This window comes from Lathyrus oleraceus, chromosome 1 (assembly GCF_024323335.1).
Source record: "Lathyrus oleraceus cultivar Zhongwan6 chromosome 1, CAAS_Psat_ZW6_1.0, whole genome shotgun sequence".
Taxonomy (NCBI): domain Eukaryota; kingdom Viridiplantae; phylum Streptophyta; class Magnoliopsida; order Fabales; family Fabaceae; genus Lathyrus; species Lathyrus oleraceus.
Window position 1 is genome coordinate 11,630,405 of NC_066579.1, and position 71,870 is coordinate 11,702,274.

Here is a 71,870-nt window from a genome sequence, read left to right on the forward strand (position 1 = left end):
ATGTTATGGTGTTAGTCGGTTATTAGGTTGCTATTATGTGTGAATAGTCGTAGTGTGGATTATATGGAATTGTGTTGTGGAATGGGTGATGTGCATGTGATAATTTGATGCTTACTTATTATCATGTTTTCCTTTATATAATTATGATATCTCACCCTTTCTGTTTGAATATTGCCTCCACGTGGGTAACATGCAGATAATCCGCAGTAGGAGCTCAGATGTGAGTGAAAGATGAAGTATTCCGTTTATTTTTAGTGTCGGCGTCTGCTCTGATGTGTAACACTGGGGGATTGGAACACTATGTCTTTTTTTATGTTTTAATATTTATTATATGACATGTTATATTGACGTTGAATATGTTGAGTTAGCTGCTTGTTATTGTTGTTCCGCTACTATTTAATAAAAGTTAGCATTCAAACATGTGGTCATTACTACTACTTTTATAATTGTCAAGTGTCACATTTTTTTTATTGAGCAGATTGATTGTATGTTGTAGTGTAGCATCCTAAATTGCATGTTAAATTATTTTACTCTGATAAATGTTTAAATTTACGCTGGGGAAATTTAGGGTGTTACATAGTGGTATCAGAGCATGTCTGTCTGTCCAGCCAAGTTATTGAGTCGGTGTGGTGTGACAGTTGAATATGGTCGATGTTGTCTCTTTAACCATTGTTGTTGTTGGTGGTGGTGGTGTGAAACAGAAAATGGCTGGAAGAAATGATGTTGTTATCGATGTTGTTTTGCAGACTGTTTCTCAGGTCGTGCATAATCATCCTAATACTGGTGGGAACGACGACTTTTGGCATTTGGGGAAGTTCTAGAGGAACAATCCTCCTACTTTCAAGGGTAGGTATGATCCTGAAGGAGCGCAGACTTGACTCAGGGAGATTGAAAGGATTTTTAGAGTGATGGATTGCTCTGAATCACATAAGGTGTGGTTCAATACACATATGTTAGCTGAGGAAGCTGATGACTAGTGGATCAACACTCATCAGGTGTTTGGATGTTGCAGTTGAAGTTGTAACTTGGGTTGTGTTCTGTAGAGAATTTATGAGAAATTACTTTCCCGAGGATGTTCGTGGGAAGAAGGAGATTGAGTTTCTAGAGTTGAAGCAGGGTAACTTGTTGGTTACTGAGTATGCTTTCAGATTTATGGAGCTTGCTAAGTTCTACCCTTATTACACTGAGGCGTCTACTAAGTTCTCGAAGTGTATCAAATTCAAGAATGGTTTGCGTCCTGAGATTAAGCAGGCGATTGGATACCAACAAATCAGGAGATTTCCAGAGTTGGTGAACAACTGTAGAATTTATGAGGATGATAGTAAGGCTCGGTTGGCTCACCACAAGGGGCTAATCGAGAGAAGAGGAAAGCAGAATCTAAACCGTGGGAAGCCATATAGTGCTCCATCTGATAAAGGTAAACATAGAGTTGTTGATGGTAAGAGGCCAAGTGGGGGAGGTGCTCCTACTCCTCTTAAGTGTTATAGGTGCGGTGAGTTGGGTCATCGTGTTAGTGAATGCAAGAGTGATGTGAAGAAGTATTACAAGTGTGGAAAGTCGGGACATCTGGTTGCTGATTGCAAATAAAATGTGGTGATTTGCTGCAACTGTGCTGAACCAGGACATATCAACACTCATTGCGCAAAACCTAAGAAAGCTTCAACTGGAGGAAAGGTGTTTGCTCTGACGGGGACTCAGACTTCCAGTGATGACATGTTGATCAGAGGTACATGTTATATTAATAATACGCCTTTGATTGCTATTTTTGATACTAGGGCTACTCATTATTTTATTTTTGTTGACTGTGTGAAAAGGCTAGGCCTTGTTGTATCTTTTATGAGTGGAGAAATGGTTATCGAAACTCCTGCTAAAGGTTTGGTGACTAGTACTCCAGTTTGTTTGAATTGTCCTCTATTAATCTTTGATAAAGACTTTAGCATTGATCTTATTTGCTTGCCATTGGAGAATCTTGATGGTATCTTGGGGATTAACTGGTTGGAGTGCAATCCGTAAGTTGTAAATGCGCCTAAGAGGGGGGTGAATTAGGTGGTAAAAAAATTTCTTCGATCTTGTTTCCGGTTCTTGGTTATTTTTCGTTTAAGTGCTGAAAAATAAATTGCGGAAAGTAAAAGGACACCGGAAATTATAGTGGTTCCCTTCACACTCCGAAGGTACTCCACTCCCCTTTCGATTCGAAAGAGATTTCACTATAGTTAGAATTATTGTACAACCTACTCACACCACTGGTGATGCTTACTATCTAACCTATAGGTAATCAAGTGTATGAAGAACAATCCTCTTCAACACCAACCCTTGTGTCCAACAATCCTGGATCACAAGTCAAACAAAAATAAATCTTCTTTGATGATTTGAATAAAGTGTAGTACTGTCAATCTTCTCTTGATTGATCTTCTCCTTGGATAAATAATTCACTCAAAGGATAATATATAAGTGTTCAACAAGAGATGGAATGAGATGAAACAAGAATGTTAAAAAGTTTCTTCTCAAAAATTGGTTATGAACACTTTTATGAGAAATTGACAAATATGAAAGAGTGATTATCTTGAGTTTTTATGAAAGTTCTTAGAGGTATTTTTTCATTAAAAAAATCCAGAATTTATATTGATCAAAACACCTTTTCAAAGAGGTATAATTTTCTTCATAAAAATTAGTGAAAAGGTATAAGTATTTGAAAACATTTTTCATGAAAAGAGGCCAAGAAATGCTGAAACGAACAGTGCTAACCGGTTAACCAAATGGGTTAACCGGTTAACGCATCTAACGTTAACTTCAGAATTTCAAATACATGGTCGTTAACCGGTTAACGCATTTGGTTAACCGGTTAACACTGTTGAAATACAGAAAAATATTTTAAGTAAAATGTGTTTTTCATTTCAACATGTTAAAAAATGGTTAGGTTAAATATGGAAATGCAAAACATGATTGTTGAACACTTGTATACTAATTTAAGAGTGAATTAGATATACCTTAGAAGTGATTCAACAAATTTGCAAAAGTGTTGGCTTGATAATGAAGCTTGAACCAAATGTTGCTATGTATATGTGGCTTGATTAACTTGATACTTTGAATTCTCTTGAAGCTCTTATCTTTTTGCATTGATACATGTTGTCTTCATCAAAATTCTTTGGAATGAAGCATGCTTCTACAATCTCCCCCTTTTTGATGATGACAACCAACATTGAGAGAGATGCTTAAGAGTGAAGTTTCTCTAATTTGATTCTCCCCCTAAGTTCAAGAACTCCCCCTAAATGAGAAGCATAACACAAACATTCTGCATAGAGAGAATATTAGAGAAACAAGTCTTCTCCCCCTTTGGCATTAGCAAAAAGGAAGAAGCTTATGGAAAAAAGGCATATAAGCATACAAGCATTATGTAATCATTAATATAGTATAAGCATTCAAACACGCACATAACTTAGGACTTAGAGTTTAAAACATAATGCAGAAAAGCTGTCTGGGAAGCGTTAACCGGTTAACCGATTCCGTTAACCGGTTAACGGGCTAAAATTTTCAAAAAATTAAAAAATCCAGCAGCTTTGTTTTGAAGAAATGGGAAAAGATTTTCACAAAAAAATTTCACAAAGTATTAGCACTTATCAATACGCAACTTTCGATCAAAAAATATTTTGAAATCGATAATTTTCGGACATACGAAAGTAAGAAAAACTAAAAACGGCGAAAAAAGAGTGCTAGCATTATATAACACAAAAGTTAAAATAAGCATATTTTAAGCTACTATAACACATAACAAGCAATTTTAAGAAAAGGTTAGATGTCACCTTCATTGAGAATACCAAGTTCTCGCCGAATCTTGAAAAATTGCTCTTTAGCCAATGGTTTTGTGAATATGTCGGCAAGTTGGTTATGTGTATCCACGAACGTAACATCTACATCTCCGTTGAGCACGTGATCTCGAAGGAAATGATGTCGGATATCTATGTGCTTTGTCCTTGAATGCATGATCGGGTTCTTTGTGATGTTGATGGCACTTGTGTTATCGCATCGAAGAGGAATGCAACCGAGATCTACACCAAAATCAAGAAGTTGTTGCTTAAGCCATAAAATCTGTGCACAACAACTGCCTGCTGCAATGTACTCCGCTTCGGCCGTGCTAAGTGCGACACATGCTTGCTTCTTGCATGCCCACGACACTAGTGCATTCCCGAGAATGTGACAAGTACCACTTGTGCTTTTCCTATCAGTCTTACATCCTGCATAATCAGCGCCAGAATAACCAATCAAGGAACATATACTACCTTTTGGATACCATAGTCCGACGTTCGTTGTTCCTTTGAGATACTTCATAATCCTCTTCACGGCGGTGAGATGTGATTCCTTCGGATTTGCTTGAAAGCGTGCACACAAACATACATTAAACATAATGTCAGGACGGTTTGCCATCAAATATAGTAATGAACCAATCATACCTCGATATTTTGTGATATCTATTGAAACTCCGGATTCATCTTGATCAACGTACGTTCCGGATCCCATAGGAGTGGACATCACTTTGCAACTATCCATATCGAATCTTTTCAACAATTCCTTGCAATACTTGGATTGGTTGATGAAGATGCCATCCTTTGTTTGCTTGATTTGTAGTCCAAGAAAATAGTTCAATTTTCCCATCATGGACATCTCGAATTCTACTTGCATCATAAGTGAAAACTCTTCGCAAAGATCTTTGTTCGTTGAACCGAAGATGATGTCGTCGTCATAGACTTGAACCAATAAGGTGTTACCCTTGATCTTCTTTATGAACAAAGTCTTGTCAACCTTTCCTTTTACAAATCCCTTTTCACATAGAAAGTTGTTGAGGCGGTCATACCATGCTCTTGGTGCTTGCTTTAAGCCATATAGTGCTTTCTTCAACTTGTAAACATGTGAAGGATTCTTGAAGTCTTCAAAACCCGGAGGTTGTTTGACGTAGACTTCTTCATTGATGTAGCCATTCAGGAAAGCGCTTTTGACATCCATCTGAAACAATTAAAAATTCATAGAACAAGCATAAGCAAGTGATAATCGAATTGCTTCTAACCTTGCTACCGAAGCGAACGTCTCATCAAAATCAATTCCTTCCTTTTGGTTGTATCCTTGTGCGACCAATCTTGCTTTGTTACGAACTATGATCCCATTCTCATCAAGTTTGTTCTTGAACACCCATCTTGTTCCTATGATGTGCTTGTTGTCCGGTCTTGGTACAAGACTCCAAACTTGATTCCTTTCGAATTGGTTGAGTTCTTCTTGCATTGCTACTATCCATTGATCGTCGCCTAAGGCTTCATCGACTTTGGTTGGTTCTATTTGAGATACAAAAGCCATGTTGAGACAAGCATCCTTGAGATTTAATCGTGTTGCAACGCCTTGGCTAATATCACCAATAACTTTATCGATCGGGTGATCTCTATGAGATCTCCATTCTTTCGGTAGATCATGATGTTCTTCAATGATCGGTGATTCATCTCCTTGTGGTATTGGTTGATCATTTGGAACTTCCTTTTATTGTTGTGACATATCTATTATATCATCATCATCATCAACAACAACAATAATGTTATCCTCTTTCGAGGGGTTAGTTTCATCAAAAGATACATGCATTGATTCTTCAATAGAAAAATTTCTTTTATTGAAAATTCTAAATGCCTTACTAGATAGGGAGTAGTCAAGGAAGATACCTTCGTCAGATTTCTCATCGAACTTACCAAGGCTGTCCTTATCATTGTTGAGGACAAAACATTTGCACCTAAAAATGTGAAAGAAAGATATATTGGGCTTCCTTCCTTTGAATAGCTCATACAGAGTCTTTTTGAGAATCAGCCGAATGTTGACACGGTTGCTTATAAAACATGATGTGCTAACTGCGTCTGTCCAAAAATATTTAGGAAGGTTGGAGTCACTGAGAATTGTTCTTGCGAGCTCCGCCAAAGATCTATTCTTTCTTTCTACGACACCGGTTTGTTGTGGTGTTCGTGGTGCGGAGAAGTTGTGGGAAATTCCGTGCTCTTCGCAAAATTCTTCAAAGAATGTGTTTTGGAATTCTCCACCGTGGTCACTTCTTATGGAGGTTATTGTGAGGGACTTCTCATTTTGAATTTGTTTGGCATACTTCTTGAAAGCCTTGAAAGCATCACTTTTCTGCACTAGAAACAATGTCCACGTATATCTAGAGAAATCATCAACAATAACTAAAGCTTAAACATTACCTCCGAAGCTTTTCGTTCTTGATGGACCGAAGAGATCCATGTGCAAGAGTTGAAGTGGCCTAGACGTAGATACAACATTCTTGGATTTGAAAGTTGTCTTGGTTTGCTTTCCCTTTTGACATGCGTCACATAGCTTATCCTTGATGAACTTAATCTTTGGAAGACCAACATCTAGATCATGCTTTATCAACTTATTCATGTGCTCCATGTGAATGTGAGCGAATCTTTTATGCCATAGCAAGCCTCGTTGTTGTTCGTCATTAAGCATTTTACCTTCAAGGAAGAGTCATCAAATGAAGTCATAAAAATATTATTAAACCTTTTACCTTTTAGCAAAATGTCATGGGTGACTTCATGTTCTATTAAACATTCATCCTTTGTGAAGTTGATTCGGAACCCTTTGTCACACAATTGACTTATGCTAAGTAGGTTGTGCTTTAGGCCTTCAACATAAAGGACATCTTCGATGATGGTAAAAGGATGTGCTCCAATGGTTCCTACTCCAAGGATATTTCCTTTATTGTCATCACCGTATGTAACATATCCTTTGGCCTTTAAAGATAGATGTGAAAATTTGTTGACATCGCCCGTCATATGCTTTGAACAACCGCTATCAAGATACCATTGATTCGAAGTTGTCTTCAAGCATACCTACAAAACAAAATCAAGTTTTGTTAGGTACCCAAATTGCTTTGGGTCCTTGGTAGTTAGTACCCTTTTTAACCCACACATAATGCCCTTTTGCAATGCCAATGTTTCGCACATAACAAGCATTAGGTGTGTGACCTTTGATTCCACAATAAAAACAAGTAGGTTGAAAGTGACTTCTATATCTAAGAACATAATTCTTCTTCTTAGCAATCATTTTCTTTTTATGACTTTGATGCACACTTTTAGAATTGTTTACTTTCTCTTTAACAACTTGTTCACTTGCTTTAACAAAAATGGTCTCATTTGTGCTTGGTTTGGAAAACTTAGAATATCCTAATCCACTTTTATCATTAGGATACCTTTGGTGCTTAAGAATTTCCTCCAAGCCAATTTGACATTTTTCATATCTTTCTAAAACTCTTTTAAGTTGAACAATTTGGAAAGATAAAGACTCACAGTTCTTACATACAAGACTTTGTTTTTCATCCATCAACTTTTGTTTTTCACTTTCAATATATTTTTCCAAAGCAATATTACTTTCTTCTAAAGATGAAATTCATTTCTTTTGGGATGAAATACTTTTATACAATGTCTTGCATTCTTTTAAAAGTTCATCTATAACATCTTGTGCGTCATTGTCATAAACTGAAAAGTTGCTACTAACCTCATCGATTTCTTCATCGGAGTGATGTGAAGCCATAAGAGCCATGTTCGCACATTCATCGCTTTCCGATTCCGAAGATGAACTTATCTCATTATCGTCCCAAGCAACATAAGCCTTTTTGTTCTTGAATTCCTTCTTGCCTTTGAATCCTCCTTTCTTTGCATGTTTCGGGCAATCTGGCTTTATGTGACCTTGCTTTCCACATTCATAACAAGTGACGTCTTGCATTGATGTGGATGTTTCCTTTTTCCTGAAATATTTATTCTTTTTAGGATAAGAGAAATTTTTATTTTTATTTAAAAACTTACCAAGGTTCTTCACAAGAAGCATAAAGTTCTCATCTTCGGACGTCTCATCATCTTTGTCATTTTTTGAATCAACCTTCAAGGCAATTCCCTTGGACTTCTTATCTTGACTTTCGTGCTTCTCGAGCCTTCCAAGTTCCAATTCGTGTTCTTGAAGTTTGCCAAATAGAGACGCGGATGTCATCGTTGAGAGACTCTTCCTTTCCGAAATAGAGGTCACCTTCGGTTGCCATTCTCTTGTCAAAGATCTTAGGACTTTCAGGTTGAGATCATCATTGGTGAAGGTTTTACCGAGAGCAATCAAGTGATTTGTTAGATGGATGAATCTCTTTTGTAAGGCAACTATAGATTCATCGGGCTGCATGCGGAACATCTCATATTCTTGACTTAGAGTGTTTAGCCTCGATCTCTTCACTTCGGCGGTTCCTTCATGTGTTTCTACCAAGGTGTCCCAAATCTCCTTTGCCGATTTACATTGAGATATACGGAAGAACTCGTCCATACTAAGAGCGCTTTGGAGTATGTTGATTGCCTTCTTCTCATTCAGAATCTTTTTCCTATCATCTTCGTCATAGATGTTTTTCAACTTTGCGGCACCAACTCGATTCACCACATTCATCGGTTTGTGCGGACCTTCTTCAACTGCTTCCCATATACCTTCTCCTTGGGCCTCAAGATGTGCCTTCATTCTGATTTTCCAAAAATTGAAATATTCTCCGGAGAAGAGTGGGGGCTTGTTGCTACTTCCACCATCTTTGAAAATCGGGTTTATGCTTGCGGAAGCCATGCTGGATCTCTAGGAACAAGTTACCTATAACTTGCTCTGATACCAAATGTAAGTTGTAAATGCGCCTAAGAGGGGAGGGGGTGAATTAGGTGGTAAAAAAATTTCTTCGATCTTGTTTCCGGTTCTTGGTTATTTTTTGTTTAAGTGTTGAAAAATAAATTGCGGAAAGTAAAAGGACACCGGAAATTATAGTGGTTCCCTTCACACTCCGAAGGTACTCCACTCCCCTTTCGACTCGAAAGAGATTTCACTATAGTTAGAATTATTGTACAGCCTACTCACACCAATGGTGATGCTTACTATCTAACCTATAGGTAATCAAGTGTATGAAGAACAATCCTCTTCAACACCAACCCTTGTGTCCAACAATCCTGGATCACAAGTCAAACAAAAATAAATCTTCTTTGATGATTTGAATAAAGTGTAGTACTATCAATCTTCTCTTGATTGATCTTCTCCTTGGATAAATAATTCACTCAAAGGATAATATATAAGTGTTCAACAAGAGATGGAATGAGATGAAACAAGAATGTTAAAAAGTTTCTTCTCAAAAATTGGTTATGAACACTTTTATGAGAAATTGACAAATATGAAAGAGTGATTATCTTGAGTTTTTATGAAAGTTCTTGGAGGTATTTTTTCATTAAAAAAATCCAGAATTTATATTGATCAAAACACCTTTTCAAAGAGGTATAATTTTCTTCATAAAAATTAGTGAAAAGGTATAAGTATTTGAAAACATTTTTCATGAAAAGAGGCCAAGAAATGCTGAAACGAACATTGTTAACCGGTTAACCAAATGGGTTAACTGGTTAACGCATCTAACGTTAACTTCAGAATTTCAAATACATGGCCGTTAACCGGTTAACGCATTTGGTTAACCGGTTAACACTGTTGAAACACAGAAAAATATTTTAAGTAAAATGTGTTTTTCATTTCAACATGTTAAAAAATGGTCAGGTTAAATATGGAAATGCAAAACATGATTGTTGAACACTTGTATACTAATTTAAGAGTGAATTAGATATACCTTAGAAGTGATTCAACAAATTTGCAAAAGTGTTGGCTTGATAATGAAGCTTGAACCAAATGTTGCTATGTATATGTGGCTTGATTAACTTGATACTTTGAATTCTCTTGAAGCTCTTATCTTTTTGCATTGATACATGTTGTCTTCATCAAAATTCTTTGGATTGAAGCATGCTTCTACACAATCATGTTTATATCAATTGATATAATAAATCGGTGTGACTTCTTATTCCTGGTGAGGAGGAAGAAGTTGGTTTCTTGTCTACTAGAGAGTTGAAGGAGCTTTTGGAAGAAGAGACTCAGATCTATGTGTTGTTCGCGGCGTTATATGCTAAGAGTCAGACGGTGATTGATGAGTTGCAGGTAGTGCGGGATTTTCCATAGGTGTTTCCAGATGAAATTTCAGATGTACCGCCAGAGAGAGAGATGGAGTTTTCTATTGATCTTGTCCCTAGTACCATATCTGTGTCTATGGCACCATACAGGATGTCTGCATCAGAGTTATCATAGTTGAAGAAACAACTATAACATCCGCTAGAGAATAGATTTGTGAGACCAGATGTGTCTCCTTGGGGAGCTCCGGTGTTGTTGGTAAAGCAGAAAGAAGGTAACATGAGGTTGTGTGTGGATTACCGATAGTTGAATAAAGTGACGATTAAGAACAAGTATCCACTTCTGCGAATATATGACTTGATGGATCAATTGGTGGGTACACGTGTGTTTAGCAAAATTGATTTAAGGTCAGGTTACCACCAGATCAGAGTGAAAGATGAAGATGTATATAAGACGGTGTTTAGAACTCGATATGGACACTATGAGTATTTGGTGATGTCGTTCGGTGTTTATAATGCACCCAGAGTATTTATGGAGTACATGAGTCGTATCTTTCATACTTACTTGGATCGTTTTGTTATGGTATTTATTGATGACATTCTGATTTATTCTAAATCAGAAGAAGGACATGATGAGCATTTGCGAGTTATATTGTAAGTGTTGAAGGAGAAGAAGCTTTATGCTAAGTTGTCAAAGTTCGAATTCTGGTTGAAAGAGGTTAGATTTCTTGGTCATGTTATTTCAGGTGGTGGTATTATGGTGGGTCCATCCAAGGTAGATGGAGTTCTACAATGGGAGGCTCTAAAGTCAGTGACAGAGATTAGAAGCTTTTTGGGCTTGACTGGTTATCACCGTTGGTTTATTGAAGGATTTCCCAAGTCGGCACTTCTGTTAACTCAGTTGACCTGCAAAGGTAACCCGTTTGTTGTGAGAAAAGTTTCGTAGAACTGAAGAAAAGGTTGACTACCGCTCCAGTTTTGATTTTACATTAACCAAATGAACCGTTTATAGTGTATTGTGGAGCATCGTTGATGGGTTTAGGTGGTGTGTTAATGCAAGATGAAAATGGTGTGGCTTGTGATTCGTGATAATTGAGGATTCATGAGAGAAACTATCCTACTCATGATTAGGAGTTGGCTGCGGTGGTGTTCGTGTTGAAAATTTTGAGCCATTATCTCTATGGCTCCAGATTTGAAGTGTTTAGTGATTATAAGAGTTTGAAATATTTGTTTGATCAGAAGGAGTTGAATATGAGACAATGCAGATGGTTGGAATTCTTAAAGGATTATGACTTTAGCTGGAATTATCATCCAGGTAAGGCGAATGTTGTGGCTGATGCTTTAAGTCGGAAGTCTTTGCATATGTCTACTATGATGGTTAGAGAGTTGGAAATTATTGAACAGTTCAGAGACATGAGTTTGGTCTGTGAGTTGACACCGTAGAGTGTGATATTGGGTATGTTGAAGATCAACAATGATTTTATTAATAACATTAAAGAGATTCAGAAGTTGGATGTGAAGTTGGTAGACTTGATGGTTGGAAGCAATCAAACTGAAAGTAATGATTTCAAAGTGGATGAGCAAGGTGTGTTGAGGTTCAGAGGTAGAATTTGTATTTCTGACAAAGTTGAGTTGAAAAAGATAATTTTGGAAGAATGTCATCGAAGTAGCTCGAGTATTCATCCAGGAGCTACTAAGATGTATCAGGATCTGAAGAAGATCTTTTGGTGGTGTGGAATGAAGCGAGGTGTGGCTCAGTTTGTTTATGGTTGTTTGACTTGTCAGAAGTCAAAGGTTGAACATCAGAAACCTGCATGATTGATGCAACCGTTGGACATTGCAGAATGGAAATGGGATAGCATTTCTATGGATTTTGTGATGGGGTTGCCGAATACTCAGAGAGGGAATGATGCCATTTGGGTAATTGTTGAAAGACTGACGAAGTCGTCCCATTTTATTCTGATTAACATCAGTTTTCTATGTAGAAATTGGTAGAGATATATATCCGTGTGATTGTGAAGTTGCATGGAGTTCCTTTGAGTATTGTGTCGGATAGAGATTTGAGGTTCACTTCCAGATTCTGAGAGAGTTTGCAGGAAGCTTTGGGTTCGAAGCTGAGGTTGAGTTCAGCTTATCATCCACAAACCGATGGTCAGACAGAGAGGACCATTCAGTCATTAGAGGACTTGTTGAGAGCTTGTGTTCTCGAGCAAGGAGGTGCTTGGGATGGTCATTTTACATTGATCGACTTCACATATAAAAATAGGTTTCATTCTAGTTGGAATGACACCTTTTGAAGCCTTGTATGGTCGAAGGTGCATGACACCTTTGTGTTGGCATGAATTTGGTGAAAGTGTAGTGCTTGGACCTGAGATTGTCCAACAAACTACTGAAAAGGTGAAGCGGATTCGAGAGAAGATGAAAGCTTCGTAGAGTATGTAGAAAAGCTACCATGATAAGAGAAGAAAAGATCTTGAGTTTCAAAAGGGAGACCATGTATTCTTGAGAGTCACTCCGATGACCGACGTAGGATGTGCTTTGAAGTCGAGAAAGATTACTACTTAATTTATTGGTCCATATCAGATATTCAGGGGAGTTGGATTTGTTGCTTATAGAGTGGTGTTGCCACCAAATTTGTCAAATCTACATGATGTGTTCCATGTTTCACAACTTCGAAAGTATGTTCCGGATCCGTCGCATGTGATTCTGATGGATGATATTCAGGTGACGGATAAGCTTACAGTTGAAGCTCTGCCTATAAGGATTAATGATCGAGAATTGAAATAGTTGAGAGGAAAAGAGATTGCTCTCGTGAATCTAGTGTGGGGAGGCGCTGCAGGACGAAAATGTTCTAAGTGGGAGAGAGTTGTAACACTCCAATTTTTATTTAAATTATTTTTCGTAATTTAGTTATGTTATAGTTGTGGTTGTGTAGTGTTGATTTGTGTTTTGATGTGTTGTGTACCCTTAGTTTGGGATAGTTGCCTTAGAAATTAAGGTGTTGGGGAGTGTGTGAACAAAACTGTAGAATGATGGTGTGGTGAGTGAAACTAATTAGTTATATTAGTTATTATTTAATTAATTAGTTATTATTAGATGAATATTAATTTAATTAATTTAATTAGAATTATTATTATTATTATTATTATTAAAAAAATTAGTGATAATATAATAAGTTAATAAAATAATAAGAAATATAAGAAAACTAGAAAAGGGGATTTGGGATAGAAACACGTAGCACGTATCGTTTGGGAGAAGAGAGAAGAAACAAAGAAAGGGAGAAGAAGAGGTTAGGGCTCAAGGGGAGATTCACCATTGTTGAAGATTAAAGAATTTATTGCTAGGAACACTAAGGTAAGGGTGGGATTCTGATTATCAAAGGGTTAACATGATGATGGTGGGTAGATTATGCCATGTAGGTTGTGTTTTTCTTCTTTGTGTTCATGATCATGGTGATATTTGTTAATTGTTGAATTGTGTGAATGATGAATTATTGTTGTTAGAATAATGAAATTTGATTGGATTTTTTGATGTCAATGTTGTGCGAATTGATGTTGTTTCGGGTCAGAGTCGGAACCAAGTTATGACTGTTTTCGGTGTAAATAATAGAATTTTGAAAAAGTGTGTTAAAATATGGTATAAACGATTTGGGAGAAAAATGAGGTTTTGGGGATGAATTTTAGATGATTTTCGTTTTGAAAAAGTTGCAGAAAAGTGCTTATGGAACAGTGTAATCGGTTACGAGAATTGGAGTAACTGGTTACACTGCTTAAAAATACATTTATGGGTAAATTTTGAGGGGTGTAACCGGTTACATGTTTTTGGGTAATCAATTACCCTATGTAACAGAGGTCACGCAGTGGCTGGAATCAAAGGGTGTAACCAGTTATCAGTTTTTGGGTAACCGGTTATTGTGTGTGTTGGTAGTAGGTTGCACTACTGGATGTAGTGTAAACGGTTACTGGTTTTGGGGTAACCGGTTACATTGGGAGCAATTTCCTAAAAACTTAAAAATTCATAACTTTTGTTCCGAGTGTCCGATTTGAGTGTCGTTCGAAGCATCGGAAAGCTGAAAGTGTGTACTGTTATTTAATGTTGGTTTCAGTACTTAAAATTGAATATTTTTCTGAGTGATGGTGTTGATATGCATTGTACTGTTTATAGGATGGTGTTGCATAACCTTAAATGCATTGTTGTTGCTTATTATGTTGTATGTTGATGTCGTTGAGCTATATAATATGTTTTTTTATGCATGATGGCCAGTATTGGTGGTATACGTTGACTATGGAGGTGGGTCTTTGTGCATGATGTTGTTGTTGCATGTATTGTATGTTGTATGCATTCATGTTGTTGGATAAATGGTCAGTTGTTGGTGAGCCTCAAATCCCATTGTGTGGATTGGGTCGGTAGCTGGTTTCGAAGGTGATGGAATCAGTGAGACATTATCGATGGTGATGGTAACTAATTGGTGACTTTGATCCTAGAAGGCGAGGATCGAAGTTGTGAACCTGAGTGTTCACGTATTGGTACCACATGCATTGAGTTCAGTTGTTGAGTCTCATTGCATTATACATTGGTTGCATTTGTTATGGTGTTGGATGGTTATTATGTTGCTATTATGTGTGAATAGTTGTTGTGTGGATTATATGGAACTGTGTTGTGGAATGGGTGATGTGCATGTGATAATTTGATGCTTACTTATTATAATGCTTTCCTTTATATAATTATGATATCTCACCCCTTATGTTTGAATGTTTCCTTCACGTGAATAACATGCATATAATCCGCAGTAGCAGATCAGATGTGAGTGGAAGATGAAGTCTTCCATTTATTCTTAGTGTCGGTGTTTACTCTGATATGTAACACTAGAGGATTGGAATGTTGTGTCTTTCTTTATGTTTTAATATTTCTTATATGACATGTTATGTTGACGTTGAATATGTTGAGTTAACTGTTTTTTATTGTTGTTCCGCTGCTATTTAATAAAAGTTAACATTCAGACATGTGGTCATTACTACTACTTTTATACCTGTCAAGTGTTACATGTCTTTTCGATTGAGCAAGTTGATTGTATGTTGTAGTGTAGCATCCTAAATTGCATGTTGAATTAATTTACTCTGATAAATGTTTAAATTTATACGGTGAAAATTTAGGGTGTTACAGTTAGGCCCACATAACTATAAATTAAAATATATATATATATATATATATATATATATATATATATATATATATATATATATATATATATATATATATATATATATATCAATACTTATATTGTCTTACTCCAAAATAACACATTGATTTTTCTCACCTCACTAAATTTTATCTATATTCTATTCAATCTTTCTCTTTTAAATTTTTTTACACTAATATATTCAACACTTTTTTCTTGTATTCTATTAGTTTCTTTTATGTTAAATATTCGAGTATTATTTTATACAATTTAGACATGTGTTGTATTTAAAAACATATTATAGTATTTATAAAAGATAATATAGTACTTAAAAATATATTATATTTAAAATAATATAATTTTTAATTTCATTTACAATAAATATTACGGGGTTTTTATTTTAATTTTTTATTATAAAAAAGTTTGTTTAGGATCGGGTGGCCCGAAGCCCATCTAAGACCGAATTGAAGGAGTAATTTTGAGCTTATATTACAACAAGGCTTTTTTGGCTCAACCCTAAAAAACCCAAGACCCACCAGGGTCGGCCCGTTTAGGATTGAGAAATTCATTTTGATAGCTCTACCGTGTAGGTCTTTCAAACTAAGTCTGAGGGGTTTGTTTAAGACCATAAAGTGACTTCTTAAGCTTACATACCTTTCTTGAATTTTCTAGTGAGTCTAGGCCAGGAGTAATTCTCATATAGACTGTTGGGTGAGAAAAATGGTCTATAGGGGGTGAATAAACCCTTGTTAAAAAATAACCGATTTTAAAATTTTATCGAGAGTTGTCAAAATATGCACGCGGAAGGTTTGATGCGAAAATATGAAAATTATACTTTTCGAAATTTGATCACGTTAACACTAAATCGATTCCCAAACACCAAAGATGAATATGATGATGATACACAAGGTGTTCAATTGATTCGGTTGTATAATCCACAAGGTGTGTTTATACAACGATTCAATATAGTTAATTCTAACCTCAATTGTTTCTCAGAATTTAATCACCAATTCAACTCGAGAAGGTATTCAATTCTAACAAAACATACGCTTACGTAATAAACCGCTACCAATTGAATAAACGATAAACTACGCTAGAATGAAATACCTAAGTATGCAAATACTACAAAAAATAAATGCAAGTGTGTGTGTGTGTGTGTGTGTGTGTGTGTGTGTGAGAGAGAGAGAGAGAGAGAGAGAGAGAGAGAGGGGAGAGAGAGATATGACATTGAGATTTATAGTGCTTCGACATTCGTCCTCGCTTTGCTTACGTGCACTCTTCAATGGTTTCCCATTGAAACCTGCATTGTTCCTTTTTATTTGACAAATATTTGCAAGATTTCATACAATCACCAATCCACAATAATACTGAGAATAATAAAATCTCTTATTTGGATCTTGACTTGTATACAGCATAATTCCAAACTCTTCTGCGTAATCTTTACTTGATTAACGCTTCTTTAATCTTCAAATATCACAAATATGCTCCAAGCCTTAATATGTAGCAATCAACCCCTTGATCCTACCGATTCCTTGAGCGGTGAATTGTCTGAAGATTTGAGAAGAAATATGCCTTATCTGTAGCCTTCCACACAGTCATTACTAAGGCAATATGGAGAGAAGAACCTGCTTCTTTTCAATGGAATTCGTCAGCACCATTGGCAATCACCCCAATCTTGCAAATCTTGAAATTCTCAACCAAACCTTCAAGAACGGTTAATTTCAATAGCGTGCCTCCTTCAATCAATTACAAATCTCCCGTTATCAAAATCTGAATCAAATTGAAGTTGAAAATGCAAAATTTTCGTTTCAAGAACTTGAACTTTCAAAAACAAAGGTTATTGATTTTTCTCATAGAGTCACACAAAAATGCACATGAATTTGTTAATTTGTCACCTAAGAGATGATGAAAAAAAGGTTTTATGTGTGCTTGATATTAAGCACAAAATATGATTAAAAAAACTAGTTAGATTTGAATCAAGATCATTTCAAGATTTGAATCAAATGAACAAGTGAAATGGAATAAAAGAAAAATAGAGTTTTAACACATTTTTTAGTTGATTTGAATCAAGAGGAAAGTGTGATTCGAATAAAAGACCATGTGATTCGAATCATGTGTTAATTTTGATTTGAATCAATCAAGCTGAGCCAACTAAAAAAGTGTGGAAAAATTGTATGATTCGAATCAGGTGTAAAGTTTAATTTGAATCAATTGTAGGAGGTGACCCAGAGCTTGATGATTCGAATCATATGTAAAATTTGATTCAAATCAAATTTTTCGAAAATTTATGGTTTGCCTCTGTCCAAAATGATTCGAATCAGGATTTGTGCTTAATTCTAATCAAACACCCAAAATCCCAATTTTTCAAAAATTTCAAAAGACTTTAAGATTTTTCTTTCCACCTAACTTGAATCAATAACATATATGGCTCTTATTCCACTGACTCGTGCAATTGATTAAAAGTATCATGATCAAGTTCAAACTTAACCAATGGTTTATGTATGCTAAAAACGAATCACATCAAAACTTGATCCTGAGAGGTACAATCATGAAGGTGACTAAAATAATCAAAAGTAAATCAAAATGAAAGCGATAAGACAAGCAACAAAATAACTGTATTGGGGTGCTCCCCCTGAATGTATTAGGGACATGCAACTAAACTGACATCTTCTTCAAGCTCACGGTTCAAAAAGGCATTCTTGATTTCTAGTTGGTGTAAAGACCAATCTAAGTTTACTTGCAATTAAAGAAGAACTTGAACTGGGTTCGATTTTGCCACAGGTGAAAATGTTCCTCGTAGTCCACCCTGTATAATTGGGTAAACCCATTTGCTACCAATCGAGCCTTGTATTTGTTAACACTTTCATCAGTATTGCATTTGATTGAAAACATCTACTTGCACTCAACCAACTTCTTTCTCTATGGAAATTTGAAGAGCTACCACGTCTCTTTCTTCTTAAAGACTTCAATTTCTTCATGTATAACAACCTTACACTCAGGTGTTTGGACTGCTTCATGAATTTTTTTAGGGACATTGGCATTGTCCAGGTCAGTGACAAATGTCTTGTATTCATGAAAAAATTTCTCAAAAAACACATGATTTCTATTTGGGTGTTTGGTGCATGCCCTCACCCATTTCCTCGCACAAATAGGCTTGTCCATATCATTAATAAACAAAACATCATGTATTACATTTGGAGAAGCATTAAGAGTTAATGTGTTACCTATGTGAGAATATTTGGATTTTGAATTTAGGTTAAAATCTTGGCTTTGCCTTAGAAGTGTGCAAGTTTTTGCCCCTCTTGATTTTTCTAATTTTTCTTCTTTCTTATGTAGACTTGCAACTCTTTATGGTTTGTTACATCTTTTGGTGTGGGTTCAAGACTAGATATTACATTTTCCGGTGTGAGTTCATGATTAAATAAAGGTGATAATGGTGTGTCAATACTTGACTGTGTTTAAGGTTCTAGAGCCTAAAGGATTGGTGTCTCCAAAAGTTTGTATTCACTAGTCAATCTCTCCCCCTGGATGCCCTCTTTGGAATAAAAATGTTGGCTATCAAATAATGACACGTCCATGGTATGATAGAGCTTTCTATTTGAAGAAAAATAACATTTGTACCTATTCTTGAATGGTGAAAACCTTAGGAATATGCATTTTAAGGCTTTTGGGTCGAATTTTCTTAAATTTGGTTTGTGGTTTTGAACAAAGGTTTTACATCCAAATATTTTAGGTGAAAGGTTTTTGATAAGTTTGGTGTTTCGGTATATGGATAATAAGATATGGTGAGGGGTTCGAAAATTAAGAATTTTGAAACATCTTAAAGGTTTGACAAATTAGTTGATAGTATGAGAGATCTAGTGACTTTCATGACGTGTATATTCTTTTTATTTTTGCAGTTCCATTTTTCTAAAGGGAGTTTAGACATGAAGTTTCATGCACAATGTCATGGTTTTAGAGGATGGTATTAAGGGAATGGTGGAAATACTCTCCCCAATTGTCTGTCATAAGTACTTGAGTAATGGTTTGAAACTTATTTTTTGATAAACTTGTGAAGATTTTGTATTGGTATATTTGTCAACGGAAGAAAAGGGGCGACATGGAAGGGAACGCCACAACACCTTTCCTATAACACTTTCCTAATCGTCTGTTTATCAATTTGAGCGCCCTCATTTAGGTGTGGCGCCCATTTCTCATGTTCGTCGCCTTCTAGGAGAAATGTGAAAGTTTTGTGTCCTAGCCCGCAATAATGTAGAGAGGAAGTCAATGGGAATCTATCGCGTCGTCTTGAATAATAAAGGGCTAACTGCCTCATTCCACGCTCCTATGAGCAATTGCTATTTCTTTGGAGTCTGAGACCAGGGCCAGAGACTTCTATAAATACCTCAACCCCGAGTTAAAAGGTGATCCAATCTCATTATGCAAGTACCACATATAGAAAGCTTCTCACCTCCATTCATGAACTAGGTCTAAACCATAACAAACCCTAAAATCCTCTAGAAACTCTTAATCATTAAGGTTGTCACGTATTATACTTCTAACAAATACAACTAGCGACCGTCGTGGGGCCTGGTAAAACTGATTTGGGCCACCATTACAACATTTAGTTTGACTGTTATCCTCATGTTCAACCTCTTAGTCCAACTTGGTGAATAAGAAGGCAACAACTCCAACCACCGATGAGTTCGACGAAGAGAAAAGCGTCATGGCAGAGATGTGCGCGGTCATGGATAACCTACGTCGCCATAACCAAATTTTTGAGGTTGACGTCTTCCATATCCAACAACGCCAGCAAGAGATTGACCTTATAAAAAAGGTGGAGATATTGGACCCTTAACCTCTCTTATATGAGATATGGACGACGCCCATTCTAAAGAATTTTAAGTCGTCTTTGTTGGCTAAGTTTGATGGGCACGGTGACCCGTATGAACACGCCGTCTCCATCATATGAATTATTGGAACTCCTTATTCCTTAAAATACAAGCTCCTCTCTGACAACTTCAGAAACGCGGTCCTAAGGTAGTATATGAGTCCGCCTCGACTCCCCTTTACCAACTATCAGGGGTGAAAAAACTAGTTCACCAATTTGCAGCAAGCAGACACAAAAAACATGAGTGCCACCGATCTTTTCACATTCATCAAGACCCCTCTGAATTTATGAGGAAGTACCTTATCCGCCTCAATGAGGCGACGATCAAGGTCGACCGTCCAAATGAAAAAATATTTGTGGGAGCATTTCAAAATGATCTCAATATCTCCACATTTATGAAACGTACATATCAGCTTTCGGTATCAATGTTCAATAAAAATAAAAACCAAGAGTAAAAAGATAACCAGTGTATAAATTGAAAAAAAAAAACTTACAAAAATAAGCTAAAAACAACTTCAAAATAGGTTAAAAAATGTATTTCATAGTATTCTAAAAGTGAAGCAATTATTTGAGTTTATGTTATATGATAAACCAACGACTAAGTACTTTAAAGCAGTCTCCCTAAGATATTGTATCAATATCGTAATAATTGGAAAATGGAAATAGTAGTAGATAGTCTTTCTTTTGGATTCTCCACTGGAACCAACACATGATGATGAAACAAGACTACTATGATCACAAGATGTCATTGCTGAACTAGTCAGCACAGCAGACCAAGAGAAATCCTAACTTTTTTCTAGAGAAATGGTGCAATAATGGCATCCAATATAAGCATGAAAAAGTTGTTGAGATAACTGATAACACCAATATGAAGTCAAAAGTAGGAACTCCTTAAAGCATGTTCTAGAGTCACACAATTTGAACCAACTAAAACAAACCACATTAATCATGATGCTTTTTACATTGTCCATCCATAAAATACATTATCAAAATCCTCTTTCTCTCTCCCTAGCAAAAAGTAAACAACTTTTCATATGCAAGCCCTCTACTCTAGTAGTGCTTGTGAAAAGTTGTTTTAATATATTCCATTGATTGAGAATGTGCTTTCAAACCACCACTAGCCTCCAATAATGACCATTGTATGTGTAAACAAAGGTGTAATGAGGTGTTCCTGTGTGATCCAAAGTAGGTTAGAATTTGGAGACTAGTTGATATCTACAATACTAGTATCCCCACACATTTTAAACTTTCAAGCATAATGTAAACGAGTTGGTTGAAAATCTTGTTTTCTTAACATGGACTGTTCAAAACTTGACATCTTTGGCCCTCATCATGGAGCATTTCATGCTTTGAAAACTATGACTTATGACTTAACTCATAATTTTTTAAGATAGCTTATACAAATAACTTAGTTTATATGAAAATAACTTATATATTGTTATCCAAACAAAACCTAATCTATACTACCAATCATCAATATTTTAGGCTCTACCAGTACACCAGAACCAAAAATACATAGAGCAATTCTTACACTCTTCTAGTGTATAGTATTTGTGTATTTGTTGAAATATATATTTGCTATTTATTTTAATATATTTATTTATTTTCCATTATTACTATTCTCCTTTATGTAAGAAAATAATTTTATTGTAATACTAATATACTTATAAAAGAAAATAATTAGGTTGTAATATCCATATTTATCGGAGCTTTAGGTTTTCAATCTAGGTACCTTTCTTAGCACAAAAAGGCACCTTTTTTTAGTGTCACTTTGAATCAAAATTGGATAATAGATTTAGGTGCAACTAATCACATGACATGTCATGTGAATCTACATTATTCTCTTCCTATAATTAATTAGGTAATCAAAAAATAAAAGTCACAATTGATCATTTTTCAGCCATTATAGGTAAAGATTCGGTTGTGTTGCCTTAAAGATGTTCTCCATGCTCCAAATTTAACTTATAGTCTAATGTATGTTAGTAAATTGTCCAAGAAAAAAATTGTGAAATTAATTTCTTTCATACTCAATGTGTTTTTTCAGAATTTGAAGTTGGGACATATCATTGGCAGTGGTAAAGGGATTGAAGGACTCTACTACTTTGATCTTGGTTCTGAAACACTTTGAGTTTTTTTATTGCTTTGAATAATGATGGGAACTTTATCGTATAGAATTTATGATTAGGTTATTCTAGATTTCGCTATTCATTTATAATAAAGAATTATTCATTTAAATGTGAAGTATCTAAATTTGTAGAATATCATCGTTCTCATTTTTCAATAAAGTCTTATAAGTCAACAAAACTTTTTTAAGTGAGATTCAAAATAATGTTTGGGACCCTAAACGTACGAGTACACTGTCGCTCAAAAAATGGTTTATCACCTTTATACATGACCATTCAAGAGTACGTTGAATATACTTGTTAAAGGATTTAACGGATTTTTTCAAGATGACCACTCAAGATGTTTGTAAGGCTAAAAAAAAGGCTTTTTTTTTCAAAATGGAGTGTCAAAACAGAAATGGCTTTTTTCAAAAATGACTTTTTTTTTCAAAATGGAGTGTCAAAATGGACTACCATATAATTTGAGTGATTTTTTCCGTCAAAACAGAATTGTACATCAAATTTTATATCTTAATATTCTCCAGCAAAATGGAGTGTCAAAAGAGAAAAAATAAACATCTTTTAAAAGTAGCTTATGCTTTATTAGTTACAAACAAAGTATCCAACTATTTGTGGGGGAAATGATCTTAATTGCTTCATATTTAATTAACATAATGTCTTCTAGGGTTCTAAAGAATTATCAATTTGAGATGCATTTACCTGGCGTGGAAGTTTGTCATGTAACTTCCAACAACGGTCAATAGTATGTCCAAGCCGATTACAATGGTCACACTTGGGACGAGGTTCAGAGTTGGATGACCCTCCTCGAAGGTGATTCTGATTGTTGCCAAGAGATGCAAGGGCAGCAGTGTCATCTGGTGTCAGAGCAACAATAGATGGAGAGGAAATCGAACCAAACGCATGAGGTGTAGCCAAGCGCAACAGTTGTTCATTAACTGCATCATAGTTAGGAACATTAGTACCTGATAAAATCTGGTTACGAACGGACTCGAGTTCTGGTGGTAGTCCTTTAAGTGTCATGACCATGAAAAATTTAATTTGTTGTTCAGAATGAGTTGTTGCATCTTTTGCATAAGGCATGAGGGTTGCGTAACTCGCTTTCAAGACATCAAGCTTACTCAGATAGGCTTGTATATCCATGTTTTGCAACTTCAGTGTGTTGAGTTTGAGGATGACACTGTATAGGCAATGAACGTCGTTAGAGAAGACTTTCTTAACCTTTTTCCAAACCTCATTGCAAGTTGAGAAGGCTTGATAATGCGCTTGGAGGTTAGGTGCGATGGAAAACCATAACAAAATACATAGATAAACATCATTTTTCTTCCATTTAGCGAGTTTGGCGGCGGTAACATCAGCCAATTTTGTGGTTAGGTGATCTTCATATCCCTGACCATGAAATTACATATCGACGGCACGAGTCCATATGTTGTAATTGGCTGATCCGGTTAGTTTTTCACATGGGATAAGCGAAACTTTAGTAAACGAGACATAATCAGCATCTCTCATGGCTTAAAGAAACAAAATCGGGGTTGTTTGAACTGGAGCACAAATTTCCAAGAGTCGAAAAAAAAAGCAGAGATTGGATTTGTGATCGATGGAGAGAGCCGAGTGGGGCGGCTGGGAAAAACAGTCGGATCGGATGGCAAGGTGATTTTACCTGAGAATTTTGAGAAGTGAGAGGCAAACCAAAATGATGACACGATTTACAAAAAAAGATTCTCACCGGAAGACACTGGGTCAACCGGATAAAGCACGGCGAAGAGTTGTCTCTTAGTAGGCTCTAGATAGCATATTGAATTAGGAGAGACTAAGAGACATTTATGTTAAGTTGTGTGTTTCAATACCATTACGAAAGATGTATTATAAAGGAAAAAAGTACACTTCATACTATTAATTACATAGTTATCCTATTCTATTCTAGAATACACTAAGGAATATTCTAGAGAATATTCTCTTTCTATATATACATATATACATATCAACACAAATTATGTGAATTTGTAGAACATCATCGTTCTCATTTTCCAATAAAGCCTTATAAGCCAACAAAACTTTTTTAAGTGAGATTCAAAATGATGTTTAGGACCCTAAACGTACGAGTATACTATCGCTCAAAAAATAGTTCATCACCTTTATAGATGACCATTCAAGAGTATGTTGGATATACTTGTTAAAGGATTTAAAGGATTTTTTCAAGATGACCACTCAAGATGTTTGTAAGGCTAAAAAATGACTTTTTCAAAATGGTGCAAAATTAATTTCAAACTACCATATAAGTTTTTAGAAGTAATAATAAATTATTTTAACAATAATTTGAGTGATTTTTTCCGTCAAAACATAATTGTACATCAAATTTCATATCCTAATACTCTCCTGCAAAATGGAGTGGCAAAGAGAAAAAAATAAACATCTTTTAAAAGTAGCTTATACTTTACTTTTTACAAACAAAATATCTAACTATTTATGGGGGAAGTGATCTTAATTGTTATAAAATGTGTCTTTGTTGGATACTCCCCAACGCAAAAAGGATATAAATGTTTTGATCCAAAAAATAAGAAAATATTTGTCACTATGGATGTTATATTCTTTGAAAATAAACATCTTTTTGATGACACTCATCTTCAATGGGGGGAGAGATAAACGAAGACTCGTTTCAAATTGAGGACATGCATTTTTTAAATAACTTATCTTTGTCAGTATCACAAAATTCTGAGACTTTTACACCTGCACCAATAAAAAATCGTCATGATTATTTATTTGATCTTACTCCTGTTATGAGTAAGGAACCTTTTGAATCTGAGCCTACATATTCTCTTATAGAAAACAATGAGAATCCTGAAAACGATGATAATGATGATCTAATTGTAATGCCACTAAATAATAAGTCACTCCAAGAAAAAAAATTGAATTAGGAAATAGAACTTGGAAAGAAAAAGTTTTTGTGAAAAAGCAGCATAAAGAAAGGGATCAGTCCACATCTCAACACTGTCGAGAATCTGAACCAAGGATTGATCAACTTCCTAACAAAATGAAAGGTAAGTATATCTTTGTTTCTGAGAGTCGTATTTTCTATCCTGATATAGATGATCATGTTGTCATTAGAAAACATGTCAGATCTTGCACTAAACATCTCATATCCAATTTTATATCATATTCAAATTTGTCTTCATCTATGTCTGCCTTCGCCTCAAAATTGTCTAGTGTAGAAATTCCAAAAAATGTACAGGTTGCTCTAGAAATTCAAAAGTGGAGGGAAGTTGTACTTGAGGAGATGAAAGCTCTTGAAAAGAACAAAACTTGGAGTGTTACGTCACTACAAGATGACAAGAAGACAATTAGATGCAAATTGGTGTTTACTATGAAGTATAATTCATATGGGTCAATTGAAAGGTACAACGCTCATTTTGTGGCTAAAGGCTTTACTCAGTTCTATGGTATAGACTACTCAGAGACATTTGCTCATGTTGTAAAATTGAACACTATCAAAATTCTTTTGTCTCTTGCTGCTAACATGGATTGGCCTTTGCATCAGTAAGATGTTAAGAATGCATTTCTTAATGGCGATCTAGAAGAAGAAGTATATATGGACATTCCTCCTGGATTTGAAAATAAATTTGGATCAAATGTATGCAAACTAAATAAGTCTTTGTATGGATTAAAGCAGTTCCCTAGAGCTTGGTTTGAAAAATTCACTCAGTCCGTGAAGAAACAAGGGTACATTCAAGGATAGGCTAACCACACCTTGTTCACAAAGTTCTCCCACAATGGGAAAGTTGTTATCCTGATTGTTTATGTTGATGATATTGTCCTTACTAGAGACGATACAGTGGAAATGGCAAGAGTAAAAGAGAAATTGGCAGTAGACTTTAAAATCAATGACCTGAGATTCATAAGATGTTTTCTAGGTACGGAGGTTGCTCGATTAAAGAATGGTATTATGGTTTCACAGCAGAAATACATTCTAGACTTGTTGAAAGAAACAGGAATGAGTGGATGTCGTCCTGCAGATACTCATATGGATCCTAATGCTAAACTTTGGGAAGAAGGAAATATTTTTGTTGATACTGGAAGATATCAGAGATTGGTTGAAAAACTGGTTTATTTGTCACACACCCGACCTGATATTGCTTTCTCTGTTAGCGTAGTGAGTCAGTTTATGCATTCTCCTTTCGGTGAACATCTTGAGGAAGTCTATAGGATACTAAGATATTTGAAGGAAAATCCTAGAAAAAGATTATTTTTTAAAAAGACTAGTGAAAGAAATGTGTTTATCTTCATTGATGTCAGTTGGGCAGTTTCAATCACAGATAGAAGATCAACCTCTGGATATTGTACCTATGTTGGGGTAATCTTGTGACATGGAGGAGCAAGAAACAAGAAGTTGTAGCAAAGAGTAGTGCAGAGGTCGAGTTTAGAGCTATGTCTTAGAGTATTTGTGAAGGATTGTGGATCCTTAGAGTCCTAGAAGAACTTAAGATGAAAATTGAACTTCCATTAAAATTGTACTTTGATAGTAAAGTTGCTATTAGCATAGCTCATAATTCAATTCAACATGACAGAATCAAGCATATCGAGATTGATCGACACTTCATAAAGAAAAAGTTAGATGCGGGAATCATATGTCTATCCTTTGTGACTTCAAGTTAGCAAACTGCGGATATCCTGACTAAACGTTTGGCAAGACCTACTTTTGAACATTTGATAGACAAGTTGGACATGATAGATATCTATGCACCAACTTGATGGAGGGTGTTGGGAAATATATTATTTCTGGTTTTATTATTGCCTTTAATACTACCTTTATTTTTCTTTATTCTCCATTAAGGAGAAAATCAAGTGTAATAATTGTATTTTCACTATATAAATCAACCTAAGGCTGAGGAATAAAACGCAACAGCTTTTACCTATTTTTTCCAATATGGTATCAGAACATTGGATTAGGGGTTACTGTAAAGCTTTCCACATACCCGACTTCTTACCCGACCCGATTCACATACCCGTTTAGCCTCATATGGCGAATAACAACAACAGGTGACCTTCCTCATCACAGGCCTACACCGGATCCAACCATCGCGAACAACCGCAACCTGAGTCGAGCGTCGGCTGCGAAAACGGCGGTGGCCTTAGAAACGACGTACGAGAGGAACCGCTAGTTGTCATAAACAGTGGCAGTAATGATGGCAACAATGGAAACAAGAACAACATTGTTTTTTGTGACAGTTATTCCAACATAGACGATAATGATCAAGAGGGTTCCTCATACTCCCTCAAGGTCAATCCCTAAAACGAATGGAAATAACTATAATGAATGGACTCAAACCGTTCGGTTGGTATTGGATAGCAAAGGGAAACTTGGTTTCTTAACAGGAGTAGTAGTTGAACCGACAACGGGAGATCCTCGTTACAAACAATGGAAGTCGAAAAACTCCTTGATTATTGCATGGCTGGTAAGCTCTATGGAAATTGGAATAAGTAAGCCTTACATGTTTTTACCTTCCACAAAGGATGTGTGGGAAGCTGTTAAGGGAACATACTCTTATATTCAAAGTTCCTCCCAAAATTTTGGTTTAAAATCAAAGTTATGGCATGCGAAACAAGATGACAGGAGTGTAACTGCTTATTACAATGAGTTGTTGACACTGTGGCAAGAGTTAGATCTCTGTTATGATGACAATTAGAGGTGTACAAAAGATATTGTTTTGTTTCTCAAGAGGCAAGAAAATGATCGTGTATTCATGTTTCTCGTTTGGCTCAATAAAGACCTTAATGAGGTAAGAGGTAGAGTTTTAGGAAAAGTACCATTGCCAACTCTTCATGAAACTTTTGTAGAAATAAGAAGGGAGGAGGCACGACAAGGAATTATGATGGGCAAGACACCATGAAGCTCTGAGTTTGAAGGCTCAGTACTGGCTACTAGGAACCTTGACGAGGGAAGAAGGTCAGACAAAGTTCCTTGGTGTGATCACTGCAAGCGTGAATGACATACACATGAAACTTGTTGGAAGCTCAAAGACAAACCTCCTAACTGGAAGAAGAAAAGTAGTTGTGCATTTCAGGCTAGTAATTTTGATCAAGGGCGACAACCCCCTCCGTCTCAGTTTCCACTCACTGCGGAGCAACTAGACAGACTATACAAACTCCTCAAGTCTCCAACTCCTTTCTTGCTCTATAGCAACAAAAGGTAATTCTGCATTTCTTAGTATCAGTCACAATCATACTTGGATAGTAGATTTAGGTGCCTTCAATCACATGACAGGTGAATCTACTTTGTTCTCTTCATATAGTCCATGTGCAGGTAATCAAAAAATAAAAATCGCAGATGGCTCTTTTTTAGCCATTGCAGGTAAATGGTTTGTTGCGTTATATCCAATGTTAACTCTTAAAAATGTCCTTCATGTTCCAAACTTATCTTGTAATTTAATGTTCGTCAGTAAATTAGCTCAAGATATAAATTATCAAACTCATTTTTTCCGATCTCACTGTGTCTTTCAGGATTTAAACTCGGGAAAGATGATTGGCAGTGCTAAGGAGAGTGGAGGACTCTACTACCTTGACATTGGATCTGTATCACAACTACCTTCAAAAACAATAAGTTCCTGCTTTGAGTCTTTTACTGTTTTGAATAATAAAGATGACAATATTATGATATGACATTTAAGATTAGGTCATCCTAGTTTTCATTACTTAAAACCCTTGTTTCCTAAGATATTTCACAATAAGAACTTTTCTTCGTTTAAATGTGAAGCATGTGAGTTTGCAAAGCATCATCATTCCTAGTTTTCAATACAGTCTTATAAACCATCAAAATCTTTTTCCATTACTCACAGTGATGTTTGGGGCCCTGACTTATAAGTACACTCTCTCTCAAAAAATAGTTTATCACATTTATAGATGATCATACAAGAGTATGTTAGGTGTACTTGTTAAAGGGGAAATCAGATGTTTGTCAGGCTGTAAATAATTTTTTTCAATGGTGCATAATCAATTTCAAACAAATATCCAAGTCTTTAGAAATGATAATGGCAAAGAATATTTTAACACTATCCTGGATGCTTTTTTTCTAAAAAAATTGGATTTGTACATCAAAGTTCATGTCCTAATACTCCTCAACAAAATGGAGTGGTCGAAAGGAAAATAAACATTTACTAGAGGTTGCTAGAGCTTTACATTTTTCTAATAATGTACCAAATTATTTGTGGGGCGAAGCTGTTTTAACATATGCGTATTTAATTAACAGAATGCCTTCCAAAATTCCCAATTTTCAAACTCCAATTAATGTCTTCAAAGAATATTTTCCTAGTACTCCTGTTTTAACTAATTTGACTTTAAAAATCTTTAGTTGCACAGTCTTTGTTAATGAACATAAAAATGTTGGAAAACTTAAGTCACGTGCTATAAAATGTGTCTTTGTTGGATACTCTCCAACGCAAAAAGGATATAAATGTTTTGATCCAAAAAATAAGAAAATGTTTGTCACTATGGATGTTACATTCTTTGAAAATAAACCTTTTTTTTAATGACACTCATCTTTAAGGGGGAGATAAATGAAGACTCGTTTCAAATTGAGGATATGAGTTTTTTAAATAAGGGTTAAATACACTTTACCCCCCTGTAATGTTAGCGAGTTTAGGGTTACCCCCCTGGTAAAGTTATTTTTTCAATACCCCCCTTATGTTATGTAGATTCCTTCATAGAACCCCCTAATATCCAGGTGGCATGGAATCTTGGTTTTTTATTTCAGACGTGGCTTTTTAATTTTTTTATTTTCACATGTGAATCTTCATTAGGTCTCCAGCATGGCATAAACTAGAAATTAGGGTTCCAAATCCATCCCTCTCTCTCTTCGTGAAATCCATCCCTATCCCAAATCCATCCCTCTCTCTCTTCGTGAAATCCATCCCTACCCCAAATCCATCCCTCTCTTCATCTTCGTCCGTGTCCCCTTCATCTGGGTTATGATGGCAGACGGCGGTTTGATGGCAGTATTGCTGATAAAGTATTACTACTTTCTTCCCGAATACAATCAATTCATGAGATACTGCAAATTTCAAACAAGCAACTGTCTATAGATATTGAATAATCATAAACCAAAATTCTGTAAACATGCAGTATTATTTGAAGGCGCGATTTCAATTCAACAAGAATCAGTTTGCCGATTTGATGATGATCTCTGGGATCGGAGCTACTCTGACACAAGTATGTCATAATCCTAGTTGAATTCACTATATTTTCTGTTTCCGTATACTAACTAACATATCGTTTGTTGTGTACTCGCGATTCTTTTCCAGCTATTTCTCATGCCGATATTAGTACCTGCTGTAAGAGAGGAGAAGTTGCTCACAACAGGGCTCTTTGTTTCCTGCATAAATGTAAGTTCAAACCTGATACTTGACAGTTCCCTTGATTTCTTGTTTGAAACATGCTGCTAATAGTTTGTTATGTTATGCAGATATTCGTATACAGTATAGCGTGGTCGTCATGGGTAATTAATATTTAGAACATTGTTATTTACTAAAGTTTTTTATTTTATTTTGCAAAACAATCCTTCAAGAGTGTTGAAATTGAAAACCGTGCAGGTTCCATATGCTTTAGCAGGTTTCTCTGTTTTAGGCGTTCTCGTGCGACCAACTGTAAGTTTCTGATTTATATCTGTTATTACTCTCTATCATATATATTCATATCTGTTTTTGTTTCAATACTTTGTGGAACAGATAACCAGCATTGCATCGAAACAAGTTGGACCGAATGAACAGGTATCTGAATGACGGAAGAAAAGACATTTGATTCCCTCTTATAATTGTAAATGCTATGAACAAATTTGAAAACTCTGCTCAACTTCATCTCTATATGCTTAGAAGTTCAATCTTTGATTTAGGGAATGGTTCAAGGATGTCTCTCAGGAATCACTTCCGTCGCCAACATCATTTCTCCATTAATTTTCAGTCCACTGACAGGTAAGACAGTAATCAGGAGTAAAGTCCACAGACACATATAATACTACTGAATTAAGAGAAAAATCAAAAACTGATAAGCTTCTACTGTATGCAGCCTTGTTCCTGTCAGAAGACGCACCGTTTAATTTTCCAGGATTCAGCCTAATGTGCCTTGGGCTAATACTGGTAAGATTACCCTTCATCACTTGTCAACTATCATTCATCACTTATCAATTAGTTCTTCCATTGTTCTTCCAATTTTCTTCTGCCATGAAGTTGACATATTACATTGTATTGCAGATGACAGCATTTTTCCTTAGTCTTATGATTCGTGCTGCGCCTCCTATTGTTGGCGACAAAGTTAGTAGTAACCGTTGCACAGACACCTTGGTCTGAGGTGGGAGATAAATCTGCCTATTATTTATGCGCAGAAGCAACAAACATTATATTTCATTCATCATTTTGCCTCTCCAAAAAGTGTTGTACATAACCTGTGAGAGATAAGTTGCAAAATAATAGAATGAAACATACTTTAGGTGTAGGTTCTACTTCTACTCAAGACATCTATATGCTTTGACACACGGAGACACCAAGAACACACAAAGGTGAATTACAGAAAAAGAAACATGACTCATGACTCAGTGAAGTTGGTTTTGAAAATAGTAATCAGGTGAACCACTGCTAAGTCACAGAATTTTCTGCAATTATGAAGAGGGAATGTGGTAATGTATTTATGAACCACATTATCTTACAGCCTTAGACTTATGTTGTTTAATCATCCTTTCTGTGAAGAACTGTAATATTTAGTATGTTATATGTATGGATGATTGTGTTAAGTGTGTGAAGCTATACATACAACAAAAGAAGTAGTTATGCAAAGTATTGTACATGATTAAATTCATGATCGTACAATTCGGTTGCGAAGCTATACATACACATATACTATACAAAGCAATCCTCTAACAAATGTTACTATTAAGCATGAAAACATAAACAATATACATTACAACTGATCTAAAATTTCTTAAGATCAGAGGCAGAAAATATATACTCCATAAGCTGGTAATTCACTCATGTAACTGGGAATATATCATCATCGCTGTCGCTATCAACGTCCATGAACCTGAACTTAAGATCATCCCATCCAGGACCTTTATAATTAAAACTTGAATTCAGATAGCAATTTGTCTCCTGAAACAAGTTCAAGTGATCCACGAGCTTATGGTACGCATTGCATCCACAACACTGCCAACAATGGAAAAACAAATGTATGGTTAGCTTTTTTCTTTCAGTTCCCATTTGAAATTTAACATGACATTCTAACTTCTTTTTTCAACAACTACAATTTTACATCCCTTTCTTGCATTAAAATTTGGCCCTCCAGAATATCCACATCCATTTTTCTAGGGCTGATTTTGAGATTATAAAACCAACCGGCAGGGTTGAAGTAGACTTTGCCCATTCATACATAGAGTGCAAATATGTAACAATATGTTGAAAACAATATGATATACATGTTTTAATTATAAAAATAAATCATCTAAAAGTATTAAAATCATAATACTATCAAATTTATAAGTACTATATTAACAAGGGCCAACTCGAAGTCTTGCAACTTCATGACAGTTTACGATTGTCATCTTTCAGAGGTTAAGTTTCAGACTCCAATGGTTAGCTTGTTATTCCAATATAATCTTCAAATCATTAATAACCTTTCAGGATTTCCCCTAAAGATTCAGTTTACAGATGAATTGCCTTCTCGTGCAATCCATGGCAGTTCGCATAAGTAATTTAACCAAACTATGAGCAGTTCAGCTACACAATCAATATGCAAATTATACCATCTGAAAACTATGGTCATATATGATACAACATAACTAAAAGATTTGGTGTATAATATCCTACATCCCAAAAACAGTTGCATCTTCCAGAACCACACATGACAGAATAACATTTTGGCATTGTTTGTAGACAAATCAAAAATAAAAACCGAGAAGAGCTTATGACATAAATGCTTAAACTCAGCGATCTATTTCCAATTTGATACATGCGTTGACATTGACAAGCTATTTGCATTGCAGATATTTGTTTTCATTTTAAAAATGGAATTTGAGGTAAAAATAAATTGAACAACAGATGGATGGTAAGCTTCGCAAAAGCTATTTCAATAGGCCATTCTGAGAAAAAGCTTATTAAAATAAGCTATTTCAGAAAAAACCTTAGTTGAACAAAAACAAAGTGTTACCTGAACAAAAACAGTTCCATCATTATACGCATGAGGATTAATAGCCCGCGTAGTTCGCTGGCCACAGATGGTACAAGTAAAAGCGATAAGCATCCTCCTCCTCGGAGATTTTGTAAAGAGCGACCACGGAAAAGTTGAAATATTCCCCGTCCCAAATTGATCATCCTTCCCAACAGCAGGAACAGGCGGCCCTTCCATCCCCGAACCCGTTGTCCATCCTCTACCAGTTGCAGCACTCAACACCAGCCCCATCGCAGCATCCTAACCCCACAAATTACCATCAAAATCTTCTCGTCTTTCTCGTTTGCTTCGTTCCCTGCATTCTTCTTCTTCGTCTTCGTCTTCCCCTGGAAATTTCGTCTTCGTCTTCCCTGCTATGTTCAGAACCCTAATTTTCTAAGGGGGTATTTGAAATTAAAAAGTGTAAAATGACACATAATCACTTTAACAAAATTAAAAATATGCCAGGTGTAGGACCTCTTATTAGATTCCATGCCACCTGGATATTAGGGGGTTCTATGAAGGAATCTACATAACATAAGGGGGGGTTTACAAAAAATATTTTTACAGGGGGGTAATCCTAAACTCGCTAACATTACAGGGGGGAAAAGTGTATTTAACCCTTTAAATAACTTATATTTGCCAGTATCACAAAATTCTGAGACTTTTACACCTGCACCAACAGAAAATGGTCATGATTATTTATCTTATCCTACTTCTATTATGAGCAAGGAACCTTGGGAATCCGAGCCTACATTTTCTCTTGTAGAAAACAATAAGAATCCTAAAAACGATGATAATTATGATCTAATTGAAATGCCACAAAATAATGAGTCACTTCAAGAAAACAAATTTGAATTAGGAAACAGGACTTGGAAAGGAAAGGTTTTTGTGAAAAAGCACCATAAAGGAAGCGACTAGCCCACATCTCAACACTGTCAGGAATCTGAATCGGGGAATGATCAACTTCCTAACAAAAGGAAAGATAAGTCTATCTCTTTTTCTGAGAGTCGTATTTTGTATCCTGATATATATGATCATGTTCTCATTAGAAGACTTGTCAGATCTTGCACTAAACATCTCATGTCCAATTTTATATCATATTCAAATTTGTCTTCATTTATGTCTGCATTCACCTCAAAATTGTCTAGTGTAGAGTTTTCAAAAAGTGTACAGGTTGCTCTAAAAATTCCAAAATGGATGGAAGTTGCACTTGAGGAGATGAAAGCTCTTGAAAAGAACAAAACGTGGAGTGTTACATCACTACCAGATGGCAAGAAGACAGTTGGATGCAAATGGATGTTTATTGTGAAGTATAATTCAGATGGATCAATTGGAAGGTACACGGCTCGCTTGGTAGCTAAAGGCTTTACTCAGACCTATGGTATAGATTATTCAGAGATATTTGCTCCTGTTGCAAAATTGAACACTGTCAGAATTCTTTTATCTCTTTTTGCTAACATGGATTGGCCTTTGCATCAGTTAGATATTAATAATGCATTTCTTAATGGCGATCTAGAAGAAGTATATATGGACATTCCTCCTTGCTTTGAAAACAAATTTGGATCAAATGTGTGCAAACTAAATAAGTATTTGTATGGGTTAAAGCAGTCCCCTGGAGTTTGGTTTGAAAAATTCACTTAATCCATGAAGAAACAAGGGTACATTCAAGGATATGATGACCACACCTTGTTCACAAAGTTCTCCCACGATGGAAAAGTTGATGTCCTGATTGTTTATGTTGATGATATTGTCCTTACTGGAGACGATACAGTGAAAATGGCAAGAGTAAAAGAGAAATTGGCAATAGACTTTGAAATCAAGGACCTAGGATTCATGTGATATTTTCTAGGTATGGGGGTTGCTCAGTCAAAGAATAGTATTGTGGTTTCACAGCATAAATACATTCTAGACTTGTTAAAAGAAACAGGAACGAGTGGATGTCGTCCTGCAGATACCCCTATGGATCCTAATGTTAAACTTTGGGAAGAAGGTAATGTTTTTGTTGATACTAGAAGATATCAGAGATTGGTTCGGAAACAGATTTATTTTTCACACATCTGACCTGATATTGCTTTCTTTGTTAGTGTAGTGAGTCAGTTTATGCATTCTCCTTTTGAGGAACATCTTGAGGCAGTCTATAGGATACTGAGATATTTGAAGGGAAATCCTGGAAAAGGATTATTTTTTAAGAAGACTAGTGAAAGAAATGTGTCTATCTTCACCGATGTCGATTGGGCAGGTTCAGTCACAGTTAAAAGATCAACCTCTAGATTTTGTACATATGTTTGATGTAATCTTGTGACATTGCGGAGCAAGAAACAAGGAGTTGTAGCAAGGAGTATTGTAGAGGCCGAGTTTATAGTTATGTTTCAAGGTATTTTTGAAAGATTATGGATCCTTATAGTCATAGTCCAGTTCAACATGACAAAACCAAGCATATCGAGATTGATCGACACTTCATAAAGGAGAAGTTAGATGTGGGAATCATATGTCTACCCTTCGTGACTTCAAGTCAGCAAACTGCGGATATCCTGACCAAAAGTTTGACAAGACCTACTTTTGAGCATTTGATAGACAAATTGGACATGATAGATATCTATTCACCAACTTGAGGGGGTGTTGGAAAATATATTATTTCCAATTTTATTATTGCCTTTAATACTACCTTTATTTTTCTTTATTTTTCTTTATTCTTCATTAAAAAGAAAATTAAGTGTAATAATTATATTTTCACTATATAAACTAGCATAAGACTGAGGAATAAAACACAACAACTTTTACTTATTTTTTCCAATACATACTCAAACTTGTCTCTATCTTTTTCAGTATTCACTTCACAATTGTCTAGTGTAGAAATTCTAAAAAATATACAGGATGTTTTAGAAGCTTCAAAATGGAGGGAAATTGTACATGAGGAGATGAAAATTCTTGAAAAGAACAAAACTTAGAGTGTCATAACTCTCCCAGATGATAAGAGAGTTGTTGGATGCAAATGGGTGTTTATTGTGAAATATAATTCAAATGGGTCAATTGAAAGGTATAAATTTCAATTAATTGCTATGAATTTCACTCAAAAGTATGGCATAAACTATTCAAAAATATTTGTCCTGTTGCAAAATTGAACATTGTCAGAATACTCATACCTCTTGCTGAGAACCTAAATTGAGCCTTACATCAGTTGAATGTTAAAAATGCTTTTCTCAATGGCAATCTAGATAAAGAGGTGTCTATGGATATTCCTCCTAAATTTGAAGACAAATTTGGCTCAAATATGTGCAAATTAGAAATGTCCTTGTATGGATTAAAACAGTCTCTGTTAGGTTAGTTTGAAAAATACACACAGTCCATGAAAAAACAAGGGTATATTCAAGGCTAAGTTAACCATACCTTATTCACAAAGTTCTTTCACGATAGAATAATCTATATACTCATTGTGTATGTTGATAATATTATCTTTGTCAAAGATGATATAGACCTGTAAAGGCAAGAGTAAAAGAGATGTCTGATGACTTTGAAATTAATGACTTAGGGTCCTTGAGATACTTCCTAGGTATGGCATTTGCGAGATCAAAGAAGGAAATTATAGTGTCACAACAAAAATGCTTCCTATATCTCTTAAAAGAAAAATGGATTAGTGGTTTTCAATCGGCAGATACTCTCATTGATCTTAATGCGAAGTTTTAGAAAAAACGGGATGTTCCTGTCAATACTTGAAGATTTTAAAGATTGGTTGGTGTTGGACTTTCCGCCTTAATTGCGGTTTGTCCCTAGTCGTCTTCATTGCGACACTTTGGCTTGCCTCATTGGAGCCCCTAACACCTTCATTGTGTTAGCTTTGAAAGGGTGGATTTAGTCTCACATTGCTTAGAGATATGACTTGTATTGTGTTTATAAATTGGGGCAATCCTCATCTTACAAGCCGGTTTTTAAAGGATGAGTTAGGGGGTCAACCTAAATTCCCGCATTGTCCACGCTTTTGGCTCATTGAGGCCCAAGCGTGAAGGGGTGTGTTGGACTTTAACTGCGGTCTACCCCTAATTGCCTTAATTGCGGCACTTTGGTTTGCCTCATTGCAGCCCCTAACACCTTCATTGTGTTAACTTTGAAGGGGTGGATTTAGTCTCACATTGCTTAGAGATATGGCATGTGTTGTATTTATAAATGGGGCAATCATCACCTTACAAGCCGGTTTTGTAGGGATGAATTAGGCCCAACCCAAATTCTGAGAGTTCGTAAATTGATTTATCTATCACATACAAGATCTGACATTGCCTTTTCAGTGAGTGAAATAAGTCAGTTTATACATTCTCCTTTTAAAGAACATCTTGAAGTTGTTTGCATGAACTTGAGATACCTGAAGGCAAATCCTGGAAAAGGAATAGTTTTTTAAGAAGACTAGCGAAAGGGGTGTCTATATTCACCGATGTTGATTGGGCAAGCTCAGTCCTAGATAAAAGGTCTACCTCTAGATATTATACCTGTGTGTGGAGTAATTTTGTGACATGGATGAGCAAGAAACAAAGAGTGGTAGCAAGAAGTAGTGCAGAAGTCAAGTTTAGAGTCACAGCTCAAGGTATTTGTGAGATTATGGATTCAAAGAGTTCTTGAAGAACTCTAAACAAAAATTAAACTACCTTTGAAATTATACTCGACAACAAAGCAACAATTAGCATAACTCATAATCCAGTTCAACATGATAAAACCAAGGGCATTGAAATCAACTGACACTTTATAAAATAGAAAATAGATGTTGGGACTATATGTCTACCTTTTGTAACTTCTAGTCAACAAATTGTGAATATTTTAACCAAGAGTTTGGCTAAACCCATCTTTAAACATCAAGTCAGCAAATTGAGTAGTAAATTGGACATGATAGATATTTATGCACCAACTTGAAAGGGAGTGTTGGAATGTTTCCTATATTTAAAATATTTGTTATTTATTTCAGAATATTTTCTTATTTTCTATTTTTACCATTCTCCTTTATTTTAGGAAATAATTAGGTTGTAATATCTCTATAAATATCAGTTAATGCTGAAGAATAAAATTACATAACTTTTAGCTATTTTCTCTAATAGTATTCACAACTCATTATTATTCAATCATCTTCTTAATCTTTTACCTCCATTTAAAAACTGTGCTTGTGGTTCTTAAGCTACCAACCTTCACAGTATTGATTGGTTAGTGGAAAACAAGACACCAGCAATTTTTAGTATAAAGTTTGATGATTATCTAACAAATCAAAACACCATGAAGTGAAAAACAATGAGACTTGAAATTTTAAGTAAAAAAATTGCTCCTAAATTCTCACCATACTTAAGTTCCCTTCTCAAAGCAATGATTCTGATAAACATGGATGCTCCAAGTACAATTGCAAACATAGAGGTTCACTACTCATTGATTTGATAGGGGTGATAAGTGGAGGTTGTTGCCACTGCTTTGTGTCGGTTGAAATCCACAAGTCTGCTTCCTTGCTTGTGCCTGCTTCGGGAATGGACCGAAAGTAAGCAGTTATCTCCCACCTGCAATCTGTTTAGAATCGAAACAATAGGTTTAAGTCTATAGGTCGATTTATTGAATTGTTCTAACTTATCTACTAGCATAAGAACTTGTGAAATTATTATACAAAACTTACAAAAAACAACTTATAACATGTCCATGAACTATTTTCAACTTACTTCTATAACCTTTCCATAATAGAAATAGCTTATGAAAAAAGTTATAAACTTATATAAAAACAGTGACTTTTTAATCTTTTGTTATAGAAATAGCTTATAGCCTTATACATAGGCAATTTATATGATAAGCACTTCTGCTATAAGTTTTTAGTTAAGCTGTTATCCGAACAAAGTTTTTTTCCTCTCAATTAATTTGTAACAAATGGTGTATATACTTTGTACTAACCTGGAGGAAGCTTCTTAGTAAGAGATTCTGAAATTGACAACTTGCTCATGAATGACCTGAGAGAGAACTGAAGATCAACTTCTTCCACAGATGAACCGTAAGAGAGATTCATTGCAAGCTTGAAAATAAATTTCTCGAGCGGAATATTATCAGCATTGAAGAAAATAACAGCTACTCTTTCAACCTGGCCCTAGTAAATGGAAGGTAAGGGATCAAAATCAGCAAAACAAAATATAGCAGTTACAAGAGGAGTTGGATGTGTGACATGGAGAATAGATGGTATACCAACTCCTCACTACCACACTCTCCAACACACTGACTCAACCCTGATCAATGACACCACTTTGACAACATTGTCTCTTATCGGAATTCTACTTTGGAACAATCTCCATACCTTATTCCACACCTTATACCAAGGATGGTTAGGATGGCCCTAACAACTTCTAATAATCTAAACATGAATGCTTATACTCTAACAGCTACGTGAAAGGTATAGATATCAAATTTCCATTCATCAAATAACATGCACAAAGATGATATACTCATTTAAGGTATAGCTGAATTCTACATGACATTGGAATCAACCTACATTTTAACATCCATTTCCAAATCATGCAATCAATTCAACAACTCACATATCATGATGAGTGAAAAACAAAATCAGAGTACCAAAAAAGACCAACCTTTTGTATAAAGGGAAGAAGTCCTGAAACAGTGGCATGAATGTAATATCTGAGCTGAGGATGACAAGCCCTTTGAACCACCACATTCATATACCTTCTCCTCTCAAAAGCACCTTCCCCATGACCAAAATAATCAAAATCAATAGCTATAAATAAACTAAAAGCAATACATACAAATCAAATTGTACCGTGCAGCTAAAAATCATTGTTTTTTCTTTTTGCAAGCAACCAAACAAACCTGAAGGATAAACCCCTTTGAGAAAAACAACAGAAGTAATAGCAACTTCCAAAAATTCAACCAAAACCCTAGCTATTTGGCCTGCAAATTTTCAAGCAGAATCATTGTTAGAAAAGAAATACAAGAATCAAAATCAAAACTTTGGTTGCTAAAATTTCAAACCCTGTGGAGTTTTTTGATTCTCTCTGCGCTCCATTACATAAATTTTCCATATTCAATTTTCAATAAAACAAAACCCCTTTTCGAAAAGAAAAAAAAATCAGTAAAAAATACAATTTTACCCCAAAAAAATTCGACCCGTATTCAATTTGGGTCATACAAGCACTTTATGGATCGGGTTTTAACCCGAATTCCATTTTCTACTTGCTTCGTCTATATGCTAACTTGAATGACTCTCTCTGTTACTACCAGCAGCGGAAATGGCAGGTGAGATTTTTTTTTTCTTTCTTTTGAATTTTAATTAATAATTTCGATTGAAAAAGATTTGATTTTGATAAATGATTGAATTGAATTTTGAGTTTTAACATTGAAATTTGATACTGAAAGGAAAAAGCAAAGGAAAGATGGAAGGAGGAAGAAGAGGGAGGGCTTGTGTTGTAGTTTTGGGTGACATTGGACGCAGCCCTAGAATGCAGTACCATGCCCTCTCACTCGCCAATCAGGTTTTTCCTTTCTTTGCAATTTTCCATTTGTTTTGTAGAATTTCATGAATTTTTTTTATTTGATTTTGCATATGTTGTTTGATTTTCCATTACATGGGTGTTTATGTATTATTAGACTATTGAATTCTGATTTCTGAGTTCCTTGTAATGATTTTATTTGTACTGTTGATTGATTGATCTAATGGTTTTTCTATGTGTCATTCCAATTTCCAGGCTTTCCTAGAGGTAGACATTGTTGCATATGGAGGTAAATTTTTCTGGTGGAGATAGTTGTCTCTGATATTGGACACTTTCAATAGGAGAGAGATACACACGAGATTGATGTATTGAATTTTGCTTATCATTCAAAAAAAAAATATGTATCGAGGTTTAAATATTTTGGGTCTGTAATACAAAACAATAGAAAATAATAGGAAATAGAAGGGGATGTAAACCATCGAGTTCAAGTTGGATGACTGAAATGGAGAAGAACTTCAAGAGTTTTATGTGATAAAGGTACCGCTCAAGCTGAAGGGAAAATTCTATCGGACTGCGGTAAGATCTGTGATGTTGTAGCGAACAAAATGTTGGACGGTTAAGAATCAACACAAGAATAAATTAAGTGTAGTAGAGATGAGGTTGTTGTGTTGGATTTGTGGTAAGACTAGATATAATATGATTAGAAATGACAATATTAAAGAGTGTTGGGGTAGCACCTATAGTAGAAAAGATAGTGGAAAATAGTCTTAAGTGGTTTGGGCATGTAGAGAGAAGACTTGTATATTTTGTGGTAAGGAGAGTAGATCAGATGGAGAGAAGTCAAAGAACTAGAGATAGAGGAAGATCTAGAAAAATTATAAGAGAATTTATTAAAAAAGATTTTGAGATTAACGATTTGGTTGGAAGCATGGTCCTAGATAGAACATTATGGCGAAAGTTGATTCATGTAGCCGACCCCACTATGTGGGATAAGGCTTGATTGTTATTATTGTTGTATTAAAAAAACTGTGTTTGTGTCTATCTCTCTTCTTTTGGGAGTGTTGAGTATTGAAGATGGTTTATATTCTACTTTTTCTGCATTGGAATTGTTTAAAATGAACCATTTGAGTATGATTTTATTGCTGCAATATGTTTTTGGAGTTGATTACTACTTTTCAATTACAATATGAATAAATTTTGTGTTCAATGATTTCTAACAGGCTCAGAGCCCCATACTGAACTTCTGGCCAACCCATCTATTCATATTCACCTAATGGTATGTGTTTGGATTAATCTTTTGACGACAAATTTTTACAAAAAGTTGATGTAGTTTTGGTTGGAACATTCTCAAATTTTCAGAAGCAGTGGTCAACAGCCCGTCAAAGCTTACCGAAGATACTTCAACCTTTCATGCTTTTGTTGAAGCCCTTGTTTCAAATTTTCACACTTCTTTGGTACCTTTGTATAAAGATACCTTCTCCTGATATTTTTATTGTCCAGGTTAGTTACCCTTTATGTTTTATTCCCCCTATTCTCTCTTATTATTTAAGTTATTTTATGTTTTGCGTGAGTGATTCAGTGCTCTTGTTCTTGCTTAATTTAGAGTTTTATAGTTACTTGACAAGTGTACTTGAAAAATGGATGTTTGAGAAACATCTCAGAAGCTAAATACATACTATTAAATACCACATTCACGTATTAGTTTGTGTTTGATTAGATTAGTTTGGGGTTTAGGCTAGAAGAGAGATTCTATTACCCAACTTTGCTCTCTTTGCATAGATGATGTTTGGAACTCTATGTGTAACAAGAAATTTATTCGGATTTTTAGTTAGATTAAGGCCTTGTTTGGATAAACAGTTTATTGAAGTGTTCATAGCATAATTGTTTATTGTATTAGTGCTTGTGTTTAAGTTGTTTTTGTAACAAAAGATAAAATAAAGTCAAACTGGTTTCATATAAGCTGTAAGTTTTTTCCATAAGCTATCCGTAAGAGCTAATGGACATGTCATAAGCTGTTTTCTTAAGCTCTGTCAAACAGTCTCAGAAGTACTTATGTCAGTAGATAAGTTCAATTAAGTTAACGTAAACAGATCCTAACTGTTTAATGATTCATTGAAGAATGAAGCAAAACAACCAGAGCTGGCAGCAAGTATGATTCTGTAGTTTTGTACTTCACTTCTCTTATTTCTTTGTTTTGTGCAGAATCCCCCTTCTGTTCCAACTCTGGTGGCAGTAAAATGGGCTAGCTGGTTGAGGAAATCATCATTTGTCATAGATTGGCATAATTTCGGATATACTTTACTTGGACTGTCCCTTGGAAGGAATAGCCGTTTTGTTTCTTTATACAAATGGTATTGGTTCAGCATTTTAAACTTTTTCCCATTTGCTGATGTGGACTTTTCTTTGCTCTTTCATGACTTTAGCTTTCTCAAACTTGTTGCTAATGTGATTACTTTTCTTGGCTCCATTTAGGTTTGAGAATCGTTATGGGAAAATGGCAGACGCTTCTCTATGCGTAACAAAAGCAATGCAGCATGAATTGGCTCAAAACTGGGGGATTAAGTAAGAAAATCAACTAAAAGTTCAAATATTGTTTCTCTAACATATAATTGTTTTTTTGTATATATTATGAAGCAACCTGATGTTTGTTCCTTAATGTCATAGTGCTACAGTATTGTACGACCAACCTCCTGATTTCTTTCATCCAACTTCGCTGGAAGAAAGACACAAGGTGATATAGTTGTTCACTTGTATAGTGACTGTGAATGGTGTTGCGTATTCAGCATTCTTAAAGATTTCCTAATACAATAGAGATAGCTTATAGTTGTTTTGCAGACTGAATGAAAACTTTTATCATCCTATTGGTGTTAGAGATTGTGTTAGTAATGGTAAGATAGGTTTTACAATCCGGATATATATATTGATCTTAGTCGATGGCAATCAGCATGATATTTCTCAACATTCTTGCTTTCTGCAGGAAGTTCGCTGACGAATAGCCAAATCCAAAATGAGAGTGTATTTACAACTGAGGTTGGTTCAAACATATGTTTGAAGCCAAACCGGCCTGCACTCGTTGTAAGCAGCACAAGCTGGTAAGTGTGTCCTATAATGAATTGGTAGCATTAAAATTGGCGATATATATTTTTGTTTATGTTATATCACCCAATAGAGATTTTGATACGATGTGAGATAGAGTCGTCATTTACTTTACCAGACTTGAATGATTTGTTTTTGTGACTTGTGCCATTTACAGGACTCCTGATGAAGATTTTGGCATTCTCTTGGAAGCTGCTTTAATGTATGACAGGCGTGTTGCGGCTATATTGAATGAAGATGATTCACTAGATGAGGAGGTCATGTGGAAAGAAATATCTGATGGAAAACAATGTTTATATCCCAGATTGTTATTCGTCATCACTGGTAAAAGATTAGTTTTTTTCCCACCTTCTGAAGCTTTGAGAATCGTACGGGACTTTTTAACAAAGAATCTTTCTTCATAAAAGGTAAAGGTCCTGAAAAAGCAAAGTATGAAGCTAAAATAAAGACATTGAAACTTAAACGCGTGGCATTTCGCACCATGTGGCTGTCTGCAGATGATTATCCATTACTGCTAGGTACGTTTTTTGTTCTTCGATTTTAAAAATTTCCTTGCAGTGATGCGAAGTATTTGATGTTAAAATCTTTGAGTAATTTCAGGATCAGCGGACCTAGGTGTTTGTCTGCATACTTCTTCATCAGGATTAGACCTTCCCATGAAGGTACCCTTTGTCATATATCATTGTATAAACAAAGATGTGATGTGATATTACCGACTATTCTTCATTTCATGTCATAAATAGTTGTTTCATTAAATCTCATACTCATTATTATATTTCTAAATTTTCCTCTTTATTGGTATCAGGTTGTTGATATGTTTGGCTGTGGGCTGCCTGTTTGTGCTGTTTCATACTCTTGGTAAACTACTTACTTCCTTCGAAAATTGATGTTTACACGTTATGATTGCTTTGTTTATCGGTCAAGTCTCTTACTTTTTTGAAGCATTAAAGAGCTGGTTAGCGTTGACAAAAATGGTCTTCTCTTCTCTTCATCTTCAGAGCTAGCTGATGAGCTTTTGGTAAGCTTGTTTATGATTGCATGTACGATATTAGCTAGATAACACACAATATATTTAAACTAAATCTTAGCCATTTTTGTGCAATGTTTATGGCTAATCATGAGCATACTAATTTGTTTTCTGGCTGAATCTACATAGACACTCTTCAAGGGATTTCCCGTTGCGTGCGATTCTTTGAAGGCTCTCAAATCAGGTGCACTAGATACTGGTTCTTCATCAAGGTGGGTTACTGAATGGGAAGAACATGCAAAGCCACTGATAACTGAGGCAAGTTCATGCTGCTTTGCTTTATATCCTTTCATAGTTAACCCTATTGTCACCTTTTTTTATATGCTGCTTTGGTTTAAAGTGTTATTCCTGTAAATCTAACTTTATGGGCATTTGAATTTGCAGGTTATTTCAAGATTTTGATTCTTTTTCTGTTCTTAGAAGATGTCTTTGTCTGCTAATAGAAAATTTCATAGATTTGTTGGTTTGGTTGATCCTATAGATGGTTGATTATTTAGCACCATATGTCAGAGTTACCTTCAACAGAATATTTATGCCAGCAAGATCTCCAACATCTGTCTATTGTTGACTTGCTGCATTTGTTGTAAATAGAAATCTGAAAAAAAATTCGCAAGTTCCGTATCGCAACCAACCAAACTCATTAGGCAGTACTTTCGAACTCATTAGGCAGTACTTTCGAACGGTTTTTGAGGTCATCCCTTGGTCCAATCTTTCCATCACCGATGATGAAATTTATGTTTGAAATTTCTGGTAGACAAAAACGAAATTTTCGATACGGATAAAATTTTCGGTAGTGTATTGTAAATTTCCGGTATACCTGAAATTTCAAAATTTCTGGTATATTTCAAACAATTCTAGAAGTTTGAAATTTACTAGTTGATAATGAAAATTTCAACAGAAGTGAAATTTCCAATAGTGTTATTTGTTTGAAATTTTAAACGCTCAGGATTTTGCCGACAGTTTTGTGTGGTATAGAGTAAATGCAAAGTTGTATAAATAGGGGGTGACCTGTTTGATAAAAACATCTCAAAAAATATTTTTCCTCAATTTTTTATTAAGGCATAAGTGTATTTTATCGGAGCTTTACCTCCCGTAGAATTTCGGCTTCCCGATGGCACCATATCTCTTGTCGGCTTGACGTCCAAGTTGAATGAATTATGTCCGATACCGAAAACAGAAAGGTGGGAAAGATCGAGTTTCGTGAAGATTGGATTGATATTGACGGGAGGGTGAAATACAATCTTGTTTAGTTGGAGATGGATGAAGATGTGAAGGATATGTGGAGATCATTTCGCCGTAGGATAACAACGGTGTCGATCGAGTTAGATGCTAAGATTTCAAGGTTTGTCGACGACATAATGAAGATGTTGAAACTTCTAGAATCATCTGGTAGTGTCTAGGTTTTCTTATTTATCACTGTTGTTTTAAGTTATGTTTAAGTTATGTAATCATTTATCAAATGTTAGTTTACGTTGATGTAGCATGAATGGAAGATCAAAAATATTATCTAATAAAAATGTTTTTGATGAAGATGTTTGAGTAATATACAAATAATATATAATATATAAAAGATCTCTAAATAGGTCTCCCACGGGCTATGTGTGCAGCCCGGACTAATCCAGTATAAATCTAGCCGTCAGGGTTCACCAAACCCATGAGGTCATCCATAATAACTGCAATCATTTGGAGGTTATGCTGGTCATCGGCATCAGCTTTATGAGGAGGCGGCGGCACGTCATCAACAGCTACCCCAGCATCATAAGGCTCAGCATCACCTGTATCCTCGACATATGGAATAATGTGAGGGTATGATATAATGAGGTACCACTCTAAGTAACCATTCTCACACTACGATGGATGTTGAACCCTAACTGCTCGATCTCTAATGGCACGACCGGAGTTGATGAAGTTACTCTGAAACCAACAATCAATGCCTACAAATGGTATATCTGGAACTGGTCGTGGGATACTTTGAACATAATCATACTCTTGCAGACACCTCTCAGGCAAGTGTCTAGCAACCATGGTCTCCCACAACATATAACCTAAATATAATGAAGACTCTTCGAACTCACGGTGGACTCTCTGATCAGTGTGTGGTGTTCAGATGACATCATCTATAGTCAGTGCATCGAGCCTCCTTCGGTACTCAGCAACACCACCCAGATGTGATTGTCTCCCCTACCATCTCTTCGTCTGTGGGGACCCCATTGGAGAATGTTGCACCCTCATATCACAGATGGTGGGGAAATGCTTGTAAATTCAGCATTGATATCAAAACAAAGACATAACAAATAAGAAATAAGAAATGTCATTTGTAACAATTAAATAAGAAATCAATAACAAATAATAAGTGAGCACTGACTGGTCAACGGGTCCTCTAGGGAATCCTCTATTAGTGTGCACAGAGGACTCTGTCGAAGTTGTAACCTCTGTGTCAATAATAACAGATGGGATCGGGTCAACAACAGCAGCATCTGGTTGGATCACCTCAGCATCCACCTCATCAATAACCACTCCAACAACCTCTCCAGCTCCAACAACCTCCTTAGCAACCACCCCAACAACCTCCCAGCTCCAGCAACCTCCCCACCGACCTCTCCAGTAACCTCTTCACCTACCTCTTCAGCAATCTCTTCAACAACATTTCCAGCAACAACCTCATATCACATGTCATTTGCCACCTTATCTCTGGGTTGTTCAATTGATCATACATGTCAGTGTCGAGTGCTATGAGGTGCGCGGAACTGCTCAGCCAACTGTTTCCTGTGTGAACCGGTTGGAACTGTTAAACTAATATACAATTTTCATATTATTTCAATCGTGTATTACAAGGAGGGAATAGGTTATATTTATATACACAGAAAACCTATTTCTAATTATAAGTAAATCAGAATAATTATAGCCAAATCATGGTAATTAACAATTAATAACTATATTCCTATTATAGTTCCTAAAATATTGATAACAGCTAACGCCAACACTCCCCCTCAAGTTGGTGCATAGAGATCTCGAATGGCCAACTTGTCAAGTGCGTTGTAGAAGTCTCTGCTACATACAGCTTTTGTGAGTATATCTGCTAATTGATCTTCAGATTTAACAAATGGAAATTGAATTATCTTGGTCTCCAAATTTTGCTTAATGAAGTGTCGATCTATTTCCACGTGTTTTGTCCGATCATGTTGAACCGGATTATGAGCAATTTCAATTGCAGACTTGTTGTCACAAAAAAGGTTCATCGCATTATTCGGAGCAAAGCCAATCTCAATTAATAATCTTCGAAGCCAAAGAAGCTCACAAAGACCTTTAGCCATCCCGCGAAACTCTGCTTCAGCACTTGATAATGCTACAACCTTTTGTTTCTTACTTTTCCATGTAACCAAATTTCCTCCAACAAATGTAAAATAGCCTGAGGTGGATTTTCTGTTCGTGATATCTCCTGCCCAGTCAGCGTCTGTATAACCTTCAACTTGTACATGATTATTCTTTGTGAACATCAAGCCTTTTCCAGGCGAGGACTTCAAGTACCGCATGATTCGAATTACCGCGTCCATGTGATCTTTGCTCGGGTTGTGCATAAATTGACTTACTACACTTACCACATACGCTATATCAGGTCGTGTATGAGATAAGTAAATAAGTTTGCCAACCAATCTCTGGTACCTTCCTTTGTTTGTTGGCACTTGGTCTGGATATTCTCCAAGTTGGTGGTTCTGGACAATTGGAGTATCTACAGGTTTACAGTCTAGTAGCCCAACTTCTGATAAAAGATCTAGGATATATTTTCGTTGAGATAAAAAGATGCCTTTCTTCGACCTAGCAACTTCAATACCTAGAAAATATTTGAGCCCACCTAGATTTTTCATCTCAAATTCGGTTGCAAGTTGTTTTTGAAGTTTTGCTATTTCCTCAGAGTCATCTCCTGTAATAATCATATCATCTACATACACAATCAAAGCTGTGACCTTACCTTGACGATGTTTCAGAAACAACGTATGATCTGCGTTGCTTTGTTGGAAGCCATATTTTTTCATTGCCAGGTTCAATCTCCCAAACCACGCTCTAGGAGATTGCTTCAAGCCGTACAAACTGCGTTGCAATTTACACACCACCTTAGTCTCATAATTTGTCATGTATCCCGGAGGGATATCCATATATATTTCTTCTTTCAAGTGCCCATGGAGAAATGCATTTTTCACGTCTAACTGATGCAATGGCCAATCCAGATTTACTGCCAGAGATAACAGGACTCTGACAGTGCTCAACTTGGCAACAGGTGAAAAAGTTTCTTGATAGTCTACGCCATATGTTTGTGTAAAGCCTTTAGCCACTAATCTTGCTTTGTACCTTTCAATAGACCCATCAGCTTTGTACTTGATAGAGAAAACCCACTTACACCCCACTGGTTTCTTTCCTTTTGGTAAAGGGACAAGAGTCCATGTCGCATTCTTGTTTAATGCCTCCATTTCTTCATTCATAGCTTGAACCCATCTAGGATCTTCAATGGCCTCTTCAACGTTGCTAGGTACACTGTATGAAGACAGCTCATTTGCAAATTTCTTAAGGGGTTCAGACAAGTCCTTCATAGAGACATAATTAGCAATTGGATACCTTGATCTATGATCCTCTTCTTCTGGAGAGTAACGCTTCGGTGGTTTTCCCCGATTATGCCTGTGAGGTAATTCATAGCTAACAGAGATATCACAATTATTATTATTATTATGAGATATAGGAGAGTTTACCTCAATGATATTCTCAGGAGATGGATCGTTGAGTACTGGAGAGGGGGGGAATTCTGATACTTCAACTTCAGGACTCATATGGTCTGTTTGAGTTTGACAAGAGTCACCAAAAACTTCAGCTGAAGGTATATCAATATCTTTGAACCAGTCAAATGTCGACCAATTCGACTCTTCTTCTGGTGTCTCCCCCTGAAGAGAAGAATTGGGTGATACAGATGAGTAGAAATGGTCGAATTCCAAGAATGTAACATCCATAGTTACATAAATGCGTCGAGTAATAGGGTCATAGCAACGATACCCTTTCTGGTGTACACCATATCCCAAAAACAGGCAGCGAATGGCACACGGATCAAGCTTTGTACGCTGGTTTTTATGTAGGTGAACAAACGCATCACACCCAAAGACTCGAGGTGGCAGCATTTGTATTGTAGGCAGCGATACAAATGTGGACAAGGTCTGCAGCGGAGTTTTAAATTCAAGGACCTTCGATGGCATCCGATTGATGAGATATACTGTTGTAGTAACAGCGTCAGTCCAATGGTGGTGAGGCACATGTGCTCCATGTAACAGAGCACAAGCAGTTTCAAGAATATGGCGATTTTTCCGTTCTGCAACACCATTTTGTTGTGGGGTTTGTGGACACGTGGTTTCGTGAATAAGTCCGTGTTTTTTGAAATACTCATGGAATTGATGATTTACAAACTCCCCACCATTATCAGAGCGAAGGATCTTAATTTTCTTTGAGTATTGAGTTTGAATCATTTTATGGAATTGTTGAAATATGTGTATCACTTCATTTTTTTGTTTTAACAAATAAATCCAAGTCATTCGAGTGCAATCATCAACAAATATTACAAACCACCGATAACCAGAGATAGAAGATTTTGGGGATGGACCCCATACATCAGAATGGATTAAAGCAAACGGAGCATTACTTTTATTCATACTTGATGGAAAAGTAACTCGATGACTCTTGGCTAAAATACAAGCTTCACATTTGAAGTTCAACAAAGATGTATCTGAAAATAAGTTTGGGAACACATGTTTCAGGTAGCCAAACGAAGGATGGCCTAATCGGCGATGCCAAAGTAAGACTTGCTCCATTTTATTGTTTCTTGGATAATGCATGTGATGCGCTCGACCTACACTAAAATCCTCCATATAGTAAAGTCCCCCTCTCTTAGTACCACGCCCAATGATCTCCTTCGTGAGAATATCCTGAAGGAAACAAAAAACGGATAAATCAGCACAACACAGTTCAAGTCTTTTGTAACTTGACTCACAGACAACAACTTATGAGATAGAGAGGGAACAAGTAGTGTATTTGAAAGCGAAAGGGCTGGTGATAACATCACAGTTCCATCCCCTGTTACCGCCGATAAACCACCATTTGCGTTGGCAATACTTGAGCGCCGAGGGATTGAACGTTCAGAAAAATCAGCAGCATCGAACGTCATATGATCGGTAGCTCCGGAATCAAGTATCCATGCATTAGAGTCATCATCATGATTAGAGCAAATCAGAACATTACCTTCAGTGGTGTGGGAACTTGATTTTGGAATGAGGGAAAGATGGGGTTCGACAGTAGCTACTGCAGCTTTTCCCGGGTTGCTATCAGTTGTATCGCGACGCTTTCGAGCCTGAAAATCTGTCCACCAGTCTGGATATCCATGAAGCTTAAAACAGGTCTCGCTAGTATGTTTGTTACCTCCACAATGAGAGCACTTGCCATTAGATGGTTCTTTATGTTTGGATTGAGAAAGTATCTTACTGCTATGTAATTTGAGACCCTTAGATGCAAGAACTGCTCCAGATAATTCATTGGAGTTGTCTGTCATCACTGCCTGACGAAGAGCTTCCCTCCTAACATGTGCATATGCTTGCTCCATTGTTGGAAACGGTTTCATTTGTAAAACATCGCTTCTGATATTATCTAAGCGGTCATCAAGTCCATCCAAAAACACATACACTCGTTCTTCTTGGATAAGTGTATTGTAGTGTTGGATATCAACTTGACATGTCATCGGATTTGGACGACGAAAATCTATCTCACGCCAAAGTCCTTGGAGATCGTTATAATATTTTTCAAGAGAACCACCGGCTTGTTTAAGACGTGTCACCCGTCGCCGAAGGTCATACACCTGGGAGGTGTCACTGCCATCAAAGTACGTGGTCGCAATTGCATCCCACACCAGCTTGGCAGTGGAGAAGCGAATAAAGTTGCTGATTAGAGAAGAGTCCATTGAGTTGATTATCCATCCCTTAACAATCGCGTTGTCAGTCCGCCAACGTCGAAACGTAGGATCTGTTTGAGAGGGTTGCGGGAGATCTCCATTGATATATCCTAGTTTGTCTTTGCCCGAGATATACATCTCGACCACCTGGGACCAAAGGGGATAGTTGTTGCCATCTAACTTGATGCCAATCGGTGCCACCGTATGGTCAGAGCCAATTTGTGATGGGGCTGACGCACGGTTCAGAACTTCCGTCATTTTCGTCGTCAATTCAGCAAGAATGGAAGACGAGGTAACCTCATCGGAGTTTGAATCCGAGTCAGCCATGGAAGAAGGATGGAAAGTGTTACCGTAGGTCAGGATTAAGACCTGGCGGCTGATACCATGTTAAACTGATATACAATTTTCATATTATTTCAATCGTGTATTACAAGGAGGGAATAGGTTATATTTATATACACAGAAAACCTATTTCTAATTATAAGTAAATCAGAATAATTATAGCCAAATCATGGTAATTAACAATTAATAACTATATTCCTATTATAGTTCCTAAAATCTTGATAACAGCTAACGCCAACAGGAACCATTCGTCTAGCCCGTATTCGGGAAGGCTCAGCCTTGGCAGCCCTAACCTGGTATGCCGCTCTATCAATAGCTCTGTCTGCAATAGTGTTCTCTCTGTCTCTATATTTCACTGCAAAAGAAGGGAAAAAAATTTAAATAGCAACTATTGAAAATTTCAGAACTTCTGGTATAAAACAAAGTTTTTATCCATACCGTAAATTTCATAATTTCCGGTAAAAAACAAAGTGGTTATAATTATCGGAAATTCTGAAATTTTTGGGAAACCAAATGGATTTTTGATCGGAAATTTTGAAATTCCTGGTAATATTCTTAGAATTAATAACGAAATTTTTGGAATTTCCGCTATAAAATCCTGAAAATTTTGATAATTACGATAAAAAAACATACTATTTTTTAAATTTTTGATAGTTGTTTCAATAATTGGTCTTGATTATACCATTAATCACACATCTAACACCATAATACAAAATTTATAACACCATAATACAAATTTTAAGAATATCTTTTGAAGTGTGTTTAAACTTTGATATTGAACGGAGAAGATTTCAGTGTATTTACGATGATCATGTGAGCATAAAGTGAAAGTGAAATAAAGAGGTAGACGTCTTATGAGAGAATTGACAATCATAATTCATAGGAGAACGAACTTCTTTGTTAGAATCACGAAAATTATAATGCTCCTATTTTAGATGTTTCCAAAATAAATATAGTATTAATTATATTTTAATTAAATTATTTTAATTAAATTAAATTTTAATTAATTTAATTAATTGTCAATTCTCATTTATTTAATTAAATTATATTTAATCAAATAAATTATAGTTGTGTTAACATATTGTATAATAATTAATGTTTAATTAAATTAAATCTCATTTAATTTAATCATCCGTTCTATTGTCAGAGTTTTATGTATGTAACCGTGTAGATTCTCGTAACGTTTACAATAATATTAAATCACTATTCAATGATATAATCAATAGGCATGGCAAAAGGGCGAGTTAGAGATGGTTTTTACCTCCCCCAAATTCAAACTTGAATCCCCAAAGAATCCTTGTTCCACGCCCTGAACCCCAATGAGGATGAAAACTTAAAACTCAAACTCGTCGCAAATAGGTTCGCGTATCCCCGTCATACGACCATGTGAAATTAATTTTTTAATAGAAATATTCATTTTTCCAACATTAAATTACAATACAAATAATAAAATAAAATAATCTCAAAAAATTCCATAGATTTTAAATCATAAATATAAATCAAAATATTAAAACATTGATTACATATTTAATATTCTAAATTATCAAAACTAAATAATAAAGTATATGATAAAATAAACGAGACGGGTTCGAGGTGGGTACTAGTATCCTCAATATCCGAGTTGTCCCCATATTCTATAATCAGGGAAAATTCAAAGTCGAACGCATACTCAGTAAAAACGGATTTTCTCAGTCAAACTCGTAGCTGATTCGGGTGGATCCCCACAGGTACGGGTTATGTTGACATGTCTAATAAAAGGTGACTGGTATCTAGCAACACATCATTGTTACTCAAGTGACGAGAATGTAATGTGATATGACATAATCTTTATATAATAAGGATCATGTTAATAATCAGCCTTTTGCCCTTATAGTTATACTTAACACAAGACATAGAATGTGTCACCCTTTTTTGTCCAATATTATATTCCCTGATACCTTTAGTATACTTGGTAACAAAATATAATTTCAATATCTCATATTGACTTATTTGAGCATAGTCATGCATTTTATAGTCATAATTGATCAAGGGGTCTATAGATACTACTCTCGTATATGTATAAGGGACGAATTTCTTCTAGATCATTCATGTTCCTCAGCATGATTTATGGAGTACTCATCAACCATATTTATTGTCTTCGTGTTACGGACAATGTTTGAAAGACAATAAGTACTTGACTTCACATCTAGGTTTCATAGTGGTTTCAGGACGGGGAATGACATCCACCATTATCACTATGAGAATATCTTATAACAGTTACATAACAAACTATGTAGTATTCTTATTGTGCTTCAATCCAGTATCAATATTCTTTCTTATATTTATACATATGTGAAGACTTGATATCTCATATTCATGACCCGTGAGATATGGTCATCATTCTACTCACATTATAGTCATGCACTATTTTTGTCTTATTTGACAGTAAGACTTAACTACAGATACTTTAAGAAATAATGTTTTTATGTTTGATGAGGTCTTTATAGATGCAGTTGATGAAATGATGATCTTAAACGGTTGTGCTAATCTCATTTACTGCGGTGCGGGATGGACCTACATGGTTAGCACTCCAACACCCAAGTTAGTTCAAGATTCAAGATGAGCTTAGTGAAAAGTGAAGATCAAAGAATATACCTTACTTTTTACGTGTGAACTGGTTTTATACTTTGGGTCAAGTGGAGTGGATTTTTTAGAAATTAGCCCTTAAATCTTTGAGCCTTTGTCGGTCCAGACGTAGGTGTGGTTTCACGGAACTGGGTATCAAACTCTTGTGTTCTTTAGTGTTTTCTGCATTGTATTTTTATTACTATTTTATTGTTGCTTAAGAAGTTGGGCCAGTTATCCAAACATCGTGTCCAACATATGTCCCCTCATGAACAAAATTACAATTGGAAACAAAGCAGACACCCTATTCTGTTTGGGTAAGCTCCATGGAAGATATTTTATGTTCAAATGGACAACACTAAGGATGGAAGTTCAGTCAATAGGCCGCCTGTTTTGGATGGCATAAATTATGACAATTGAAAATAAAAGATAATTGGTTTTCTCAAATCTATTGACAGCAGAACTTGGAAGGTTATGGTTAAAGGTTGGAAACATTATGTGGTTACTGCTCAAGATGGTACAACAAGTTTGAAGCCTAAAGTTAATTGGTCTAAAGATGATGATGATGAAGCTCTTGCAAATGATAAAGCATTGAATTTTATTTTCAATGGTGTATAGAAGAACATGTTTAGATTGATCAACATGTGTACTAAAGCCAAGATGCTTGGGAGATTCTCAAAATTGCTTATGAAGACACATACAAGGTTAGGATGTCAAGGTTGCAGCTCCTCACTATAAAGTTTGAGAATCTGAGAATGGATAAAGATTAATCTATCTCTGATTTCAACATAATACTTAGAGACATTGTCAACACTTCCTTTGCCTTATGAGAGAAGATGTATGAAAAAAAGCTTGCTAGAAAAATCCTAAGATATCTTCCTAAGAAGTTTGATATGAAGGTAACTGCAATTGAAAAATCCCAAGACCTTAGCAACATCAAAGTTGATGAACTCGTTGGTTCTCTACAAACCTTTGAGATGGCCTTGAATGATAGGTCAGATAAGAAAAAAATCATAGCTTTGTGCCCAAACTTGGAGAGGATGGAGATCAAGGTGGAGAAAGTTTTTCAGAGGTTATAGCTCTTGGTGGGGAAAGTTTAATAATGCCTTGAAAAATGTGGAAAGAAATTGGCGCACTAATGTCCCAGACAAGTGGTCAGACATCAGTCCCCTGAACAAGAGTAAAGATGATCAAACATCCAACAAAGGAAAAAGAGCTCAATGTTATGAATATGAAGGGTTTGGTCACTAAAATTGAATGTCCTACTTTTCTAAAGAAACAGAAAAAGACATTATCAATCACTTGGATTGATTCTGATGATGAAAGTGAAGGAGAAAGTGACAACAAAGTAATGGTTTTACTGGGAAATATGACTTTTGCAGTGAGTCTAGTGATAAAGAGATGTCAGCATAAGAGCTAGCTAAAACTTATAGAGAATTAATCACTGAATGGAAGGAATCCAGCATGAGAGAGGAGAAACAAAAGAAGACCATAAGTGCTCTACTCATTGAAAAGGATAAGCTTGGCTCAACCATTATAGGACTAGAAGAAGAAGTCGCAATGTTAAAGTCTAAACTTGACAATATGAAAAAATTTGTTCGCATATTGAACAATGGTATTGATGTGTTAGATCAGATCTTAGAAATTGGGGAGAAGAAGGCTATAGAGTTTAACTACAGTTCCATGAATAAAAAAGTCAAAATTCCCACCAAGAAACTTGTTCCTCCTGAAAGAAAACTAAGTTTCTGATAAAGGACCACATACCTCAGTATCATACTCAATATTTGTCCCCTCATAACAAAGGCAACAAGAAATAATCTTGAAGGTGTCACCACTATGGAAGATATAGACATATAAGACCCTTTTGCTGTAAACTATATGGATATCCTCAGTCTTATAGTCAGTCAAGGCGCAATAGAAAGAAAGGGAAGAAAACTCAAGACAAAAAGGTGTGGAAACCCAAGGAATTTGCCACTTGTCTTATAGTTCATACATCTCTTAGAGTTTCTTCAACAGAGGATTGGTATTTTGACACTTGATGCTCAAGGCACATGACTGGTGAAAAAAGTTATCTTTAAGAGTTGAATCCATACTCAAACAGTTATGTCACCTTTGGTGATGGAGCTAGAGGAAGAATCAAGGGCATAGGAAAATTGGTTAGTCCAGGTTTTCCTTGTCTTGATGATATGTTATTAGTAGAAGGATTAACTGCTAACTTGATCAGCATAAGTGAACTATGTGATCAATGTATAAAGGTTAGTTACAACAAGTATAAATGCATTGTCTCTAGAAAAGATCAAGAGGTGATAATGAAGGGTCCAATATCCAAATACATCTGTTATATGTGAATCTCTCAGCTCTCATCCAAGGTTAAGAGCGTGGAGGAGATCATATCTGAAGATGCTTTCAAGATTGAAGAAGGAAAAATTTATGAAGAGTGGAAAATTGGGAAGCAAACCAAGATGTCATACACGATGCTTCAACTCCTTACTCATGTTTTTGAATTATAACTTATGGACTTTATGAGACTTATGCAAGGAGTTGTCATTCAAAGTAAGGTTGATAGTCAGGCAGGAGTTCCTCCCAACGTTGAATAACCTATAATGGTTCAAAAGAAGAAGATAAATAAGATTAGTTATTATGGCATAATTCTTCCTATTGGGGTTCCTTATCATAATTATGGAATTCAAAGTATTCAAAAATATTATTTTGTGTTTGGAGAAGCTGAAATTGGTTCTCTTAGTCTGTTAAATTTCAGAGATAAATTATATGTTAAGAGACATGTCCCAGACATTGTTGTTACTGATGAGACCCAAGAAACCTGTCTGGGAGATCAAGATGTTAATACAGATGTGTTAGACATCTAGTTTGACATGTTAGTGACAGAGTCTCATATTCATAAGGTGGATAATGTGAGTGACAACATTTATGATGTTGTTAATGATTGTGTCAGTGATGATAAGGGTTTTATCTCTAAGAACAATGAACTTCACGATGGGTCTACTCGTGTCAATGAAGGTGTTACTAAATATGCTAGTCTTAGTAAAAGGTGGGAAATATAAAGGTTGTGTTAAAGGTTGAAAGGGCTCCTTACAAGAATATCCTTACTCCTACCAAGGCAAAGAAGACTCCCAAGAAGAAGAAGAAATATGTGGTTATTGATAATAAATTAGTTAGGAAGAAAATGAATGTTGTTCATCATAGGAAACTTGCTCTTAAAAAAGAGCATTATGTTGAAGCACTGAAATATTATGAAATAATGGAGCTTCTTAGTGATGCTCAGTATTTGAAGACAGTGATGAATGATGAATCCGGTTTTCCTAAGTTGATAAAGAAATTTTTGATTGAGAATGATAATATTTCTCCTGGGTTGCTGAATTTGAGTTACATTTTGTTTGTTGGGAAATATGTCATATATATTGTATTACACATATGTGCACATGTTGATGAACCTGGTCTGTTTTTTATGGCATGTGCTACTGCAAGTTTGTGGTATGTGCTCTTGGGTTCTTGTAATCTAGTATTTATGCTCAAATTGGGCTAATTTTCTTACACCTTACCCAGTTTGAGAAAATTGGGGGGGATGGGGTGATATGACGATACTCAAGAGAGGATGTTGCTTTTATTTGATGTTCAGAAGTAGTTGTGTGTTGTTGTTATCTGAAGAATGACCGGGAGAATGTGTATAGTATCATGCATGTTTGCAAGATCTACTATTGGATTGTTTGTTTGGTGGTGGCCTTTTATGTTCTTTGTCTCTTTTAAGGAAAAGAGGGGGAGAAAAAGGAAATGGCATACTTCTTTGATAATGGTTTCTGATAATACTTGTCTTGTGCACTAGATGTGATGCAATCTTGAAGAAGTGTTTAATATGTGATTTGCCTAAAAAAATAGCCAAAGGGGAATTGTGTTTCTTTGATTGGATTTTATGCAAAATGAAAAGCAAGATGTCTTGAACATGTTATGTGATATTTTGGTGTGCATGCTATACTGGTTGGATTCTCATGCACTTCATATTTGTTTTAAGTTTATTCAAGTCCAAGTTTCTATTGTAGTTCTTTGGAAGAAAGATTCGGATTAATTAAGAAGATTCAGAATATTGAATTTGCATTTAAGAAGAAGCCTACACATAATCTGAAGATAAACCTACCCAAATGATGATGAAGATTGGGTTGATTTTATCTCATCATGAGATATTTTAGCTTTTTGTTCTGATGTTCTAGCTTCAGTCCTGATGGTCAGGATTTTTGTTCAACATATGTGTTCATGGTCGTTGTTTATAGTTTCTACTCTTGATTTGGTGTGTGCTCTTAAGGGTGCAAGTTATATGACTATGCTCATGGATAATACTGATCAAGCTGCTGCTAACTTTGCTAATGAAGTTTTTCCAAATTATGGCAAAAAGGAGGAGTAATGGTGTGAAAGGGTGGTGTATTCAAACTATTGTCTACTGACTTTGTAGTGTATGAGCTCTGATGATATATTACTAATTATGTGTACATGCATGACTAACTCATCTTGAATGATTGCATGTTATTTTTTTATAGAGATTTGTTTGTGTAACAAACGCATGATATTGTATGTGTCTGTCTGTGTGTGTGTGTGTGTGTGTGTGTGTGTGTGTGTATGTGTGGAACTACCTCATGATTTATGAATTGTGTTATATTTTTTGTTGCTTCTGCTGCTACAGATGTATGCTCTGATGTTTTGGTTCCTACTTGAAGAGTTGTTTTGCCGAAATTTACCAAAGGGGGAGATTGTTGGTCCTTTTGGGATTGGCTTTATTATGAAAAATAAGATGGAGTTTTCTCAAGTTGGTTCTAGTGCAGAAGGGACACATGTCGAACACGATGTTCCAACATGCGTGTTGTAACATATGGTCTTTAACAATGAGTATATGATATTGTAGTTTTGGTTTAGTATTTCTCTATCCAAGATTCACTCTGCAACAGAAAATCTACAAGTTATGGTGATGAATCAATTTGGATGTACTGGTGCAACATGTGGAACATGATGTTCCAGCATGTGTAGTGCAACATCTAGCCTTGTTCAGCAGGCCATAAGGGATGTTGTTTGGTGCGGATTTTCTGATTGAATTTCAATTAGATTTCTTGCATATTTGTTAGCAATATGTGGCTTTTTTGTTTGACATCTATTTGACATCTAATCAAATTTAAATGGATATTTAAATTTGAATTTGAATGTAACAAATTATATCTTTTGAAGATTTTTATGGAGAAATCAATTTTAACAAGATTCTCTATTATTCTGGACAAATTTAAATCAGAGATTCATAAGGAAAAATCACAGAAGACATTTCTATATAAGGAAACTCAATTCTCATGGTTTAGTGGGGGGTTTTGTGCCTAGAGTAAGATCTTAGTGCCTAGGATTTGTTAGTATGTTATTTCTTGTTTTCCACACTAATTGTATTAGTGTTTAGTCTATTTATGTACACCACTCTATGTTTCAATAACTTGTTATAGTTGTTGGTTTGTTAGTTAAGTTGTAAATTTTTGTTCCAAGACACTAATTCTATAAGCTTGAGAACAAAGTGATTGTGTTGATTGCACATCACGTTATTGTTTCAGTCACATGGCATAGTGTTGATATTGTTTAGTTGAGTAGTAATCAACATTCTTGAAAATTGTTTATTGAGTTTATCACTTAGGGTTAGTGATTAAAAAAGAGAGATGGATTCTCATATTTAGGGCGCCAACATCGTCGCCACCACATAATTAACCAATTAACTATCAAACAATTAAAATAACTAACAATCAACTTATGACAGTTTATTATATTATAAAAACAAAGCAAAATATGGGTCACAACAAATTGGTTGGGTATAGGGATGGCAATGGGCAGGGTTTGGGCAGGGTACTATAATATTCATCCTCATACCCGTAATTTGAAAAAATCTCCGTGTCCGAGCCCATATCCGCTTGGGTGCCAAAGTTAGCACCCGTATCTGTGCCCTATGGGTATGTTAGTACCCATATCCGTACTCGTGACCCGCATTTCTATTAAAAATAAATAGATCAATTATAAAATATCATATAATTTTAACTTTTTAAAAACATTAAAATAATTTCAAACAATTTATTATTGAAATAAACGAACACTTATATTAAATATGTAATGGCGTAACATTGATATACGTTTTATAATTGATACACATACATTTTTATATAATAATGTAAACTAAAATATATAAATAAAAATAAAAATTCATAAATATATAGTGTGCGGGTATGGGGTGGGCTGGGTACCAAGGTGCCCATACCCGTACCCGTACCCGCTTTTTTATAGGTAATTACCCGAGCCTATGCCCGTACCCATTTTTGCGGGTTTTTACCCTATCCGTTGTGGGTAAATTTGCGGTTGCCCATTGGGGATGGGTCAAATTGTCATCCCTAGTTGGGTATTAGGGCGTCAACATCACCGTCATCAAGTTTAGCATGTGCATGTTTTAATGAATGAAATAGAAGGTGAGTTCATGAGGCATGTATGAGATGTCACGGATTCGAACATGTGTTTTTATATTACTGTCAACTGAATTGATTTAACGAGACTTGAAAAAGTTTAAAGAAGTTTTTTTTAATGTGTCTATTGTTATTAATTTAGAAATATTATTATTTCAAAAATTTAAGTTTTTAAAGCTTGATGTTTTTGGAGCATTACGAATCGAAATAGAGAATTGATAGTTTGATTTATGAGATCCTAGGACTTTCTGTGTTATTAGAGATTTTGTGTGTAGAATCTAGGACTTTATGTGGATCGAGTATAATATAACCACATTAGTTTTTTTCTAAAAATTATAATGAATCGATGTTAGAATTGAAAAAATTAATGTCATATTGTTTATGTGTTGAATGTCTTTCGGATGAATACTCGTTATTTTTTTATGTAAATGGAGTGCAAAAAGGAAATCCTCTTGGAACACTTTAAATAAAAAAAATACAAATACAAAATAATGGGGTCAAATACATGACTTAGTTAAACTGTATCAAAATGTAACAGAATCACCTCAAACGGAAAATAACGGACAAACCTACTACAAAAAAAAAAGTTGTCTAAAAGAAACTTAAGTAAAAGCACACAACACAAGCACTACCCAACCTGCGTACGTACGCCAAACCGAATAGCAAAAAAAAGTTGTGTCGGTTTCCACAATCATAAGTAACGACGAATGAACCAATCGTCAACACATACCAAAAACCCTAAGAGAAATCATAACAAACATAAACAATTGTTTCAAGTCAAACAAGCATAGATCGCAATAAACCATGATTGTGAAATCTGAATCAGATATGGACAAAAATCACCCAGCACAACAATGACAAGTTCACAAAACAAAACAAAAGTATTGATCAAGTGGTGGCAACCAAAATGTCTTTGAAAATTGCATATCTCAACATATCTAAAAAGAATGACTTTTTGCCCACAGAAGGTGAGTTCATGAGGCGTGTATGAGATGTCACGGATTCGAGGATTCGAACAGGTGTTTTTATATTACTGTCAACTGAATTGGTTTAACGAGACTTGATAAAGTTTAAAGAAGTTTTTTTTAATGTGTCTATTGTTATTAATTTAGAAATATTATTATTTCAAAAATTTAAGTTTTTAAAGCTTGATGTTTTTTGAGCATTACGAATCGAAATAGAGAATTGAAAATTAAATATCGATATGCCCTATTTTGAAATAAAAAATCCCAGAATACCCCATTTTTTCCTTTGAACCCGCTCATTCAATGGACGAGTGGTTGAAGTCTTGCATTTGATGGGTAGACTCGGCCAACCATTGGCCGAGCTTATAAAGGAGAAAAAAATTATTTCAAAACAATAATAATTCATTACCTTTTTTAAAATTATTAATAATAATAATAATAATAATAATAATAATAATAATAATAATAATAATAATAATAATAATAATAATAATAATAATAATGCATACACTCGGCCATCCATGGGCCGAATTCAAGCATGATAATAAATGACGTGTCTACTCGTCCAATCAAAGGACGAGTCCATGCAATCAAATGCAACGTTTCACCCACTCGTCCATTGAATGGACGAGTCCAAAGGAAAAAGTGGGACATTCTGAAGAAAAAAAATCAAAATGGGACATATTGAAATTTAATTTTCTGTAAGGAGATATTGTGGACAAAAAGTCAAAAAGAATCACATATCAATAGCGAGATCACACAATATAATAAAAATTTAATAAATCAATGATAAAAAAAAACTCAATACATATATATATAAAAAATTAGACCGATAAAAAATTAAAAAATTAAAGTAATTAAAATTTATTTTATTTTTTAATATATGTATATTTTCGATGTACCATTTTTAATTACTAGAATTACATTTATTTTAATTCTAGCTCTCATTGTTTCTCAATTAGAATGGGACTTACGGATTGATTGGCCGATCCTAGGCACCAACAGAGGCAATCGTCCGCAATATTTAGAATAGACCAACTCCGGCAAGTAAAATTGTGTTGTCAAACAAAGCAACAACTCAAAATTCAAAATTGTTCTTTCTCAAGTTTTCTCCTTTCATTTAAAATGGTGTGATTAGCCTAAAAATCTAACTAATCAACTCTCGCACAGATAAATAGCACTGTCATCAGTTTTGATAATTAACCAACCCTATTAAACGGTTGGCAGTAGCAATAGTATAATTTAAGCACTATCGTCTCAAATAAGCAACATTATTGAAAGGGAGTATTTTTAAAACAAAACTTGCATAATAAGTTTGACGACCACCAAAAATACAATGCAAACATTAATATTCCGAAATACACAGCATAATTCACTGGCAAAGCAAAGCCAGAAACAAAACTCAGGATACTGAACTATAAAAACTAGGGTAACAAAGTATTATAGAGATTAAAATCATGATAAAAATAGAACAGTTTTAAATTTAAATCTTGTCTTCAAAATCAGAGAGTGGTGTCATCTGCTCCTTCAAACCTTTTCTCTTACGAATATCAGTAACAAGTACTGAAGCTTGTGAACCAGCCTCCAATGGATCCGAGGACATCATGTCCCAGTGATCAAACACACACTGAGGGAAAGCCTGCCCAGATGTTGCAGCCCTCAATTGGCTGGAGAATCCAAAAGACTCAATAACAGGAAGGTATGCTTTGATGTTGTAAAGTGGAGTACCAGGCCTCTGCATTTCTTCAAACACGTGACCACGTTTCTGGTTAAGAACACTGTAGATACCACCAAGAGCTTGCTCAGGAGCTTGGATTTCAACCATGTATACAGGCTCAAGAAGCCTGGGTTTGGCTGTCAGCTGTGACGCGTAGATGACTCTCCTAGCAGTAGGAATGACCTGACCACCACCTCTGTGAATAGCATCAGTGTGCAACACAACATCACACACTTCAAAGCAGATACCTCTCATGTTTTCTTCTGACAAAGCACCTTCTTTGGATGCCCATTGGAACCCTGCGACTACAGAATCCTTGATTTCATTCAAGTACTGAACTCCCTTACACATATCAACCACCATGTTGGGTCCAGTGGTCTCAGGTCCAAAACACCAGATTTTCTTAGCAAGATCCTTATCCCAACCATACTCTTCAGACAAGATTTTAGAACGAATCTTGGGGTCATCCCTTGGTCCAATCTTGCCATCATCAATGGCCTCTGCAAGCCCATCTTCCAGTGGTCTTGCTTCCATATACAAACGGTTGTGCTTGTTGGGAGACTTGCTCATCACTGTGCGGCATGACCTCTCAAGAACAGTCTCTCTGAATGACACAACAGGGTCGGATTTGACAATTTCAGCCCCACCCATGAAATCATCCTGCAAGTCCTTCAAACAGATTTCTAGATGAAGCTCTCCTGCACCAGCAACAATGTGTTCTCCGGACTCCTCAATGGTACAAACAACCATAGGATCTGACTTAGCAAGACGCTTGAGACCTTCAACAAGCTTAGGAAGATCTGAAGCAACCTTACACTGAACAGCAACACGCACAACAGGTGAGACAGAAAACTTCATAGCACGAATAGGGTGTGCATCAACTTCTTTCTCGTTTGTCAAAGTGGCATTCTTGGTGATAAATTGATCTAAACCAACCAAAGCAACTGTGTTACCACAAGGAACATCTTCAACAGTCTCCTGCCTCTTTCCCATCCAAATGACAGTTCTCTGAACACTCTTCACATACAAATCTTTCTTCTCCCCAGGTACAAAATTTGGTCCCATAATTCTGACCTTCAAACCTGTTGAAACTTTACCAGCAAAGACACGGCCAAAAGCAAAAAACCTTCCTTTATCAGATGCTGGAATCATCTTCGACACATAAAGCATGAGAGGACCATCAGGATCACAATTTCTGATAGCAGTAGCATATTGATCATCAAGGGGACCTTCATACAAATTCTCAACACGATACCTCTGAGCCGTATGTGGAGAGGGAAGATGAAAGATCATCATTTCAAGTAGTGCAGTGCTTGCTGGGAGCCAGGTCTGCATGACACGCTTCATCAATGGCTTACCCATAAGGTCCTTTTCCTCAGACTTCATGGTGACCCCAAGCTTGGTCAACATAGGCCACAACTTATCCTTCTGATCATTCATACATGTGTTAATAATCTGCTTGATAGGCTCGTAACAGAACTGTACAAACCCACGCTTGCAAGTGGCTGAACCTGTATTCTTGGTGGTCCATTTCTTAGTAGCAGGATCAAAGAAATTTTCACCCCAAAGTCTTTCCATCATTTTGGATTCATCAACACCAAACTTAGAGGCATACATCTTAGCAAAGTTGGTCAAAGTAAAAGCCCAACCATGCAGACCAGCAGAGAAAGCAACTGTTCCTTTCTCAGGATAGACCTGAACATCACCAAGAAGTGGATCTTCATAGGTAGCCATAATGACATTGGCATTCTCAATAACCCTTGAAAAGGTCTGATATGCCTCCTCTCCATCAACTTGGAGCTCAAGAAAGCACCTGTCCATCTTATTAACAGTAAGAACAGGCCTGATCCTTTCTCCAAGAGCCTGTCGCAGCACAGTTTCAGTTTGTACACAAACTCCCTCAACACAATCCACCACCACTAGTGCTCCATCAGTAATACGAAGTGCAGCAGTAACCTCAGATGAGAAATCAACGTGCCCAGGGGAATCAATAAGATTAATGAGATACTCATTCCCATTGCGCTCCCCCTTAAAACTCTTGAGAGAATCATCAGTCATCTCATAGTACAGAGAGATACCAGTAGACTTAATAGTGATACCACGCTCAGCTTCATCTGCACGGGTATCTGTCATCCTGACATCTCCAGCAACCTCTTGTGCAATAATTCCAGCAGCAGCAACAAGGGAATCTGTCAGAGTTGATTTTCCTGAAAACGAAATAAAAACAGTCAACACATTATACATTATTATCATTATTATTCTTGATATTATATTATTATCACTAGTTTTGTTATCCAAAAAGTTGTTCTTCCTAAACAAAACCATGAACAACCCCGAATACAAACAAGTAAATAATCCTACTTAGCAAAAATTATAATAATGCAATCTGATACACCCTAATTCAGACCAACAAATTAGTTCTACTCAGAAAATACATATAACAATGCCCTCTGATCAACAGCTGAACAGTTGTATAAATAACAATTAATTATCATTTGATAATCCCAAGGGAGTATTAAGATTTGAAACAAATATTAGAAATAGATTTCCTCTATCTAGTAAAAATAACATTTATGATATTAATACTTTCTTGTAGAACAAAAACCAAACAAAAGCTATAAAATTTTATCAAAAACTAATAAAAATGAAATATTTATCTTAGATATGGATTCAGTGGTAACATCACAACTATCAGAAAATCCCATAATATAGAATTAACAATAAATAAAAATAAAAACAAAAAATCTGCTAATAATTACCGTGATCAACGTGAGCAATGACAGACATGTTCCTGATGTTGTGCTTGTAGTCCATAATACGACGTAACTCATCAGCTGTAAACTTCACCTGAAATTACAAACACACAAACACAATTCACGTTACAAATATTCACATTCATTCGATTCAAATCAAACTAAACATTAATTAAACAGAACAATTGAGTATTGTTAATCAAAACTTACCATCGTGACTAGTTGTTAATAACGTCCACACACAAAAATTGAGTCTTCTCGGAGCTGAAACAAGAACAAAAATATCATCGATTGAAGCTGCTATTGAACATTAGACATGGTTTTTTCATGCAAATTAAATTAAGATTTGGGAATTGAAGAAAAGTGGGATGATACTTACATGAAACTGAAGGCAGATGGATCTCCACCGACAGTCTGAGAAAAGAGATGAGAGGGGAGAGAAGACGGCGTGTGGATGCAACAGAATGTGAGGCTGTTTGGTTTCTTAGGTATTTATAAGGGTTTTTAGGGTTGTCGCTTTGGATTGTACCGTGGGCTTTTATTGTATATCCAAAGAAGAAGATGGGTGTGGATTCTACATATGGCCCAATATACTTTTCTTTTTTAAATCCAATACATTCTTTATTCTTCATCTAATTTGCAACTATTATATTATTATAATTATTATTATTATTAATAAGAATTTAAAAATACATCTATCCAACAAGTCAAAAATAGTAAAAAAAATATCTTTAAAATTATTGAAGATTTTATGATATCTCATTTATTAAAGAACCTTAGAATATACTAATGAACAACACTTGAACATCTTCCTAATCATGATGTATCGTCATGTGGTGATTGTTGGGGAAGTAGGTTGGAAAATTGAAGTACTCTCGCATAACATTTATGCTGAAAGGTCGACAAGTAATTTTGATTTAGAACTAAGGGTATATTAGGATCTCATAGTGAGAGGCATAATGGACCTTGAGCTCTTAATTATATAAGCTTATGCTAAAGGAAAATCAAATTTCATTCATGAACTATATTATTCTCTTCATTCTCTTCCTCCTTCGACACTTGGAATAGAGAGTAAATAATGGAGTTTGTCTTGCGTACAAGTTACTTTTACTTGCATGCAGGATTATACATCATTAAGACGTTAATCCAATGAGTAATTGGTGATTATTTGTGGAGCAAGAAACACCTCAATAGTCAAATATGGATGATCAAAAGGAATGGAATAGAAATAATGAGGTTTCTTAGCTTCAAATGGGGTATGAAAAGTTGATTTATACAATATGTCTAAATCAAAAAATTTCAATTGAACAAGAAATTTATTATTATAATTTTTAGAGTTAATTAAAAGTAAGAATGTTTGGGATCTCAATCTAACACATACTAAAACTTATATACGAATTTTCTACCAATGCAGTAAAACCTAATATCATGTGATTCTAAGAAAATAATAAACATAAACATGCAATTATAAATAAAATATAAAAAGAAGGAAAGAATGAAAGAGTGCGTCGTATAAATAAAATATTTAGGTCTCATGTTTTTCTTCATTGTGTCTGTTATCCTCTTTATCATTCTTTATGTCCTCAAATTTTAGAAGATCCTCTCTAAGAGTGTTGTCTTTGATTATTATTTTTGTTATTACACTTGAAACATCAAAATCATAAAGACTATATTTTCCTGTCTTTTGGGATTTAGTCTCATCAAAAGCCACATGAATGGACTCTTCAACAACAAATATTCTATTTTTGAAAACTTTATACGCCTTCCTTGATTATGAGTATCATAAAAAATTCCTTCACTAGAATTTGTATCAAATTTATCAAGTTTGTCCCTACCTTATTTAAAATAAAACATTTGTAGGTGAAAATACAAAAGTAAGTAATATTAGGTTTCCTATACACCCCTGAGTAGTTTATTGGGTGTGTAACACCCTAAACCCAATATGCAAAATAATATGAAAATAAAACAAATACACACAGAAGGTGTCACTCAAACACAATATAAATATGCTTAGTAACAGGGTTATACAAAACATGCAATAATTTAAACACTTGTCATCACATACTCGCCTTTACATAGGCTCGTCGTGGCGGAATAATCAATTTCTAATAACTAAACACATAGAATATATCTCATGTCAACAACATAGTTAAGGCAATTGCCTTCAACATAAACAACATCGAAGCAATAACAATTCACAAAAACAAACGTATGCTCATATAGTGTTACAGATCAGAGCAACGGAATCTAAAACAGTGCATAAAACAGAAAAGAAATAAGAACAACCTCCACGTCATCCTTCATCTTCTAAGCATCTACTCATTTACATGTTTGTCTGTACCTCAAGAAGGAGCACAAAACCACACAAATAACAAAGGGTTGAGAATACGCTCATAATATATAATGGTGCAAAAGTATGCAAGGGTAACTGTCACCTTCCACGTCATCTCACACGTCGTCCCAGTGATGATCGTCCCAATCAACTATGCATATGGATCATGACGGCCTACCCGTCAACGCCTCTGAATCGATGACGACCAAGGCGTTATTAGGGTGATGCCTGTCACCCTGAACCAGAACAAAAATTGTATTTTATGCAATAAAGTTTAAAATAGACACTGATTTTCCCTTCCTTAACCCCAAATTGAACCACAATAGCAGGGAATATAACATATATCATCAACCCACCAACCATCCACCAATTAACTTGCAATTTTATTATTTAATCATGGATTAAATCATGGTTTGTTCGTAAAATTCACAAAAACACATGAACACACTTTCATATCAATTTCATCAATAAAAACATTTTAGGGTGTAATAGTACAAGAATTTCACATATTGCATCACACACATCATACAATTACAGCGTGTAATCATATATTCATTCAACATTCATCAAAAGAGAAAAAGTAAGGAAGATCTAATGGAATTAATGCTTTCCCTCTACATCATCATGTAATACACACCCTAGCCTTAGTTTTTTCAGCAAAGATGCACCTTCAAGCTTTAACAATAGAGTTTTTCTCTAAGCCCTAACATTTGCCTCTTTTACCAAAATTTTGTTTTACGTAGAAATATTCTCAAACCACTTACTAACCTTTTTATTAGTAACTTAATCTCTCAATTAGTGAATTCCAACATTTCCCTCACTTATCCATTTACTCACCAAAATGCCCTTTTCATCTCTAATTTTATTTTAATAAAAATACTACTAATATTCTCCCTCAGTTCTACTATTTCCATTTCTCTTATTTTCCACCAAAATCTCCTTCTCTATTTATTTTTATAATTTAAATAAAATGACTACATTATAATATTAATTAAAAATACCAACATTTTAGTTATTTTTTAATCCTTCTACCAAACATTTATTGCTCATCACACCCTACCAATATCATTACACCCCTCACAACAACATAATCCATTTTAATTAAAACACCAAATAATCAAATAAAATCCTAAATAATTCAGTTAAATTAATTAATCGAATTTGGAGTGTTGTAGGGTATCCTATCTATGATAGATCGACTAACTACCCTATTTAAGATGTGGCATGCAGTGTTGAGTGTATTGACCAGTCATCATTTATGTTATAGTTTTCATCGCTTATACGTCAAAAATTCAGGTGAACTATATATTTTTGGTCTTAATATTTGATCTTTCGAGTCAGTTTGTGCCAAGACAATTTTTTTATAGTTTGAGTTTCTTTTGGCTATTTTTACGTCTTTTTGGTATGTGTGGCATGTTGGATGCATGATAAAAGGAAAAGAGAAGTTAGGATAGGAGAAAAGACCAAGCCTGATCATCGCGTATGGCCATGGGCCCTTACGCGTAGCACACGCAAACCAGCAGAGATGAGAAAAGAGTATGCCTATGTCCAAACGTGTATGGACATGTGTCTTACGCGTATGGACCTGAAGCCTTCCCCTTATCATACGAGGACCAGCAAAGGCGAGGAAAATGAAGGATTCTGCCCATACGGGGATGATACGCGTATGGGCTATGTCTAGATGCACACCATGTTGGCTTACGCATATCTGGTAGGGCCAAAAGCAAGGTCATACGCGTATGGACTTGGGTAATACGCATATGGAGGCCCAAATTGCTGAAGGCCCAAAAACATTGTCTATTTAACTGGAAAACGCGAATTTTCACGGGCGGATGAGGAATAATTAGTATTATGCTCGCCAAGGATTCGTATCCTAGTACCTACGTATTCTCACTATGCAATGAGAAAGTCAGAGCAATCGTAGTTCGTGGAACCACGAACAGAAAGGAAAAGAATCAAAAAAGTGTTTGTCTAAGCACCAAGGACTGACAACACAAACGACTAAAGGAGTATGATTGAAGTGATGAACAATATAACTTGTACCAATAAAATGGTAGCATGGGAAATCCATAAAGGCAATATTGTATTCGAATCAAAGAGTAAACAGACAGACCGAAAAGTGAGGGGCCCGATGCATGGTATCATTGTCGTGGAATGATTAGAAACAAAGAGAATTAAATGTCTGGCAATAAGTCAAACAAATCTTGATACAAAGATGGACATTGATTAGATCGTCCTAAAAGATGAAAATGTAACCCAAAGAAAGTATTGATTGGCACAAGGAAACATATATCACTTGCTGGGGAACAAATAATTTGAAATCAAAGGAGAACAATATCTTGGATCCATGAAGGAATAAACTCTAAACCGAAGAGTAAAACTAGTATGAACCAATAAGTGAGGGGCCCGAGGTATGGTATCACTGTATTGGAATAACCAAAAACAAAGGAATTAAATGTCTGGCAATTGTCATGATGAAGAATTGGAGACCAAGCTATTGATTAGACTTGACTCATGAATCAAAAATAACCCAATATGTATATGCAAAGCTAGAAGATTAAACTTAAGTTAAGCAAAAGGGGGGAAGATTCTAAAGTACAAGGGTGTGTTATGAAAAGGGAAGGTATTAGCATCCTAATCATCTGTAGTACTCTACAGGAACCTTTTAAATATATGTGTTTGGTTTAAAATTGTTTGCTATTTGATTGGGGATATGAGAAAAAGAACATCTTTTTATTGTTTGATGATTTGGAAAGACATTGAGTCTTATGCCTACGTACTAGTGA

At 35.5% G+C, this 71,870-nt stretch overlaps 5 protein-coding genes across 11 annotated transcripts; 2 read left to right on the forward strand and 3 right to left on the reverse strand.

The window, feature by feature from the left end:
- Positions 1-20,910: 20,910 nt before the first annotated feature.
- LOC127127063 (DNA polymerase zeta processivity subunit) lies at positions 20,911-40,425 on the reverse strand. Of its 4 annotated transcripts, none has more exons than XM_051056193.1 (6): positions 40,333-40,424; positions 40,171-40,251; positions 39,933-40,045; positions 39,250-39,439; positions 38,657-38,874; positions 20,911-21,212 (listed from the first exon to the last, which is right to left on the reverse strand). In XM_051056193.1, the coding sequence occupies exons 1-5, from the start codon at positions 40,364-40,366 to the stop codon at positions 38,675-38,677; spliced, it is 618 nt and encodes a 205-aa protein (XP_050912150.1). In that variant the 5' UTR covers positions 40,367-40,424; the 3' UTR covers positions 20,911-21,212; positions 38,657-38,674. The 4 variants fall into 4 exon arrangements, with proteins under 4 accessions (XP_050912150.1, XP_050912214.1, XP_050912278.1 ...); XM_051056257.1 differs by lacking the exon at positions 20,911-21,212 and adding an exon at positions 31,965-32,342 and having other exon boundaries at positions 40,333-40,423; XM_051056321.1 differs by lacking the exon at positions 20,911-21,212 and adding an exon at positions 33,772-34,015 and having other exon boundaries at positions 40,333-40,425.
- LOC127087298 (uncharacterized) lies at positions 30,218-31,976 on the forward strand. The gene is made up of 8 exons (XM_051028178.1): positions 30,218-30,360; positions 30,453-30,533; positions 30,614-30,646; positions 30,741-30,794; positions 30,876-30,917; positions 31,040-31,118; positions 31,213-31,283; positions 31,398-31,976. The coding sequence occupies exons 1-8, from the start codon at positions 30,268-30,270 to the stop codon at positions 31,491-31,493; spliced, it is 549 nt and encodes a 182-aa protein (XP_050884135.1). The 5' UTR covers positions 30,218-30,267; the 3' UTR covers positions 31,494-31,976.
- On the reverse strand, positions 32,169-33,594 carry LOC127087304 (uncharacterized). Its single transcript, XM_051028191.1, has 2 exons — positions 33,343-33,594; positions 32,169-32,342 (listed from the first exon to the last, which is right to left on the reverse strand). Exons 1-2 carry the CDS (start codon positions 33,592-33,594, stop codon positions 32,169-32,171), a joined length of 426 nt encoding a protein of 141 aa, XP_050884148.1.
- A 31-nt stretch (positions 40,426-40,456) lies between the features above and the next one.
- On the forward strand, positions 40,457-45,540 carry LOC127126831 (UDP-glycosyltransferase TURAN). Of its 4 annotated transcripts, XM_051055867.1 has the most exons (17): positions 40,457-40,596; positions 40,717-40,832; positions 41,046-41,079; positions 42,011-42,066; positions 42,150-42,290; positions 42,993-43,141; positions 43,263-43,352; positions 43,455-43,521; positions 43,615-43,678; positions 43,768-43,882; positions 44,044-44,210; positions 44,294-44,404; positions 44,487-44,548; positions 44,692-44,744; positions 44,829-44,904; positions 45,043-45,171; positions 45,298-45,540. In XM_051055867.1, exons 1-17 carry the CDS (start codon positions 40,590-40,592, stop codon positions 45,313-45,315), a joined length of 1,455 nt encoding a protein of 484 aa, XP_050911824.1. In that variant the 5' UTR covers positions 40,457-40,589; the 3' UTR covers positions 45,316-45,540. The 4 variants fall into 4 exon arrangements, with proteins under 4 accessions (XP_050911824.1, XP_050912043.1, XP_050911979.1 ...); XM_051056086.1 differs by lacking the exon at positions 41,046-41,079 and having other exon boundaries at positions 40,563-40,596; positions 42,121-42,290; XM_051056022.1 differs by lacking the exon at positions 41,046-41,079 and having other exon boundaries at positions 40,563-40,596.
- Positions 45,541-63,537: 17,997 nt separating this feature from the next.
- On the reverse strand, positions 63,538-67,286 carry LOC127127389 (elongation factor 2). Its single transcript, XM_051056598.1, has 4 exons — positions 67,132-67,286; positions 66,963-67,016; positions 66,759-66,846; positions 63,538-66,206 (listed from the first exon to the last, which is right to left on the reverse strand). The coding sequence occupies exons 2-4, from the start codon at positions 66,963-66,965 to the stop codon at positions 63,766-63,768; spliced, it is 2,532 nt and encodes an 843-aa protein (XP_050912555.1). The 5' UTR covers positions 66,966-67,016; positions 67,132-67,286; the 3' UTR covers positions 63,538-63,765.
- Positions 67,287-71,870: the final 4,584 nt, after the last annotated feature.

What these genes read in the sequence shown, in the direction of transcription:
- LOC127087304 (XM_051028191.1), bottom strand. Translation starts at nt 33,594, where the DNA reads ATGGGGCTGGTGTTGAGTGCTGCAACTGGTAGAGGATGGACAACGGGT. An exon ending in ATGGAACTGTTTTTGTTCAG is followed by an intron (nt 32,343 to 33,342) that starts GTAACACTTTGT and finishes CATTGTTGGCAG; the next exon opens with TGTTGTGGATGCAATGCGTA.
- LOC127127063 (XM_051056193.1), bottom strand. Translation starts at nt 40,366, where the DNA reads ATGGAGCGCAGAGAGAATCAAAAAACTCCACAGG. An exon ending in TTCTTCCCTTTATACAAAAG is followed by an intron (nt 39,440 to 39,932) that starts GTTGGTCTTTTT and finishes TCCATTTACTAG; the next exon opens with GGCCAGGTTGAAAGAGTAGC. An exon ending in TACTAAGAAGCTTCCTCCAG is followed by an intron (nt 38,875 to 39,249) that starts GTTAGTACAAAG and finishes GATTCTAAACAG; the next exon opens with ATTGCAGGTGGGAGATAACT.
- LOC127126831 (XM_051055867.1), top strand. An exon ending in CTGATATTTTTATTGTCCAG is followed by an intron (nt 42,291 to 42,992) that starts GTTAGTTACCCT and finishes TGTTTTGTGCAG; the next exon opens with AATCCCCCTTCTGTTCCAAC. An exon ending in TTTGTTTCTTTATACAAATG is followed by an intron (nt 43,142 to 43,262) that starts GTATTGGTTCAG and finishes GGCTCCATTTAG; the next exon opens with GTTTGAGAATCGTTATGGGA.
- LOC127127389 (XM_051056598.1), bottom strand. An exon ending in CATTGCTCACGTTGATCACG is followed by an intron (nt 66,207 to 66,758) that starts GTAATTATTAGC and finishes TTTCGTTTTCAG; the next exon opens with GAAAATCAACTCTGACAGAT.
- LOC127087298 (XM_051028178.1), top strand. Translation starts at nt 30,268, where the DNA reads ATGCAGTATTATTTGAAGGCGCGATTTCAATTCAACAAGAATCAGTTT. An exon ending in TCGGAGCTACTCTGACACAA is followed by an intron (nt 30,361 to 30,452) that starts GTATGTCATAAT and finishes ATTCTTTTCCAG; the next exon opens with CTATTTCTCATGCCGATATT. An exon ending in TGTGCCTTGGGCTAATACTG is followed by an intron (nt 31,284 to 31,397) that starts GTAAGATTACCC and finishes ATTGTATTGCAG; the next exon opens with ATGACAGCATTTTTCCTTAG.